Source organism: Clarias gariepinus, chromosome 28 (genome assembly GCF_024256425.1).
Source record: "Clarias gariepinus isolate MV-2021 ecotype Netherlands chromosome 28, CGAR_prim_01v2, whole genome shotgun sequence".
In the NCBI taxonomy this organism is placed as follows: domain Eukaryota; kingdom Metazoa; phylum Chordata; class Actinopteri; order Siluriformes; family Clariidae; genus Clarias; species Clarias gariepinus.
This window is the reverse complement of record NC_071127.1, coordinates 1,986,449-2,058,319: the sequence shown is the minus strand read 5'-3', so window position 1 is coordinate 2,058,319 and position 71,871 is coordinate 1,986,449. Positions and strand designations below refer to the sequence as shown.

Sequence of the window (71,871 nt, the reverse complement as noted above, 5' to 3'; positions counted from 1 at the left end):
GATTGGTTGTTAGGAATAGTGATGATCAGTGATTGGTTGTTAGGAATAGTGATGATCAGGGATTGGTTGTTGGGAATAGTGATGATCAGGGATTGGTTGTTGGGAATAGTGATGATCAGCGATTGGTTGTTAGGAATAGTGATGATCGGGGATTGGTTGTTGGGAATAGTGATGATCAGGGATTGGTTGTTAGGAATAGTGATGATCAGTGATTGGTTGTTGGGAATAGTGATGATCAGGGATTGGTTGTTGGGAATAGTGATGATCAGGGATTGGTTGTTGGGAATAGTGATGATCAGCGATTGGTTGTTGGGAATAGTGATGATCAGTGATTGGTTGTTGGGAATAGTGATGATCAGCGATTGGTTGTTGGGAATAGTGATGATCAGGGATTGGTTGTTTTTGGATAGTCATGATTAGTGATTGGTTGTTAGGAATAGTGATAAACAGTGATTGGTTGTTGGGAATAGTGATAATCACTAATTGGTTGTTGGGATAGTGATGGTCAGTGATTGGTTGTTGAGAATAGTGATGATCAGTGATTGGTTGTTAGGAATAGTGATGATCAGTGATTGGTTGTTAGGAATAGTGATGATCAGGGATTGGTTGTTGGGAATAGTGATGATCAGGGATTGGTTGTTGGGAATAGTGATGATCAGCGATTGGTTGTTAGGAATAGTGATGATCGGGGATTGGTTGTTGGGAATAGTGATGATCAGGGATTGGTTGTTAGGAATAGTGATGATCAGTGATTGGTTGTTGGGAATAGTGATGATCAGGGATTGGTTGTTGGGAATAGTGATGATCAGGGATTGGTTGTTGGGAATAGTGATGATCAGCGATTGGTTGTTGGGAATAGTGATGATCAGTGATTGGTTGTTGGGAATAGTGATGATCAGCGATTGGTTGTTGGGAATAGTGATGATCAGGGATTGGTTGTTTTTGGATAGTCATGATTAGTGATTGGTTGTTAGGAATAGTGATAAACAGTGATTGGTTGTTGGGAATAGTGATAATCACTAATTGGTTGTTGGGATAGTGATGGTCAGTGATTGGTTGTTGAGAATAGTGATGATCCGTGACTGTTTTTTGTCACACAGTTTTTGTTGCAGTCTCTCTTGAGCTAACACTTACTGCCTCATCTCTGGATGAACATCTACACAACTTTCCCTTTTTGTTCCCCCGAATTTTACTAGGACATATTAAAATGTTTTTTTTGTCCTTTAATGTAAAAGCGTATGTGGCACCAGACGTTCTCTACTCTTCAAGAGATTCATCCATCGTTTTAAAACATGAAAGGTTACTAAATGTATTAAAAAAAATCAATAAATTCTGGCAGAGTCAGAGAGTTGCACCAGTGTGTTAATCCACTTATTAAAGGAAACAAGTCCTAAAAGGTGTCGCAGTGACTCAGAGGTCAGAATTGTCACCTCACACCTCCATTCAGTTGCTATCTGTATGTGTGCTTGTGTGTGGAAGTTTGCTGTTTCTCCCATGCTCACAGTCCAAAGACTTTAGCTAATACATTAGATACATTACATAGTACAAATTACTATCACATCTATTTAACATAATAACTCTATCATGATTCATGAACAACAATTATTATTATTATTATTATTATTATTATTATTATTATCCTCGTAATTTACTGACGGTTTATTTTGTACATATGCTTAACTATTAGAGCTGAGATTTTTTTCTAATGAAAGAGTTCTCATGTCACAGGCTGGATAGGCCTTACAACACTCACACACACACACACACACACACACACACACACACACACGGCAGTATATTTTCATTGAGGGAACAGTACATAAACACACAAACATTGTGAAGGAAGTAATAACAGAATAAAAAATATAATAATAATAATAATAATAATAATAATAATAATAATTGACATGATTATGTTGATTAAAGGTTCTGAATGCCAGTTTAGATCTTTTTTTCAGTTAATTGCCCAGTCCAAGTGTAGAGGATGGATAGATGATGGATAAAAAAAACAAAAATGACAAAAAAGTGTCATAATGTTGTCAGCCTACAGTAACAGAATGATATGAATGTTTAGTAAAGGTTTGATCAGGCTGTAATGTTACACAAATAACTTTTTGCAACATTGCAGCACGTGCTGTTTTGATTTACAGCATTCATTTGGAATAATCAGTGATTGAAGGTCCTTTAGTTAGTCTTAATTCCAGAATGTTACAACCACAGATTTGGATAAATGAACTGAACTCAGATTGTTAGCTTGGAAACAGACAACACATGGGGGAACAGATATGAGATATGATGAGATATTTTTTCCAGTGACAATCTCTAAAATTCTGTTTTAATAGAAACAAAATAGAAACGTATACAGAATTAGATCTGGTAATTTAGTGGAAGTGAACCCTCTCAGTCTAGAAGAAATAGAAATTGAACAGCAGAAGGAGGAACAGTACTTGTGCAATCCTAACCACAAGATAAAAAAAACTCTGCACCTGGTATTCCAGTGTAGTTTAATGAGAATAAATAGACATGGTTTAAACATGCTCAATTAAACATTAATATGTTCAGATGCTGTGTTCATTTTGTCTTATTCCCTTCAAGAGAGAGAGAAAATATGACAAAAATGAATTATACTATACTACATCTTTAGTGTGTAACTGGAATTCTTTTCATTATTTCTTATTTTTCTATAACAGTCTGACATGGAGTGTTTTTTTGTTTTTGGTTTTCCATGGTCCCATGTTCCCTGATTCCCTAGTTAATTTTTCACACTGACCATTCACCCCCCTTTGAATCATTGACCCATTTCAAGATAAAAGTGTTTCCCAAATATTGTCCAGTTTAATTTATTCAATAACAGGCGGGTCTGAAGCCTTTCCCAGGTGACTTGGTGTGTGTTCCAGGGTACATCCTGGATGGGGTTGCCAGTGCATCTCTGGGCACACACACACACACACACTTGCACATTAATTTATACACTACAGGCTATTTGGGAATGCTTATTATTCTACTCTGCATATCTTTGGACTCTGGACTCTGGAAGGAAACGAGAGTACCAGGAGGACACCTACGGGGACACGGGGAGAGCATGCAAACTCCACACACACAGACCCGAGGTGGGACTTGAACCCAGGACCTGGAAGTGCTAACCACTAAGCCACCGTGCCGCCATACAACAAACCTAATGGGTATAATCTTGGTCCATGGTTTTGGAGGTTTCTAAAATGTTTTCTGGGGGAAAGTCTTTTTTATATAGACCATGGAAACATAGGGCACTAGAACTGGAGCATATACAGTAGGCCTCTGGGAACATAGTACCATGTCATGCTCCCTTTATGGACATATCAATCTTATAAATAAATCTATATAATTCTTAGAACTATAGAACTCCGGGAATACATTTCCTGGAAAAATTAACTGACTGCATTTTATTTCCTACTTAAATCACACTTTGAATGAATTACTTTGTATTCTAAAATCTTACAGTTACACAAAGGACTGAAGATTTTTCTAATATTTCAAAAATAACATACATGGAAGAGAAAGTAATGCTGGCCATGTGTGAAAACCACACACACACACACACACACACACACACAACTGGAAACATATAAAGGGCGAACACTATTTTGTGGCACCTGTTATGTTAAGAACAAAAAAAAAAAAATCCCCTTCCCTCACTGGCACTTTGATTCACTGCTGTGGTAAAGTGTTGGCGCTGTTTTCTCTTACCTGTTTTCGCACGCTATGGTTAATGTAAATTGGTGAAGAAGGCACGCTAAGACTTGCCAACATCCTCTCCTGAAAGACTTCAAGTACTTTTTTGATGTATGCTTAAGTTAGACAACTCAGTGTACAGTAGTGTTTTATCTTTAAAGATCATTTAAATATTTTTATATATTATTAAATTTTTTTATAATGTATAATTCAATTTAAAAGTCCAAATTGCATATTAAAAGTTGGGAAGTGTTGTGGAATAATCATTATTGAATCAATAAGATTGTAACAGGGGTTCTTAAACTCAATATTCAAAGATTTGATTTCTATTTCAGTTCAAAAGTCCAGAACGGTTGGTGATGAGCAAATGACTTTTATTAAACTTGCTCATAACTTACAAGCAACAAACACACAGAGACTACATTCAGGCCTAGTGGAAAAAAATGCAATTAGGAGCTTAAAAAAAAATCAATTCTAACTGTAAAGCAACCTACACGTGTCAGAAAGATTCAAAATACGTTTCAAGTGAGTGTAATAAGGTTATGACACTGTTTCTGCAAACTGTTGCATGTGAATCTAAACTGCTCCAATTGTTTACCTAAAAAAAAAGTTTTAGGAAAAAAAAACCTCCAAAAGAAAAATCTTTATTAACTGATTTTCATGCTGAACTAAATAAGCAAAATATTTTTATTTAATTTTAATTAATTTTATTTTAATACCTGAATAAACTGATTAAACAATCCGACCTTAAAGGACAACACAAAAATATTTTGTAATATTAAAAAGTTTAAATTACACAATGTCATATGTCAAGTCAAGTCAAGTAGACTTTTATTGTCACTTCAACCATATACAGTCAGTACACAGTGAAACAATATAACATTCCACCAGGATCAAGGCGCTACATACAACGTAAATTAACAACATTACTGAACAGAAACTTACTAGCTAACTAAGAAACCTAAACAGCTGGTTACCTGGGACAAGACAGATCGACATGACAACATAAATTAGCAAAAAAAAACTAACTAGCTAACGTAGAGACGTAATTAGCCGGCTAACTGGGACAAGACAGATTGACATTTTACGTTAAAAGAGAACTATCTATGTTTTTATACAAAAGAGACAACATAAAGTGCACGTGCAAATGTGTAAACAAGAGCGACAACATGACATTACAATACTCTGTGGTAATGAGGTGATGAGTTGAGGTAGTGGGGGGAAAAACGTTAGTAAACGTTCCAAAGATAAAAATTGTTTGTGCAAATTAGCAATTAAGGAATATTGTGCAAAAGAGCATTTACAAGAGGGTACAATAGTTTGATAGTGTTGATCAGTGTTTTTGCACGTGTGTTAATTTCTGGATGGCTTGTGGAAAAAAGCTGTTACACAGTCTGGATGTGTGTGCCTGAATGCTTTGGTACCTTTTTCCAGATGGCAGGAGGGTGAAGAGTGTATGTAATGGGTGTGTCCAATCAGTCACAATGCTGGTGGCTTTGCGGATGCATGTCTTTAATAGAGGGGAGAGAGACCCCGATGATCTTCTCAGCTGTCCACACTATCCGATGTAGGGTCCTGCGGTCCGATATGGCACAATTCCCAATGTTCCGTTAATGTTCAGTGGAGAATGGTCGCTCCGTGTCCTCCTAAAGTCAACAACCATTTCTTTTGTCTTCTTGACTTTCAGAGACAGGTTGTTCTCTTTACACCAGTTCATTAGTCTCTAAAGTTCCTGTCTGTACGCTGACTGGTCGTTCTTGCATGCAAAACTTGACTAGTCGTGTCATCAGCAAACTTGATAATGTGATTCGAACTGTATGTCACTACACAGTCATGAGTCAGCAGTGTGAACAGCAGGGGACTGAGCACACAGCCCTGAGGGGGCTAGTACTCAGTGGGGTGGTGCTGAAGGTGCAGGGAGGTCTTCACGCCCAACAGGTTTTACACCAGATGCCCTTCCTGATGTATTCAATTGATTTTATTTGATGCTGATTTTATTAAAATGTCATAAAGACTGTTCTGGCACCTAAACCCCTGACTTTCTGATCAGTAACTTGGGTATGGGCACCCTTAGGGGTTCCTTCAAAGTTTCAGATGAACGATGCTTAAGAGTTTCATATTTGTTGAGCATACAATTACTGATGGATGGATGGATGGGTGGATGAATAGATAGATAGATAGATAGATAGATAGATAGGTTTTAGATCATCATTTGCATTTCCAAGAATTTATCATATTCTATCCATATTCCATCTATTTAGATGGAGATTTGTCAAGAACTAACCTGAGGTGACCAGAAGACTTAGCTTTAGCGGTTAGCCCTTTGTAGCGTGAATGGTAAACCCAAACGCGGAAGAACACGAGTAGGCAGGATAATCACGCTCTTTAATCTAAGGACTCTCACGAATGGGGAGCAAGGGAAAGACACAATCTAACCCGCGTCCTATAAATGCACACTCAATCAGAAAGCAAGACCAATAAAGTGAGTACTCACGATTCGACGAACGATTCCGACGAGACATGGGCCAAAACTCAATGACTGAGCAAGATGCTATGGTTTGTTTACTCCTTTTATACTTCCTGGTTCGCGACCGCTTCACTTCCGGGTCCTAGTGCCGGTCGGGTTTCGAGTGTGCATGACAGTACCCCCCTGTCCAGGACCGGCTCCAGACGGTCCTGAGGTGGAGGATACCCTGTGACGGTAGTCCCGGATGAGCTCGGGGTCGAGGATGAACCGTGCTGGAACCCAAGATCGCTCCTCGGGGCCGTAGCCTTCCCAATCGACCAGGTATTGGGTGCCTCTGCCCCGAGGGCGCGAATCAAGGATTCGTCGCACGGTGTAAGCGGGACCTCCGTCAATGATGCGGGGAGGAGGAGCAGGGGGGGTGGGTGTAATCATCGGTGAAGTGGTGAAGGGTTTCAGTTGAGAAACGTGGAATACTGGGTGGATCCGGAGCGCCGCAGGCAGCTGGAGCCGGTAGGTGACAGGGTTAATTCTCAGAGTGATGCGGTATGGACCGATGAATCTGGGTGATAGCTTTCGGGATTCTGTGTGCAGATGGAGGTTCTTAGTGGACAGCCATACCTTGTCACCTACTCTGTACAACCGTCCCGGAGGGTGTCGGCGGCGATGCTGGGCGACGTAGCTGGTGTTGGTGCGTTGGATGGCGAGGTTGGCTTGGTTCCATATCCGCCGACACCTACGGACCAACTGTTGGGCCGATGGTACGTCAACCTCCGGTTCTTGGTGGTCGAACATCGGAGGTTGGAAACCATAGCATACCTCAAATGGGCTTAGGTTCGTGGCAGAGGAGACGTGGAGATTGTGCGATAGCTCTGCCCATGTGAGGTAGCGGGCCCAGGAGCGCTGGCGATCAGACACAAAACACCTCAGGTAGCGCTCCAGCTGTTGGTTGGTCCGTTCCGTCTGACCGTTAGTCTGGGGATGGTAGCCAGATGACAGACTACTGGTGGAATTGATCAGACGGCAGAAGGCCTTCCAGAACCGGGCGGTGAACTGGGGCCCTCTGTCCGAGACGATGTCTTTGGGGAACCCATGCAGGCGGACTACGTGTTCCAGTATCAGCTCGGCGGTGTCCTTAGCTGATGGGAGTCCGGAGAGGGCCACCAGGTGTACTGCCTTGGAGAACCGGTCAACTATCGTGAGGATGGTATTTTTCCCTTCGGAAACCGGCAGGCCCGTGATGAAGTCCAGGGCAATGTGTGTCCAGGGCCGTCGAGGAATGGGAAGTGGTTGCAGCTCTCCGGGTGTGGGTCGGTTTGGGTCCTTGGCCCTGGCACACACCGGGCACGCCTGAACGAACTCCTCTATGTCCTTCTTCATGGAGGGCCACCAGAACGCCCGTTTTATAAAGAGCAAGGTCCTTCGGTTCCCGGGGTGTCCGGCGACGGGCGAGGAGTGCCCCCATTGTAGGACCTCCGATCTTGAGGTTTGTGGCACGTAGAGTCGTCCAGGCGGCACACCTGCCGGTTTGGTCTCCGCAGCCTGAGCCTGGCGTACCCTCGTTTCCAAGTCCCAACGGAGGGGTGCAATTACACGTGACGGGGGTATGACAGGCACGGGGTCCGCCCGGGGGGCGTCCTCCTCTTGTTGTCGGGAAAGGGCGTCGGCCTTGGTGTTTTTGGACCCCGGGCGGTATGACAGATGGAAGTCGAATTGTTCAAAAAATAGTGCCCACCGTGCCTGCCGTAGGTTGAGTTGTTTGAGGTTTCTGATGGTGATGAGATTTTGGTGATCCGTCCAGACAATGAACGGCTCGCTGGCGCCCTGGAGCCAGTGACGCCATTCCTCCAAGGCCCACTTTATGCCCAACAGCTCGCGGTCCCCTACTCCGTATCGCTGCTGAGTGGGATTAAATTTCTTGGAGAAGAAGCCACAAGGATGTAGCTTCTGGTCTGGACCTCGCTGGGAGAGAACAGCGCCGGCGCCCACATCCGACGCGTCCACCTCCACAACGAACGGTTGGTTGGCATCTGGGTGAAGCAGAATAGGGGCGGTGGTAAAACGGTGGCAGAGTTCTTTGAATGCAGAAATGGCGGCGGGAGTGAGGTGAAAAGGATGAGGTGAGGGCCTGGTCAGACTGGTCAGTGGTGCTGCAACTGTACTGTAGCCCCGGATAAAGCGACGGTAGAAGTTCGCAAACCCGAGGAACCGTTGAAGCTGTTTGAGAGTCTTGGGTAGGGGCCAATGACGAACAGCTTCGAGTTTCTGCGGGTCCATGGCCACACCCTGGGGCGAGATAACAAAACCCAGGAACGTGGTGGAGTGCTGGTGAAAAGCACATTTTTCCAACTTGCAGTACAGTTGGCCGTCTTCCACTCATCACCCTCTCTGATGCGCACCAAGTTGTAGGCGCTCCGGAGGTCCAACTTCGTGAACACGGTGGCACCAGAGAGGGCGTCCAGGGCTGAGTTGGTAAGCGGCAATGGGTGACGGTTTTTTAATGGTGATCTTGTTTAGCCCCCGATAGTCGACGCATGGGCGAAGCTCGCCCCCTTTCTTCTTCAGGGACGGAACCTGGCTGAAGCTCTATCGCCAGGTCATAAGGGCGATGGGGTGGCAGATGGTTGGCTCTTCTCTTGCAAAAGGCTCCAGCCAGGTCACGATAGGGGGGAGGTATGGCGTTGATGTCGACGTCGGGGGCCTCGGACTCCGTGGAACACGTCCCAGCCTGAGCCCGTAGGCAAAGTTCAGTGCAGGTCGGTCCCCACTGGAGGATACGATTCTGATTCCAGGAAATGAGGGGGTCGTGCTGCAGCAGCCACGGGTAGCCGAGGATGATGGGAGGAGATGAGATGGAGGTGAGGTGAAGTTGGAGCTGTTCCTGGTGTTGATCGATTATGAAGGTGATGAGTTGGGTCTGGTGAGTGATGGGGCTGGATGAGAGGGGCCGACCGTCCACCGAAGTGATGTGAACCGGCTGGGATAACGCCTCGATCTTCATCCCCAATTCTTTGGCATAAGTTGAGTCAATGAAGTTACCAGCGGCACCGGAATCGATGAACGCAGTACTTCGAACTCGTTTGTGGCCAAATTGGAGAGTTACCTGGACCGTGAGACGTGAGATGGTGGCGTTGGTCGTGGTGGAGAGGTGGAGAGGGCCCGGTGAGTCTCTCCTCGTACTCACCGGGGCTGGGCGTTTCCCGGACGAAATGGACAGATCGCCCGGTGATGTGCCGCTGACCCACAATAGGCACATAACCCCTCTCTGTACCGTCGTTCGCGTTCCGCCACGGTCAGGGAGGCGCGTCCTAGTTGCATGGGTTCCCCGGCTCCGGTGTCAACCACGGCAGGATGTGGAGATCCGACAGATCCAGTAGTTGGAGCGGTGAGAGCAGTAGGTGGTCGTGGTGCGGTGTAGGAGAAGGTGGGTGCAGGCGGCAGGGTCCTTGGGGCTGGCTTCGGGCGAGAGAGGATGCGCTGGTCAATACGAAGGGTGAGCTGGATCATTCCCTCCAGGGTGGCAGGAAGCTCTCGCCCGGCAAGCTCGTCTTTTATGCGCGGAGCCAGTCCCTCGTAGAAAGATGTCCGGAGCGCGGCATCTCCCCAGTCAGTCTGTACAGCAAGGGTCCGGAATTCAGCTGCGTACCGGCTTACGGACAATCCTCCCTGCCGCAGATGGTAGAGCTTGGTGTCGGTCTCCACCTCGCCCGCTGGGTGTTCGAAAGTGAGTCGGAGTTGGCGGGTGAACTCATTATATGAGTGCGCGGTGTCTGTATCCGCCCGGAGAACTGCCGTGGCCCACTCAGCTGCCTGCCCGGATAGCAACGAGACCAGAAGCGCGATGCGTAGCCGATCGGTGGAGTACCTGGTGGCATTAAACTCAAACACCAGATCAAGCGCTGTTAAAAACACATTACACTTCCCGTCTGTGCCATCCCATTTATCCGGAAGTTCCAAAAATACATCGGAAGGAGGGGGGGTGGGTTGGTGCGGCGCCGCGGCCGCCGCGACGGGAGGCCCGCTAGCCGCGCGATCCACAGCCGCCCGGAGATCCGCATTCTCTTTCCGGAGCTCCGCGACCTCGCGGCGTAAGGCCGCGACGTCTTGGAGGCCCAGGCGCAGAGTAGCGATCTCCCCGGTTAGCTTGTTGATCAGCTCGGCGTGCTGATCTACCACGTCGCAGAGGCGCGCATGATCCGCTGGGTTCACCGCGGAAGGCTCAGTCATTCTGTCAAGAACTAACCTGAGGTGACCAGAAGACTTAGCTTTAGCGGTTAGCCCTTTGTAGCGTGAATGGTAAACCCAAACGCGGAAGAACACGAGTAGGCAGGATAATCACGCTCTTTAATCTAAGGACTCTCACGAATGGGGAGCAAGGGAAAGACACAATCTAACCCGCGTCCTATAAATGCACACTCAATCAGAAAGCAAGACCAATAAAGTGAGTACTCACGATTCGACGAACGATTCCGACGAGACATGGGCCAAAACTCAATGACTGAGCAAGATGCTATGGTTTGTTTACTCCTTTTATACTTCCTGGTTCACGACCGCTTCACTTCCGGGTCCTAGTGCCGGTCGGGTTTCGAGTGTGCATGACAAGATTCAATGATTGCTAGACTGGTTGTTCAATTACCAGTCACTAAATACTTGTGGAACTGACCTGGAAGTGCAATTTTGCATAATTTTCTTAACATAATACAAGTTAGGTTCAGTTCTAGTTGGACGAAGTTGTCATTATATTCTCATACCCTTCTGAAAGGTGGAATGGGTTATCTTGCCCTACGGTGTGGTGCGGTGTAGAAAAATCCCGAATAATAACTAAGGAACGTGCATGTGTATATTGCTGAAAATTGTGTATGCTTGTGTGAACTGTCAGATGATTACTCTCACGGTGACCTGTTATACAATTTTCCTAAGAAAAAAAAAGACCGCTCCCAGATGTGGGCATGCTTTGATTTTAAGAAAAATTATACAATTAAACCATCAACGAAGAAACATCTTAACTTGCACTGCTTGTTGTGCGAACTCTGTCACATGAAGTGTGTTTACAATGGGGAGTTCTAGTTGAGCTACAATGACAATGTGCTTCTGTTTTGACAGCTGTGTGGTGATTGTAATGCTAATACATTAATTATTAGATTTGAAGGGCCCTAGCTAATGTACTGTACATGTGTTTAATGTACTCCAGTAATAGTGATAGTGAATAGAAGCGGATTAGATTTCAGGAAACACAATTAGTGCAATAAGCCTTTTACTGTGTGTTAAATTGGTTATTAATCCATCATCGATTGATTTACTCAAACCCATTATCATTTATGGAACGGTTACTAACTTCCATTAATAATAGAGTTATTAGCACATAGCATTATCAGAGTTAACATCATTAATAAATTAATATTGGCATATTATTGGGGTGGGGGTGCTGCCTGACCCCAATAACCGCACATTGGCTGGTTGATTTGAATTTGAATTTGATTTGATTTGATTTGTCAAGAACATTCACTGCTGTCAGAGGGCAACAGTCTAGTTCTCCCAACAAGAAGAGCTTAATGTTTAACGAACAGCTGAGAGACTGAGGGAAGCTCGCTGCAGTGCATGTACAATGAGTAAGCACATAAAGAGATGTTTGTGCTAAGTGTCCCTGCCAGTGTTTGTAAAAGCCTGATGTTTAGCCCTTCAGATATTCCCATTCACATTACCTATTCCAATATACTTTTTTGAAATCCTAACTTGTAGCTATCATCACATAAAATCGCATGTTACACTTAAAAAAGTAAAGTAAATAGGTATCATAAACATGTTTATTTATTTAAAAAAAAAAAAAAAAAAAACCTTTAAAAGTCGGCAAAGGCTTACTGCCTTGTTTTTGTAAGGGACCACCACTAGAGGTCGCTGTTTTTGTAGTTTTTGTTTACTGACTCAGTTTCCCAGAAGGCACCTCGGTCAGGTAATGCGAGTGCACACTTGAACCGAGGTAGCCAATTAGACCATCTATAAATAGCTGTTTAGTCTGGGAAACTGGGTCGAGCATTGTTAGTCATACTACTGTCATTTGTGTGGGCATTTTGTTTGGTTTTTGTTCAGTTTATATTTTGATTTAAGTTTTGTAGAGTTGGGCTCTCATGTTGGCAATGTTTACTGTTGATGTTCTGTGTGTCTAAGTTTGTGGAGCTGTCTTGTCAAGTGTGGTGTGTATATGTCTGTAAGTATTGTTGTTTGTGTCATCCTGTTTCCTTGGGTGTTTAACTAGTTAGGTAAGTAGCTAGGTGTGTTTGGCTAGGAGCTTGGTTAGCTAAAACCCATGTTAAGCTAACTGTCATGCTTCTAGCCATAGCCCCTTTGTGTTTCTAGCCTTTTCGTGTTTTTAGTCTCCATGGTTTCTCTGTGTCTAGCCTTTGAGTGTCCCCTAGCCTAGCCTTTGAGTGTCCCCTAGCCTAGCCTTTGAGTGTCCCCTAGCCTAGCCTTTGAGTGTCCCCTAGCCTAGCCTTTGAGTGTCCCCTAGCCTAGCCTTTGAGTGTCCCCTAGCCTAGCCTTTGAGTGTCCCCTAGCCTAGCCTTTGAGTGTCCCCTAGCCTAGCCTTTGAGTGTCCCCTAGCCTAGCCTTTGAGTGTCCCGAGTCCCTAGTGTGGTTAGCCATTAGGTAAGTGTAGCTATGTGCATGTAAGGCTAAAGACATGCTTAGCTAGATGTATGTGTAGCTGACTGCCATGGTTGGCTAATAGCCATGTCTAGCTGATTGTCTTGTCTCTAGTCTCGTCTTGTCTCTAGTTGTCTCCCGTCATGTTTTGTCCCATTTCAGCTCCGTGCTTAGTTTGTAGGTCATGTGTTTCGTCGAGAAGCCTGTGCTTCGCCACAGGGCGTCTACTACGTGTCCTTAAGCCTGTGTTTCGCCACAGAGCTTGGGCTTAGTGTAACGGGTATTAGAGCCTGTATTTCGCCACAGAGCTTGGGCTTAGTGTAACAGGTATTAGAGCCTGTGTCTTGCCAGAGAGCCCATGTTTCACCCTATGTTTTTGAGTAATGTTTGTTTTTTTTGTGTCTTGATTATTTATATACTGTGGACCTTATTAAAAGACTCTTTTTGGTTACAAAACCCCTCTACGCTTATGCCTACTCTTTTCGCCCACGGCGACAACATCCGCCATTACACCCCAAATCGTGACAGTTTTATGAGTTTAAAGAATCATAAAATTGTCATACTACTGCAGTGCAGGAACTGGTCCAGGAACAGTTGAGAACCTCATTAGGAGAAGTTCATTTAGAGTCACCAGCCTCAGAAATCACCAATTAACAACCAGCACCTCAGATTAGAGCCGTTATGAAGCTTTACAGAGCAGAAGGAGCAGATATACATCTCAATATCTAACAACTGTAGTAATGATTAAAACTGATATCTATGACACAACCTGACATATCTAATAACTCAAATACAGTTATATACAATAAAACTGTATAAATGCAGTATTTTGTTGTAATTGCTTGACCAATGTTGTGCTACAGGCACGGATCCATGCCACATGAGTTTTAAGGATAACAGCAAATGTTTAAAGGGATATTTTATTAATATGAATATTATTGTTCAATGTTCCTCTCTCTGTCTCTTTATTTGGTCAGGTATATCTAGACGGCTTTAGTCATCATGGCATTAGGCGGATGTGGACAGGTCTGCAAGTGGATCGTCATCCTGTTTAACATACTCTTCACTGTAAGAACCTTGTTAATGTTCATCTTCACAGTAATAATTTTTACAGTTTTTGATCAGTGTAAAGAATCTCTCTCTCTCTCTCTCTCTCAGTTGCTGGGTATGGGTTTATTAGCAGGTGGATTGTATCTGCGCTTCAGTGCTGACATACCTGAAGACCTGAAAACCAACCATTTTCTCTTTAGTATGTTGTTTCATTCCTCTTTATTATTACAAACTACATATTCATTATTTTTATACACGATAAGTGTTTGCAAAATTAAATTAAATACACAGGTGAATATTTATAGTCAGCCATCCAATCACTTATCGCTTCATCCTTCTACTATATCCATCCATTAAAAAGTTTGGTGTTGTCCTCTCTCTCTCTCTCTATCTCTCTCTCTCTCTCTCTCTCTCTCTATCTCAGTGGTCGGACTGTGCATAGGCATTAGTGTTTTGATCCTCATTACTGCCGTGGTTGGGGATTATGGCTCCTGTAGTGAGAATAAATCTGCGCTTGGTGGAGTAAGACAAACACACACACACACACACAAAACAATGTCATCTCCTTCACTGTAACAGGAAGTAGACAATGATGAGGTTTAATCGCATGCACAAATTGTGTAGTTTCACACACGTCTGTGAAAGTGGATGTGGTTGTGTTTTTTATTTAGATACATTTTTTTTCAAGTGAGAAACCCAGAGCGAAAAAGCAAACTCACAATTGCGAACACACCCTTGAACTAAAATAAACATATATAACCTACCAGTTTATAGTTTTTATGTTAATAATGCTTTTAGACACTTTGTTAGTAATTCTTCCCTTCCCTGGAATCAGCTTCGCCCCCAAACTGAAAAGCAAAAAAAAGGTTATTGATTATTTTATAGAATGTCAGAAATAGTTCTGCAATACGCACATTATTCACCTTCCATGAGATAAACTAATTCGAAGTGATGATAGAAGAAGCTCTTTAGCTGAAATGTAAGAGGAGTGGAATGTAGTGGAGTTGGTGGATATTGAAGTCTAACATTTGATTTGCCAATTAATCCAATTAAAATTCAAACAATTTCCCGCTGAATGATTTTCAATGTTTTGGCTGAAACTGTAATAATAATAATATTAATAATGAACAGAAGTCATTGTGTCTAACGGGTTCATGCTGTGTTTTCTGCAGTACTGCTTTCTGCTGTCCTTTCTTGCTACAGCAGCGGCCATTGGAGGGGGCATGGCATTTGTTTACAACAAAGAGGTAAGCAAGGCAGGGCAAGGAAAATTCATTAGTGTAGCACATTTCATACACAATGATTATTCAGTGGGCCTTACATAAAAGAGAAGAAAATAATAGCAAAACCTTTAAAATTATTTAAAATTTGATTTTTAAAAATAAAAACAGTTAAAAATCCAAAATATAAACATAAAATAGTACAGTCAGTTCGGCGGTAGAACAGTGCTCATTCAATAAACGCACAGCTAAACAGATGAGTTTTAAGTCTAGATTTAAATGTGCACATGTTTTAGCACATCTGATCTCTTCTGGACGCTGGTTCCAACTGCGGGCAGCATAAAGGCTAAAGGCGGACTCCCCTTGTTTTGTGTGAACCCTTGGTGTTTCTAACTGACTCGATCCTAACGATCTGAGTGAAGCGGTCTGTTAGGTTTATATTCAGTGAACATATCTGTAATGTTTTTAGGTCCTAGGCCACTGAGTGATTTATAAACAAGTAAAAGTACTTTAAAATCTATCCTAAATGTTATAGGAAGCCAGTGTAAGGACCTGAGGACTGGTGTGATGTGCTCAGATTTTCTGGTTCTGGTCAGAATCCTGGCAGCAGCGTTCTGGATGAGCTGCAGCTGTCTAATGGTCTTCTTGGGAAGGCCGGTGAGGAGACCATTACAATAATCCACCCTGCTGGTGCTGTTTTAGTTCGCATCTGGGGGCTTGCAGCAAAAGAGTGGGAGAGTTTGGTCCCAGTATACACCAGTTCCTCCATTTTTTGTGAGAAGCTTAGAAGTGGAGATGGTGGAGAGAGGGATAGTGTGTCTGGTGAGATGGCCTCTGGCTCTGGTGTTTCCGGTAGCCGTAGTAAACTGTTCTGAATTCCCTGGCTGTTTTCCAGAAAGCTATCTTGGAGCTGTTGTGGTATGTCTGTCTGTGATGAGCTCTGTGGGCAGGACTGAGCTGGGATGTCCATGAGCAGTGGTTGTTTTGGCTGCGTCCTGTTATCAGTGTCCTTGTGGGATTCTTTAACCACATGATGACTCGAAAGCTGCCTGCGGTCGCTCAAACTTTGTCCAGGTGTGCATGTGCTATTCAGGTTGACAGGATTGATAATTCAATTTGCAGTCTTATGCTTCATCAGAATGTTTCGAAGTTCCCTGTCCCTTGGTTGCTTGAGGAAAGCAGCATGAAGTTGTTGTCTTGCTACTACTGTTTCTGATAGTGGAGTCCCCGATTATCAGAGTCCTGACCTTGGGTTCTCTCTGAGCTGAATGCCGCTGTCTGTTCGACTTTGAGCACCTGTTGGTAGCGGAGTTAGCTGATCCATATACAATCACATTTGGTGATTCTTCATCCACATTTATTAGTGCTTTAAATCTGTTCTCAAAATGAATAAAGGGTGGCAAAATACCAATGTTTACAAGACTTGTCATAGCCATACTGTATCTGGGGAAGACGATGCTATCGCAGCAATATGAGATATATTCCTTTTGGTCTCGCTCCCTGTTTGTACCATTGATTAATCTGTAGATTAGTTTTGGCATGTTCTTGTACACTTGGTCTAAACTGTTGAGATTTGCTAGATTCACAAGACTCACCAGCTGTGTGCTGAGGGGGTCCATGCTGACGATCTGCTGAATGTTCTGCCTGTTTTGAAAGGCCAGAAAGTAACTTTGTTTGATTAATCTGTAGATTAGTTTTGGCATGTTCTCTCTGACTAGAAAATGGTTCTGGCCTTGACTGGTGTTGGCAACTGTTTCTCTGGGGACTTGACAGTTCGATAGTTCAGGACTGGAACTTTTTACAAGTCTACCTGGGTCTTCAATAACTACCTGGACTCCATATTAACATCAATTAACATCAGCTATTATAGCTGAACTGCCTCCCACCCTACACACTGTATAAATGCAGATCATTTACTGCTTTTTGTTTCACCCAAATGAGGATGGGTTCCCTGTTGAGTCTGGTTCCTCTCAAGGTTTCTTCCTCTTACCATCTCAGGGAGTTTTTCCTTGCCACTGTCGCCCTCGGCTTGCTCACCAGGGACAAACTGACCATTTTGATTCATACAAATTCACATTTCATACAAACCTAAATAATTCTTTTGACTATGTAAAGCTGCTTTGCGGCAATGAAAATTGCTAAAAGCGCTATACAAATAAAATTGAATTGAATTGAATTGAATTTGAAGAACTGCAGTCCTTTGTAGAAGAATGTGGCAGGTCATGCAGCAAATAGATCCCACAAAAGGCATTTTCTCTCTCATTTCTGTCTTTTTATCCGATCCTAAAAAGTTTTTAATTTAATGTTTGTGTTTTGTTTGAGCACTGTGCTGATCTGCTGAAGGAAAAATCTTATAGAAATTAAAGGAAGGTGCAGATATAGAGAACAAAGCGCGGAGCAGTAAGCAGGAACGTCCAAACGGTAGCGAAGCTGGAAGAAATCTCAGAAAGAAGAAAGCATGTATCACTGTACCTGCTTAACTGCTTCTGTTTAGATGAAGTTTAAGTGCTGTTATTTTTTCTTTTTTTTTCAGTTCTCAAACCACGTTTCAGAGTTTTACGCCACTATCTACACCCAGTACCTGATTACCGGAGATGGGATCAGAGCCTTCATTCTCAAATCATTCCACAGCTCTGTATGTTTCACTCACTCACTCACTCACTCACTCACTCACTCACTCACTCACACAGAGGCAAGCATGCATACATGTAAAGGTGTGTTTAATAGCTGATAGCCTGTCTCTGTGTGTTTGTGTGTGTGTAAACAGTTTGACTGCTGTGGCCTGGGCGGAGTTGCACAGACGGTTATGGGCGTTACCAACATCTGTCCAGAGGAGTCTTCCATACTGGGAATTTCTTATTCTACCTCTAAAGTAAGCTCTAACCACTTAATTTGTCAGTTCTAGTCAGTTTTAGCTGTTTTTTTTTGACTGCATGAACAAAGCATGTGGTTTAAAATGAGTGACAGGAAGGTTAATACTGTGACTGACAGACTTCTTAATCCAACAGCAATGATTATGCCATTTAATGAAGCTAGGCTGTTGTTGAAGTTCTTCGTTTCTCAGGCACTACTTGTCGTCAGAGAGTAAATCACAACCTTTTATTGACTTGTTTGTGTGCAGAGTTGTTTGCCTCTGATTGTGGGCGGGATGAAGGCCTCTTCAGTGCTGACATTTTTCATGGTAATCACTGGTATCTTGGTGAGTAATAACTTTAACACAATTAACCAGAACTAACATTGTTTTATTTAATTAAGAAATTAAATGACAAATTAAAATGTGGTTTAGAGTTCATCCACCTGGTTTAAAGTTTGAGTTATGGTTATACTTTAGAGTCTAAAACGAAGTCAAGTTTAGGGTTTAATCAGAAGTTTATAGGCAGTGTCAAGTTTAGGGTTGGGATTATAATTAGAATATTCTCAGGGGCAAATTTAGGGATTAATCCTAATCTTATTTGGGGTTTAATCTTGTTTCTTTTTTAAGGTTTGTAAATCAGGTGGGGATGTCAATCAGAGATGTTTTTTCTGTTTTAACCAGAGTAAGTTTAGGGGTTTAGACAGCGTCTGGTTCAGGGGTTAGTCAGAGTCGGGTGTATCGCTGGGATTACAGAGTCAGACTTTATAGTCAGTTGTAATGCTTAACCAAATGAACATGTAGAGTTTAAGTGTTTAAATTAATCTGGTTTACGGGTTCAGAGTGTACACTCATGTTCTCTCTCTCTCTCTCTCTCTCTCTCTCTCTCTCTTTCTCTCCCTGTTTCTTCTCTTCTTTCTCTCTGGTTCTCTTGCTATGCATCTGCTGTCTCTCTCTGTCTCTCTCTGTTACTTTGTCGGCTGCTATCCTTCTTGCTCTTTGTCCGTCTTCCACACTACCTCCAGGTCTTCATTGTTGTGTGCGCTGGTTTTATTTACCAGCAGCTGTCTCGCCCTGCCCTTGTTTCTCCTCCATACATTCCTCTCTCCTCAACTTCTTGTTCTCCCTCCACTGTTACCATGTCCTCCGCTATCCCTCCTTACTCTTTTCCATCCCACATCACTAAGGTTGAACAAGTCTGATCTAATATAAAGCAGAATGTACAGTCATTTCCCTTTATTTCCCGTCATGTACCTGTCCTTTTCCGACTAAAACAGGTTACAAGGTGATTAGTGAAGTTCTCTTTTCCTTCTTTTAGGTCATAGAGCTCTATTTGAAACTTTGATCTTTTTGGTTCTCTTCTCTGGATTTTTACCTCTCTCCCTCTCTCCCTCCCCCCCCCCCTCTCTCTCTCTCTCTCCATCCCTCTGCTAGTTCCTGGTGTTGGTCTGCAGTGTCATGCTGTGTTACAGCATAAAGAACAGTGTGCACTATTCACCACCTCTCTACTACTGACCCACAAAAGCTCAACGATGCAGCAGACCAGCTTTGTGATACTTCCATTCTCTCACTCCTTTCTTTCCTTTTACATCAATTACTTCTTATTTTTCTTCTTCTCTAACACATCTACTCTGGTACCTGTAGTCCATGCACTCAGCTTTTTCCCCACCTCTACCAACCTAATTTGTTCAGCACAGTCATCTTAGATCCTTCTGTTGTCCACAGAAAATCCTTCTCTCATCTCCCCAATAATCATCTCCCAGCTTATCCTGGCTCCAAACCAAACTTTTACTTCTGTCTCTTCTTGACCTTCTCCTGGCCTTCTCTTCTTATTTCCCTCCCGTGCCTTTCTTCATGTCCTCTCTTACCTTTTGCTCCTTTTGTCCTCTCTATTCATTTATTTACCTAGAGGATTTTTTTTTTACTCAAGTCGAAGAGATGTCATGCAGAGATGTGCCACTGAGGAGGAAATTATAATTTTTTTTTCAATTAAAGCACCTTTCTTCAGAGGACCATGCAAAACTTCCACTCAAAGCCAAGATGTGCCATGCATTCCTATTATTTTGTCTTCACAAATATCCAAATTTTTTAGAGAAATATTCATTCCGACACACACACACACACACACACACACTGTAAACCCTAATGCTCAAAGTAATTAAACATATTGAGTACTGTTAACTTAAATAATTACAATTAGTTCAAATTAATAGACCTTTATGAGTATTTAGAACTTTTTGGTATTTATGAGTTTGTAGAAATGACACTTTTCAAGTTAGCTAAAAAAAAATTATTTTATGTGTCTTTTAAGTACTTAAGTAACAGTAACTGTCACCTTAAAGTTCCACCAACATAAAATCTTTCAGACTAGCGATTTTGTGTCTGACGTCATCAGGGCAATGCGGCACTGGTGGCTCAATGGTAGGTGTTTCAACTGGGTTCGATTCCCAACAACTGGATGAAGTGCCTGTCCCAAGACCAGATAAAATGGAAGGGTTACGTCAGGAAGGGCATCTGGTGTAAAACCTGTGCCAAGCTTGTGTGCGGGACGGATTGTCTGCTGTAGCGACCCATTCCCAGGAGCAGCCGAAAGACCAACAATTTATTTGATTTGCAACAACAACAAAAAAAAAATGAGTACAACAAACTCAAAAACTCATAGTTCCATTTACTTAAAACTGTAAACATCATTACTTAAAAAAATTTATGTAACTGATTACCTCAAATTTTTTGAGTTTTGCCAACTTATTCGGGTTTACAGTGCACACACACACACACACACACACACACCTTTTCCAAATCATTTCCATGTTGTCATTTTTCATTGCTTTTTTTATATTGCACTTACAGGAATGCTATAATCTATACACTGTAGTTTAGCATGTATAACATTGTTAGTGTGTGGAATAGAGTATATGTGTTACATTTTTCATGTTATAAAAAGGGAAATGTAAGTGATTTTCCTAAATCAATAAACTTTGGTGTGAACATTTCACTAGTCGCTTGTGCGTCTTATGTTTATAAATAGCATGATTTATGAACTGGTTCACTTTGTTGAGAAAACCAACAAAAAGATAAGCATTCAAATAAAAACATTGGAATAAGTCCATAAATAAGTCTATAAATTCACTGAGGCAAAGACGGATGCTCCTAAGAGCTGGAGTGTGAGAAAGCAAGCAGAACATCAGACATATATGTACAGAAGGAACAATGACATCACTGTGTAGAGCAATGAGACAAAAAAACAAAATATATTTACATAAGCAAAGCAATAAAGCTGTGATAATCTGGAGGTTCAGCATGGGTTACTTTGCACACTTGTAAGGCAGTGGTTCAGACTTAGGGCTACTGATTAAAAGGTTGTGAGTTTAAATCCTAGAGCCACTGTTGGGATTTGGCTTAACGTTTGGAGTTTGGGGATTAGGATTAGAGCTTTAGCATTTTTGGTTAAATATTTTTAAAGTTAAATTTTTAATTTAAAGTTTAGGTTTTAGAGTTTGTGTAAAACTACTTTTTTACTATAGACAATATAACCCAAGGATTTAAAGATAAAGAATCATCATCACCAGCAGAGGCGGGCAAAGTCTGTGGCTTGTGACTGTGAGCAGGCTGTTGCCATCTGCAACTGTCTCGACCTTTGATTTCAAACACCTACCTAATTAGAAAATCCAAATCATACAATTATGCATAATAACCAGCATGGGGTGATATTACTGCTTCAAACACTATGTACCCACTGTAGTTATGTAACACAACACTATGGAGAAAGTACAAACAATTGCCTTAAAACCTAGGAGATAAAAAAATGTTTTATCTAACTAAAGTAAAGTACAGATACACTAAGTCTATTTTTAGGTACAATAACGGATGACGTGTACTTGGTGACCTTTCACCTCTGGTAATCAGGTAAGATTAAATACATGAGTGAATATCCTTTCATTTATTTATTGGTCTTTACTTTTTTCTTTTTGTTTAATTTCCTTTCTAAATATTTACTTTTCTCATTAACTCGTTCTTTGATTCAATCAATCAATCAATCAATCAATCAATAAATGTCTTCTTTGTCTTTCGGCTGTTCCCTTTTAGGGGTCACCACAATGAATCATCTGCCTCCATCTAACCCTATCCTCTGCATCCTCTTCTCTCACACCAACTAACTTCATGTCCTCTCTCACTGCATCCATAAATCTCCTCTTTGGTCTTCCTCTAGACCTCCTGCCTGGCAGTTCCAACCTCAGCATCCTTCTACCGATATATTCACAATCTCTCCTCTGAACATGCCCAAACCACCTCAATCTGGCCTCTCTGACTTTATCTCCAAAACATCAAACATGGGTCGTTCCTCTGATAAACTCATCCTTAAACTCATATCTATCCTTGTCACTCCCAAAGAGAACCTCAACATCTTCAGCTCTGCTACCTCTAGCTCTGCCTCCTGTCTTTTCTTCAGCGCCACTGTCTCTAAGCCGTAGAGCATTGCTGGTTTCACCTGACACTTTTCTCCACCCATTCCAACCTGCCAACCCGCCTCTTCACCTCCTTTCCACACTCTCCATTGCTCTGGACCGTTGACCCTAAGTACTTAAAATCCTGCACCTTCTTTACCTCTGCTCCCTGTAGCCTCACCGATCCTCTTAGGTTCCTCCCATTCACACACATGTATTCCGTCTTGCTGCGGCTAACCTTCATTCCTCTGCTTTCCAGAGCTTACCTCCACCTTTCCAAATTTTCCTCGACCTGTTCCCTGCTCTCGCCACAAAGCACAATGTCATCTGCAAACATCATAGTCCATGGAGACTCCTGTCTAACCTCATCTGTCATCCTGTCCATCACCAGAGCAAACAAAAAGGGGCTTAGAGCCGATCCTTGATGCAGACTCACCTCCACCTTGAACTCTTCTGTCACACCTACAGCACATCTCACCACTGTCTTACAGCTCTCATACATGTCCTGCACCACTCTAACATACTTCTCTGCCACTCCAGACTTCCTCATACAATACCACAGCTCCTCTCTTGGCACTCTGTCATACGCTTTCTCTAAATCTAAAAAGACACAATGCAACTCCCTGTTACCTTCTCTGTACTTCTCCGCCAGCATCCTTAAAGCAAATACTGCATCTGATGTACTCTTTCTAGGCATAAAACCATATTGCTGCTCACAAATGCTCACCTCTGCCCTTAACCTAGCTCCCACTACTCTTTCCCACAGCTTTATTGTCTGGCTCATTAGCTTTATACCTCTATAATTGCCACAGTGGGTCAACTGCATTCCTATTTATTATTGTTATTAAATGTATGAATTATTCTTACTGTCATTCTTATATAGCATTGCTAATAATGATTATACAGTATAAAACAATTATTTCACTTCATTTATTTCACTCTAAACTACACTCGGCTTTTAGTTAGCTATAAATGTGCATTACATCTGAGATAATTTTTCACCTTAAGGTGCAATATTTGTAAATAATATTAAATAATATTAAAAATTTAAAATGTCACCATGTGGATTTGATATATATCATATATGAAGTACATATTTAAGAGCTCTCCACTGGATAATTACTGAAGTAATTAATATTTATTTTAAACTGCAACAAGCTATTTACCCATAACTGAACCCCCAAAAAATGTTTAAATTTGCTGGGGAATATAAAGAATGGATTCTTGAGTATTCTAGAGTAATGGACCAGAGTAAAAACCATTCAAGACAGGCACCGTTCTTTTTATTTACCACAAGGTCAGTGCAATGCTTAGAAAAATACAACAACCCAAGAGTTACATCTCAGACCCTACAGGTCTCACCGAGCATGTTAAATGTTAAAGTTCATGAGAGCACAATTAGAAGAAGACTGATACGGCTTGTTTGGAAGCGTTGCAGTAGAAAGCCTCTTCTGTCTAAAAATCACGATTGAGGCTTTGCAAAACCGCATCTGAGCAAAGCGCAAGGCTTCTGGAACAATGTCCTATGGACAAATGGGACCAAAGTTGAGTTTTTGCTCTTAATGCCCATTGCCACATTTGGCGAAAACCAAACAGCATTTCAGCAGAAACACATCATGCCTATTGCCAAGCACAGTGGTGAAGGGTGATGATGATTTGGGCTTGTAGAGGCAAATTTGTAGCTTTATCAGCAATGTAGTTTATTGGAAATTTAAATATTAGAGATCATTATACAGCAATATTAATTTTTTCTTCTTTAATTTTATTTTAAAGAAGTAGAGATACAAGGGACGTCCGGTAGACTTTGATAACATTAACCAGCAAAGTGTGTTAATTTATTTAAATCTAAACATTAATTAGTTTTATCTATAATCAGTGTTTATTTACTTGGATGATGAGTATTTCTTTAGTATTAAGTCTATCCTGTCTCTCCTGATTCATTCCTAAAGAAACAGAGGCATTTCCCACATGTGTGCCATGTTTGTTTTGTAACTCTACATGATGCTATTGTAACAACAACCTGTGTCCACTAGAGGGGACTGATCCTTTCTACTCAAACGTCCATGTTAAAGCACGTGGGCAGCTAGAAGAAGACGCCGCCCCCCCCCACACACACACACACACACACACACTTTGGGCAGGATAGAGGGAAGGAACAAGGGTGCGGTGGTTGATGATTCATATCCATCTAAGTTGCCAAGTGACAGGAGGAGTTGTTTTCAAACTTCAGGGCAATAATGAGAGCCTGGTGTTCTCTCTCTCTCTCTCTCTCCCTCTCTCTCTCTCTCTCTCTCTCTCCTTACACTGTGTGCGTGTGTGTGTGTGTGTGTGTGTGTGGAAAACATTTCATTAAAAAAGGCCCAGAGGAGGAGAAAAAAGTGAGGTTTGCTGTAACCGAACGAGTACAGAGATGTTACCATGGGGACGCCTGGAATGTAAACAGCACATGATGTCACTTCCTATTCTTTTTCATGTCGTCACTTTATACAAATTAATTAATTTAAATAACAGAAATTGCTGTCAAATTGCAGTACTGACTGTAACTGTTTTGGTTCTGTAACTTATTACCATTGATTATAACCAGCCATGATCTCTCTCTCTCTCTCTCTCACACACACACACACACACACACACACACACACACACACACACACACACGTCAAGTTCCTACATAGTATAGAATATTGATATATATATATATTAACGCTATTATAACACATTTTGTCACTGTTTGTTAAACAATAGTTTATACACTAAAATAAGTCTATGTATTCTATACTTTAGGTTGTGCGTTTGTGATAATTATTTCTGTAGTTTATTTAGTAATGTGTGCCCGTGGGGGGGTTGGGGGGGGGGGGTATGATGGGTGTGGGCTGGGAGTCGCTGATGAAGAGTTTTGTGAAATCTTGTCTGACAAGATTCTAAATTCCTATCCTCCATCATCATCAGGGTGTGTGCTGCTGCAGGAAAGTGTGTGTGTGTGTGTGTGTGTGTGTGTGTGTGTGTGTGTGTGTAATAATCCTGTTAATGAACAATACCCAGACACACAGCATGTTGCTCTGATATTAACACCATGTTGTATTACCTGACGATTGGTGTGTCTGAGCGTTAAGACACATAGAGCGGCATTGTGGGTAATTGCGGCCTGCAGGAGATTACATAGAAGTGGACGTGCACATGCTCAACCCCACCTCTGACCTTGTGTGACACCTGAGCAGGAAAGTATTTGGGGGTTGGTGGGTGATGTGTGTGTGTGTGTGTGTGTGTGTGTGTGTGTGTGTGTGTGTGTGTGTGTGTGTGTGTGGGTTTACATTGGAGACGTGACTCAAACCGGATTAGGTTCAGAATGAGTTACTACAAGAGGTGTGGTTTATCAACACACCTACGGTCTGTGATGACACAAATTCCATAGAAATAATACTAAATAAATACTACATCACTGCTTATTAATATGGTATGCAATAATGTCGAAAGAAGTTACAAGTACAGTACACGAAAAGGAATATTGTATAAAAGCTTAAAATGCTATAAGATATAAAAATAAAAATATAAAGGAAAAACTATGCAGATGAATAAAATAAATAATAATAAAAAAATAAAAAAACCCACAAAATTTAGCAAAAGTTATTTTTCCGAAGGTACAACACGAATACTACAACTATATTACTGAAACAGTAAAAGGGTCATTCTGCAGAAAAGCTGGAATTAAGTTCTTCTTTCACACCTGCAATAACTTACTTTTAAACTTCCACAAAAGAGTACAGCTTAATGCATTTTTTTCTACATTCAATAACTGGTGTTACTACTCTTCCTGGTAACACTAATGATGGTAACGCCAAAGAAAAAAATAACTCTTTACAAAATGGCTTGCAAGTGTAAGACGACATGCTTTTCACGTGTGTCAAAATCAATTAATTTAATTAGAATTAATTATTGTTTTATGATTTTACAATATTAATGTTATCGTGAATCAGATTTATTTCATTAAAAAACAACAATTGGATGAAAAGTGAAATGTACATGGTGTCACTTCCATGGATGACTATAGTGACAAGACATTTCCTTGAACTTGGGCTTAAAAAAAAAGCTACAAATAAAATATTAATATTAAATATTGAATATTAACGAAAGCTAATGTATTTAATATTTAAAAGTATGTACTATATTTTCTGAACATGTACAAGTATATATGTATAAGTAGATGCCTGTTATGGATTTTAGGATCAGTGAAGCACTTTCCACCATTTATGTAAAATGAAAAACAAACATCTTTAAAAAGCACTTTAAGAAAGTGCTACAAAAACTACATTAATACTACAGTACCGCTATGAAAATATGACATTTCATAAAAACTACATAGTAACTACGAGAAGTATTACATAAATGCTGAAACACTGAAACACTACTCAATAACTGTTTTATTGAAACAGTAAAAAAGCTATGTGCTATAAACACTGCAAAATACCACCTAAATACCCCCGCCATACCTGCTTTGTTACACGTTTTCCTGCGCTGCACACCAACAGTGTAATTTGTTACCTGGCTCACGAGTACATATATTTAAATAATCTGGGCCAATCAATCTTGATGAATCTATTTTTGTATTGAACGAGGCTTGTAGAATTTGACCCTTGTTACTTAAATTGTACTTAATGTAATTAAGGTTGTACTTAATATAAATAATGAAATTAATCAGCCATGGCCAACTTTCTAAAGAAGAAAATCCTTGGGAAAAGAAAAAGATTACTTAAAATTTACAAATAAATGGTGGCAACAACACAAGGTCAAGATTTCACACTGGCTTGCTCAGTCTCCAGACTTAAACCCTACAGAACATTTTTGGTTTTCAGTTGAAAAAATCAGTTTTCAAGAGAATCTCAACGGGGTGGAAATGTTCTGCATGGACGAGGGTTCTGAGATCCCTCCACAAATGTTCTCCTAACATGTTAAACACTCCATAAAAAGGCTGCGATCTTCCTTTCATTGCCAGGGGAGAAGGGGGTCACGGTGGTAGTGGTAATAGTGGTTAGCCCTGTCGTCCTGCTCCTCCAGGGTCCAGGCTCGATTCCCGTCTCTCTGTGTGTGTGTGGAGTTTGCTTGTTCCCCCTTGTGCTTGATGGGTTTCCTCCGGGTACTCCGGTTTCCTCCCACGGTCCAATGACATGTACTAGATAAGGTTAATTGGTGTTCCCAAATTACCCATAGTGTGTGAATGAAGGTGTGTGTGTGTGTGTGTGTGTGTGTGTGTGTGTGTGTGCTCTGCGATGGATCGGCCCGTCTGTCCAGGGTGTACACACATCCCTGAATACAGGATAAATAGTATAGATGATGAGTGAGCGAGTGAGTGTCAGGGGAGACATTTCGAGCTCTGATTTTTCTTCTGCGTTATGATATAAATGTGTGTTACTGTAGAATCACTTTAACGTTTGTTCCAAAGATACATTTAACAATAGGACCGTAAGGCTTACGCTAAAGACTGGTTCATCATTCAGTTCTTCTCCTGTGATGAGCAAGGGATTATCTCTATTTCACAAACTAAACCTACAACAGTAGTACAGTGACAACACCAAGCCACAGTTACCATGACAACACACCAGCGACAATATTCGGGATCTCCCTAAACAAGAGGTGTTGGGGGGGGGGGGGGGGGGGGGGGCGTCATGAATCACTACAGAGTAGAGGTTCCTTACGAGTTTTAGCAAGTAGGATAGACACACACACACACACACACACATGCACACACACACTAACAGAGAGGGAAGTAATGATGGAAAGGGAGGAGACTAAATGGGTTTGGTCTCTTTTTTTTTCATACACTCACATGAGCATTCTGAACTTGGAAAGTTAAGTGTGTAACGGGTGAAGAGCACAGAGGGAGAAGAAACAAACACAGAGACATACGCATTCAGGAACTCAACTACAAACAGGTAGGAAAACACACACAGAGACACAACATATTTATTGACTCGGCATGTGTAAATCAACAGTGAATATTTTAGTATATATATATTTGTGTGTGTGTGTGTGCGTGTGTGTGTGTGTGTGTGTGAGTGTGTGAGTAGTCATGTGGGTGTGTGCTTACTAGCTTCTGGGCAGGAAACTGAAAGAATTTGTGATTTTCCACAAACGTTTTTACTTTTTCTTTACTGCACTTGTGGGAACCTGAAATTCTCATAAAGTCCTAAGATTTACTCCCACACACACACACACACACACACACACACAGACATTTTCTCACGCCTGTACAGTATGTAAAGCTAGGTGTGTCTCCGTAATGAAGCGTTCTGGTTCGGCGAGATCCGATCCTGTCAGTTACGGTTTAGAGTTTCTCCGCATGCTATTGGCTCATGACATCAACCATAAGAATGTGACTAATGCAGAACATGGTGATGGGCTTGGATTTATCTCCTTGTGTGAAACAGTTCAGCATATGGACATTATACGTGTGTGTGTGTGTGTGTGTGTCTGTGTGTGTGTGTTTGTAGGGAACAAACATCCCAATTTCTCTGTGAACATGTGACCATTTTCGTCTAGCTGGGACCTTTTAAAAAGGTTCACTTTCTCTCATACACTGATGGGATTTGAACTCACGACTTTATGGTCACTAACTTGGAACCCTGATTACTAAGTGTCCCAAAAACGTAGCCTTTTGATTGAAAATCTACACTTGTAAGTACACTTTGTACTTTGCATAAATGCGTTACCATGGAGACCTGCATGATAATTTTTAAACACTATTAGATATAAACCTGACCCTCTCTGGTGGAGCTACGAGTGGAGCTCTGAAATCTGATTGGTCTAGAGCTAGGTTGGTTAAAAATGTATGTTGTGGTTTAGGGGTTGTGCCTCGGCAGAGCATTATTAGACTAATTACCAGACACATTTTCACTTTAATGTATTTGTATAACGCTATAAACAATGGTAATTGTCGCAAAGGAGACAACCACATCAATTGCCGTTCCCCGAACAACTGAAGTAAGGTGTGTCTGTTTCATTTTTCTAACATCACTATGCTCATAGGGGTGTGCGGTCCTCACTGGTACATTCATACAAGAATGTGTGTGTGTGAGTTGGGGGAGGGCATACAGTATGTGTGTGTGTGTGTGTGTGTGTGTGTGTGTGAGATCCTTTTCGACTCAACATGCTCGAACACCTTCAGGTGTGTTAAGGTCTTTCAGGTGATACAGCTGAATTTTTTAAAAATCAGATGATGGGTAGAACAAACCGCTCTGTGTGTGTGTGTGTGTGTGTGTGTGTGTGTGTCTTCAAAACTCCACTTTGTCTTTGGTGCTCAACACTAGAGAGCGTGAGAGAGAGAGAGAGAAAGAGAGAGATGGTGAAAGAGTGCTGTGTTTGTGGATGAGTTGTAACATGTCAGAAGCTTTGCACCAAAGTGCCACTCCCTAAAAATAACTGCACGAAATACCCCCGCACACACCAACACACAACTGCTTTTTGTGCTAATAGTGTTATTAACCTGTCTCTCAGGCACCATGCTGATCCTACTTGCTGGTATTTTCCTCCTTCACATTGCTACAGTCGTCCTCCTGCTCGCTGCCACCATCGAGAATGTGAGTTGCATTAAACATTACGTGTGTGTAACGTAATCTCTTGTGTCAGCAAAAAATGACAGAAATGGCAGAAATGTCTCTGTCTCTCCTGCATTTGTACACCTCACCTCATTGTTAACAAAGGCTAAAGGAGTAGGGTCTGTACAGCAGATAAAAAAAAACACATTCCTGCATTTATATTGTTTTGTTAAATTGAACCAAACAAAAAAAAAAAGATAAATAGTGATACATTTTATGAAACTCGTTAGGGCATTTAGTTTGTAGCATTAGTGATGGATTCCAATTAACACTGATGTCTATACATAACACACTTGGCAACTTATCCAGTGTGTTTAAATATTTGTTAACTGACAGAGTGTGTGGAAGTTTACAGCTCTGTGAATTTTATTACATTATTAAAAGAGTTTGTTGAATTCACATGATCAATGAAATCTTTACACCATGAAAACATCTCTTTGAGTAAAGGGGATTTATGATTGTGACCAGGATGGGTCCTAAAACAGAACCTTGAGGAACACCATACTGAAAAGCTCCTCTTATAGAGCACAGCACACAGCAAAGTTTTGTCAGTTTGTTGGTATTATAGTTGTTTTAATACTGTAATAACAATTATAAAGGCTATAAACAATACTTATTCCATAGTTGTTCTTACTTACTTGAGTCCTCCTGATGTTGTATTTGTTACTTTAATACGAAATCAAATAAATACTGTTTTCAAACTCAGATTATACATTTTCCTAAACAGTTACCAGGATAAACAGTGCTGCAGTAAACAGGGCTGCAAATTTCACACATTTGTCAAATTCAAATTAAATTCAAATTCAAAACAGCTGTACTGTACAGGACAAAATATACAATATAAGAAAAATATATGAAAAATATTGAAAAATAAGAAACAAAGATCATTGTACATCTTTACAAATTAGTAATTAATCATAACACACATTCTCAGTTTTTGTTTATGTTTCATTTAATCAGTTCTAGCAGGACAATCCTGTATAGTTAATAGAAAATAAAGCTGTCAAAAATATATGGATATTTATGGATATTTCACTGGATATTTTTATTTATAATAATTCCTAACAATGATTCTGAACAAATTATTTTTATTAGCTTTTTTTTATTAGATTAGAATTATTTTTAATGGCTTTTGGAGTTGTTGTTTTATTCCTTATACCTCTTGACAGCCGGTGGACTGTTGCTCCTTCATGTGAATCAGTCCACTTACGCATTGCTAATTATTTTAGTTATTAATGCATTATTTTAGTTCAATTAGCAGCTGTACAAACTCGCACAGTAGCTAATGCTATTGGTTTAGTAAAATCTAATGGCTCTATTCTGGCTGTAAAGAAAACTGAGTGTGCAAATAATCTGATCAGCTCAGCAACATTGTTTCACTCTTTTAATTTATACTGCTTATACTAATTATAATGAATTCTCCCCCTTCCCCCCCCCCCTCCCTCCCCCCCTCTCTAGGCCTGGTGGACTACTGGCTTGATGTCCACTGATATTTGGGCTCGCTGGCTTTGGAACAATTCTCAATGGAATTCTTTGGAACTTCCAAGCCACTATCCGCAAAGTATATACACACGCACACACACACCCACACATACACACACTTACAAACACAGACACAGAAAGAAAGAAAGAAAGAAAGAAAGAAAGAAAGAAAGAAAGAAAGAAAGAAAGAAAGAAAAAGAGACTGATGTGTTTAACTCTGGATTATTGTTTTGCTAGAATAGATACACTCTCATTATTGGTATTTTTCTCATGGTTTTGCTGTGACTTAACATACAGTATGTCTTCTTGTTTGTGTGTGTGTGTGTTTGTGTGTACAGGTTACCTCCAGGCAGTGCAGGCATCCTCTGTATTAGCGTGTGTGTTCTCAGGCATTGGTTTGTTCGTGTTCCTCGCTCAGCTCTTCACACTGCCCAAAGGAAAACGATTCATCTTGTCTGGAGCGTTCCAGCTGCTGGCCTGTATGGACATGAACACACACACACCTACACACACCTACACACACACACACACACACACACACACACACACACACACACACACACACATAACTGCAGTTGTTCTCATTACTTACCTGACTGATCTCAAGCCACGCCCACACAGTTGGTAAATGTTTAAAGTGGCACCGAAGACCCGGAAAGCTTCACTGTTTATTTTAATTAGGCCCCGCCCCTCCGTCAGGAGCTTCAAATTAGGGGGTTTGAACAGGACACGAGAGACGGCAATGATCCACATCACTAGAATTTCCGGTGGATCAAGTTCTATAACCTACAGCTCCCTCTAGTGGAAACAAGTTTATTTAATTCAAAATTAATCCAAAGCAAAATTACAAACAGGCGCTCGAGAGGGGAAACCAAAGGTTCTAATTTCCATTTTGCACAGTAGGAATTCTCTTTATCCTAAATTTCATATTTTCAGTGGATAGGTACAACTTTAGTTTTTTTTTATTAAATATGGAAAAGGAGTTTAAAAAGTTCTAGAACCTTTTCCGATGTAAGTTCTCTCAGAAAGACATCCAATGGACGCTTAGGAGTCCCACAGCTGAAAAAAACATGTCCCAGAGGAGATGGAGAGGGTCATTGAAGAGTTCTAGCTTTGTGATTCATTTTTAAGAGATCTTTTAAACTATAACACAGATTTGGTGTGTTGAATATTTACCAAATGCTTAAGGTTAGCAATTTCTCGTTTTTATGTAGAAGACAACCATGAAAACAAACAACAATAACACCATAACACCAATAATAATAATAATAATAATAATAATAATATATTGTTTTCTTTTCTCTATCCATTTCTCTTTTTATCTCTCTATCTCTCAGGTCTGTGTATTATGATCGCTGCCTCTATCTACACTAATATTTTCCACCAGAACGAGACTGGATGGCACGGGCCGAGTTTCATCATCGCCTGGCTCGCCTTTGCTCTCACCTTCATCTCCTGCATCATCTACTTTGTCCTGCGCAAGAAAACAACCTGAGGAGCACACACACACACACACACACACACACACACACACACACACACACACACACACACACACACACACATCTAAACACCCCTACACACCCCAACATACTCCTGTACACTACTAACACCCACACACCATCACCCCCCCTACACACACACACACACACCCTGATCAGGTACTCATAACTCTATTGTGGAAGATAAGAAATTATTTTACATTTAAAAATCACTCGCATGCATTAATTACAGATAGAATTAATCCATAAGCCAGAAAGCGGTGGAAGGAAAAAAGAAAATCAGACAAGAGGAAGTGTGTGTTGTATATGTGTGTGTGTGTGTTGTATATGTGTGTGTGTGTGTGTGTGTGTGTGTGTGTGTGTGTATATGAGAGAGACAAAATATCTGAATAACAAATGGATTAGTTCTTTAAAATAAATTTATAATAAGCTGTTACACTTGTGGGGGAAACTGTTTAGATTCTATATTATTATGGACCACTTTTATAATGTTAAAATACTTTTTTAATTTTAATTTTATCTGGGTGAATATGTATATGTCCTAATGAATTACAGATAACTGGAAATGTATTGTGTACTCGTTGTTTTAATATGAATCATCCAGTTTGCATAATGTTTATTTGCTAAAGAACTGACTTGTGTAAATATGGTGTCATTTAGTTTTCAGTTCTTGTGCACTTCCATTTTGTTTACACACACACACACACACACACACACACACACACACACACACACACACTATGCAACTTATTAAATAATGAATGGTCCATTCTTATTGGTCAAGTTGAAGTTAAGAGGAAAATCTCATTCATTGTTCTAATCATCACACACACACACACACACACACATGTCTATACTAAAACCTGTTTACGTTTCTACACACTTATGTTACTTACGTTTTATCAGGCAAATTCATATTAAACTAATAAAATATTTTGTTAGTTTCTGAGGATCTAAATGTCACCAGATCAAACAGTGTGTGTAAATGATTGTGAAAAAAGTACACGAAGAATGATTAGCCTTTAGTTAGATTTGTTTTTATTTTTGTTACGTTGTTGTTTTTATGCAGTGTGTATTAAAGTTTGATTCCAAAGTAGTGTCTATGTGTGTGTGTTGGGGTCCTACTATTGTGTGCTTCTCCTTAGTGATCCTCCCTGTTTGGATCCACCTCCTCATGAACTGTGGAGCTGATCTGATAATAATCTGGCCATAACTTTGACCCGGCAGAGTTCACACAGATGGTGTCCTTCATCAGGAGACATTAACAAGAGCTCCTCATGAACAAGCAGACACTCACCAATGTCACCAATTATCTGGAGAAACAACAGGATCCCTGTCCTCAGGCACCAGACACTCAATGGGGGCAGTTTCTCAGTGCCTACCCGCACAACCCCCTTATGGAGGGGAGCCAGACACATGCGGATCGTTCCTCTCTCAGTGCTCTCTAAGTTTTAAGCTATAGGCCTTTACTTTCTCCCTGGGACAATCCAAGGTGGCCTATGTGATAACTTCCCTCACAGGGAGACCTCGGAAACTGCTTCTTGTGATGCTCAAATGAGCTTCATGTAGAAACATAATTATTAGGAGATAATTTATTGGATCGGCACAATTTCCTGATAAATGTTCCTGCAGGTCCGTCCAATGAGTTCATCCAATTAACTCTTAAGGGTACTAAAAGTAACTTTTTATTCAGTTTTTTAAGAGTAAGATGGTTCAGGGAAGAAAAAAAAACATTCAGGAGTTTTGTAATTAGATAAAAGAGTTCTGCTGGGAACAGATAAATGTTTCCCCAGAGAAGAGCTTAGCATTGTTGAAGAGTTCTAGCCTTGTTATTTATTTTCCAAGAGTATATTAACTTATATACTGTATTACTTTTCTACAGTTTCTTCCGGGGGAAAAAAAAAGAAAACAAACAAACAAACAAACACTTGAGTCGTACTTTGACTAGGCTAGATGTTATAGTTTTGTAAACTGAATATTCATTTTAAACAAGGTTTCTAATGTTAAACATTTTACCAAACACTGGAGCACACAGCACCCCCTGGTGGTGAGTCTGGTCATTTCCTCCTCATGCTGATTAGGCTGGTGTTCCCAAATTGCCCGTAGTGTGTATGAGTGTTTGTGCCCCCTCCATGGTGTGTACCCCCCTCATGCCCCGAGTCCCCAGTGAATGCATTTGACTATATTTAAAGATTTTATTTGTCACAATGTATGTCTGAAGTACACATTTCATATGTCACATTTCTGTGATAATTCCATGTAATTAGAGGGAAAGTAGAATAAAAACAATCATTCTGTGAACTCCATCTATAAATGCATTGCAAGTTAGCTATATTTCATTGTGTCATGTTTGCTCCTGTTTTCACATTTACACTTTATTTTGTCTTTTTGTGTCCTTCTTAGCTAGTTTTGTTAATTTATGTTGTATGTAGCACCTCGGTCCTGGAGGAACATTTCACTGTGTACTGAACTGTATATGTTTGAAATGACAATAACTGCTTACTTGACTTGAATGTTTTAAATAACACATGCATATGAAGTTGTGATTTATCAGATAGCCTAAAAAATGTTTTTTTGTTCAAGGTAATAAAATAATGTGTAAATGGCCAGTAAAAATGAACACTAACATACATTTATGCACAAACATTTCTCATGATTTATAATTAAAGCCTGTAAAAAAATTTAAATCAGGAAACACTGCTGTACAGGATAAGCGCTAGAGAATGAGTTGGAGTGAGTGAGAGATACGTTATTAAGATTCACTTAGTCCAAAATGCAGCCGCCAGGGTTCTCACCAGATCCAGAAAATATGATCATATAACACCTATATTATCATCCCTGCACTGGCTACCTGTTCAGTTTAGAATTAATTACAAAATAGTATTACTTACATACAAGGCTTTAAATGGTTTAGCTCCCACATACCTAACCAGTCTTCTGATACGCTATAATCCACCACGCTCCTTAAGATCACAAAACTCCGGACTTCTGGTAGTTCCCAGAATTTCAAAATCTACAAAAGGGGGCGGGGCTTTTTCATATTTACCTCCAAAACTTTGGAATAGCCTTCCAGACAGTGTTCGGGGCTCAGACACAGTTTCCCAGTTTACAAGTAGACTCAAGACGCATCTCTTTAAGTCTCTGGCATACGCGTAACTCATCCCATAACTTCATACTTCAGTACATCTATCCTGAATGGCAACTACGCAAATTCTCTCCATCTGTTCTGTACTTTTCTACCCATCCCGAGGCATCTGGAGATTGTACCAGCTTCAGTAGATAAAGGCCAACCCTGTGAGGATCCTGAGGCATCCAGAGAAGGACCAGCTCCAGCTGAATTCTGCTTTATGATGGTTGGAGCTACACATCCTGCTCCTGTGCTCCCAGTGATCCAGACCCCGTCTGCCCTCTGCACCTACTGACCCCCTGTTCTGAACTGGACTTCATGTTAATTTAAAGAATTTCTGTTATATTGTACTTTCAGCTGCATAACACACATGATGTTATATCATCTCTATCTGTTATCACCCAGATGAGGATGGGTTCCCTGTTGAGTCTGGTTCCTCTCAAGGTTTCTTCCTATTACCATCTCAGGGAGTTTTTCCTTGCCACTGTCGCCGTCACCCTTGGCTTGCTCATCAGAGACATTTCATTCATTCATCTCATTATTATCTAGACACATTTTTCTCACACATACACAATTTATTATTATTATTATTATTATTATTATTATTATTATATATATATATATATATATATATATATATATATATTTTTTTTTTTTTTATTATTTTTTTTTTTTATTAATTTCTTTCATCTTTGTGAAGCTGCTTTGAGACAATGACCATTGTTAAAAGCGCTTTATAAATAAAATTGAATTGAATTGAATTGAATTAATTTCTTTTTACTTGAGGAACTCCATCCCTAGGGGTTTGGCTAAAGTGTCTTAAGGTAATGGCTTTATCCATACATCAAAACCAGGTTTTACACATCTTATGTTTAAAATCACGTATCTTATGTTTTTTTTTTTTTAAATAGATAAAAACAAATAAGTTTGAGCCTGAATTATAGTTACCCCTAGCGTTAGCTAATGACGAGCTGCAATGTCTGAGCTGCATGTAAGATTTGTCACATACCACAAAAGTTTTACTCTTTTATTATACAATCTAAAAAACGCTGGGTTGTTTTTTCTACCCAAGCGCTGGGTTGCCTCTGTTGGTTCATTTTTATGGGTTATTTACAGGGAGTTGGGTAGTTTTTGTGTAACCCAGCTGCTGGGTTGAAGTTTGATTGGCTCCTCCCCCAAAGTTCACCGGTGGATTCAGCGGCTGTCAGTCAGAGCTTCGTGTCTCTCTTGAGCTCCCACACCGCTGATGACGGTTCATTTAAGGGAAAATGACGTTAAATACAAGGTCTGTATACACATGTTCACTCACCTAAGTCACATATGACTGAAAAATTATTACTATATGTGAGATTTATTACTGTTACCGTGTTAAGGTTACACTTAAACTTTCAGGCTGGTCTGAGGTAAGATAATTTAGCTGACAATAGCTGCTATAGTTAGCCAAAGAACCCCACCTGTGTGTGAAAGAAACGGATAAGATGTCTGAGCTTTTTATCTTTCTCTGTAGAATGTTTGCAGGGTGACGAAACTGTAACTGTAGTATTAGCATGAAGCTAGCATTTAGTTAACATTAGAACTTTATTAATCTCACTGTTTGAGACAATAAAATGCTGGGGTGTTACAAAACACTTATATATATATATATATATATATATATATATATATATATATATATATATATATATATATGAGCTTTATCCCAAAAGTCATGCTTATTTTGCTTATTTTATTTTTAGTAGTAGCTGTCTCCATGTTTTTGTTTCATGTTACCTATACCCTATCTTTGTCATTTTTTTATTTAGTATAAATCCTATTACACATTAAATTGATAGTCTTATTCAGTTTAATCTTTGTCATTCAACAAATTTTTTAACTTTCTTTCATTTTTTTCTAAGGTTGGCACCAACATGGTGGAATACCTCCAGCAGGCTGAAGTGTCAAGGCCGTACCCCTACTGTACATCCTGACGTTGGGAGATGATGACCAGCGCTGCTCTCAGGCATTCGTCATTCTGGTGGGACAGGCTCTGGAGCAATGCACACTACTTAGGGGGGTTGGTGTGTGCTTCAAGGCATTTTATATTTTTGACATTAACTATCCAAAGCAGTGTGCTCCTGTATAGGACTTTTTGTAATGTTGCTATGAAATAGCGAGGCCTACTTGAAAAGTCATAGACAGTGTTTGTATGTTAAAACGGAACCAGGGCTGGATAGTTTTGTTGTGCAGAAAAGATATCTAATGTCACAGAGAGATCCTGCTCTGTAGAAGCTGCCTCAGCCTATTTGTGTTATTACTCTATTCTGCCCTTATGAGTAATAGTATAGTAATGATGTCGCTGTTGATTATCTGTTCTTGTGCTTTTGAAAAATTAAAGTTTTTTCTATGAACATTTAATAGGATGTTGTTTATTGCATATATGTCTGGTTTGCAAAACTTTTAAGTTTTTTTTTTGTAATAAACCAGTATATCAAAGTAATTTAACTGTTTAATAGTTGTGGGTAATTTTTTTTTTTTTTACAGATTCACTGTAAACTATGAAAATAATAATAACCTATTTGTGAGGTAGAATTAACTCAACATTCCAGTTAAAATGAACCAACATCTGGGTAGAACATTTAACAAATTTATGTGGTAGAATTAACCCAGCATTATAGTTAAATATGACCCAGCATTTGGGTTGAATATTTAACCCATTTTGCTGGGTTAAAAAAATAACCCATTTTGCTGGGTTAAATTAACCCAGCATGTAGTTAGTCCAATAGTTACTCAGCAGCTGGGTTAAAAACAACCCAGATTGGGTTGTTTTTAACCCAGCATTTTTTAGGGTGTATATATATATATTTTTTCTGCTCTCTGTGGGAAAAGACACTTAATGATTGTTTGTAATAATTACATTTCGGCAGGAATATTTAGTTGGGTGTTTTGCCATCAATTAATTATAACCTCTCCCAAAGCATAGCAGTGCATAAGTCTATCTATAAGCTGTATTTTAAAACAAAATAAAAAATGCCTTTGTTTGAGGCGGCATGAGATTTACACACATGCACACACTCAAACGCCTATTCACCCACTATGGGCAATTTAAAAACGTCATTTAGTCTAATCTGCACGTCCTTGGACTGTGGGAGGAGACCGAAGTACCCAGGGAGGAACCCACCAAGTATGGGGAAAACAGGCAAACTCCATGCACACAGAGATGCTTTCTATGTAAGTTTTTTTTATTATTTTTTTTAAATGTTTCATATTAAGCATACAGTGATAAATGTTGTAGCATTGTTTTTTAGCTGGACATATAAATTGCAATCATGTTTTTTGCTGACAATGACACACTACTATATAATATATTGTTATATATGTTTTATTTTTTTTACTGAATATAATTATAGAAAAGTAGGATTTTTCTTTGTTTATGTACTCATGCATAAGCTGCTTCCTCTTCCTCTGTAAATCCTCTTATAACAGCCTCTTGAATGCTCTTTTTCTCTTCTGGAGCAGCAGCAGGGAGTATAGCAAGCAGCTCTTTATCAATCTTCTCCAGTCTTGCAGCACTCTTCCTTTCAAACTCCTCTTTGTTCTTAAGAACAAGACGTAAGATGGCTTTTTGCGCTTCGTCACAGAAGTTCTCTAACTTCTGACGCTCAGAAAGAAACTCAGGCTTGTTTTTGTCCATGGCCATCAGTTTTCCCAGAGAGCTGACACGATCCATGATGTGCTTGGCAGAAATCTCAGTGTAAGTTGCTGAGATCATGTGGACTAGGCTGGATATGTTAGTTGCCTGAAAGGCTTGTTTGTAGAGAAGATCTTTGGAGAAGAGCTTTGCATTGTAAGAAAGTGAACGTGTTTTCTCAGATGTGGAGACAAAATCTTTAAGGGTTCTGGTCAGGCTGGTTTTCACGATGTTGGACACCATCTGAAAAAAGTGTACCATCTTCTCCCACTGCTCTTTCACTCTCCCCATGGCATCCATACCTTTCACCAGCATTTGTATAGTTGTGTTAAAGTCTATCTCTTTGATCTCACAGTTTCTCATGGTGATCAGAATTTCAGTCAGCTCCTTTTGGTTCTTCTCCATGTTCTCTACACTCTTCTCATAGCATTCTCTGGTCTTGTCCAGTTGAACATGGCTCTGTTCGATGCGGAACCTGGCATTGTCTGATGCTCTTTGTGAAGTGCTCGCTTTCTGAGATTTATTTTCCTCTTTGGACATCATTGGTGGTTTGGGACTCAGGGCAGGAGACTTTGTGATGTCTTTACTTTTGGTGTCAAAAACACGAGCAGATTCAGTAAGTTTTTTTATCCTTTCAATCAGCTCCTTTCTTTTGGCATCTTCACATTTTCCATCTGGTGCATACTTTGCTAGTTCTGCACATATTTTAATACCTTCATCACAAAGGTTCAGAACATCATCTTTTGTTTTGCAATTTGGGACTCCTTTTAAATTCTCCTTGATTCTGGTGAACTGTTTTACCTGAAAATCTGTCACTGCAGCTTTATTCTTTTGATCATACAAGTCTTTCCAGTTGATTGTGTCCTCTTTCACAAACATCTGAATGTTCTCTGTGCACTTTAGAATTTCTGCAGACTTGCTGTAAATATTGATTTCATCAATATTATCAGCAGCAGATTTTGGCCCTTGACCTGCCATATCAGAAATCTTTTTTGAAACATTACAGATTTGGGTCGCTGGTTGAGATACCATGGATGTTAGTCCATTAACAAGAGTTGTGAAGCTCTCAGACAAACCTTCAGCAAGATCCATACCAATCATTTCCCATCCACTGGGTAGTGAATCTAGTGCTTTCTTGTAACTTTCATGTGCTTCCTTCAGTTCCTGTTCCATGGCTTTCACTGCCTTCTGTGAGTATTTCATGGCTTCTTCTGATGACTGTTTCCTCATCTTGGCCTCCTCCAGTTTCTTCTTGATGGCATCCAGCTCCTCTCCATAAAAGTATTGAGCATTTACACAAGCTTCAAGCAGTTCTTGGATAATATTAATGACATCGGTGAAACGCTTTTCTGTTGAATCTGCCAGCTGAAGACAGTCATCTGCAATGACACGGATGTTCTCCAGCTGGTCAGGGAGGTGAGCTTGAACAACCTCATCATTGTCTTGGAATAAGATCTTTACAGCTGTCTTCATATAATCTGGAACTACCATAGTATGGAGTCTAATCTGATCCATGTTCTTATGGGCCTCGTTAAAAGCCACCCAGCCAGAGTTACACACCTGCATGAGGCAGGCACGAAATGAATCTGGGTATCTGATGTAGTTGTAGCCACCTTTAGGTGGGTTTTTGTTGATGGAAAAATCTGCACTAGAGGAGATGAAGACCAGCTCTCCCAGGATGGCTATGGAGAGTGGAGCAGGAGTCAGATACTGCTCCCAATTGGCATACGGCTGCATTACAAGCTGGATTTGGTTTCTCATCTCCTCACTTGTGGTGAGGCTTTGATTTTTCTTTGCAATTTGGAAATCCATGGAGTCCTTGTTCCTGCTAATACAAAGTAGGATTATTATAAATGCAAAAAATAATAATAAACTGTTTTCTTCTCATTTAATTTCATGCAAACACCTTAAAAATTCCTTACAATTTATTTTAACACTTGAGTCCCTGCCATCTTCAACCCTGTATTCATGAATGACTCTACTATAGTAGACTAATTAATAGAGTATGTTTATTCCTATTATTCCTAGCATATTCCTATTATATGGATATTACATGCATATATCTGGAGCTTAGTTTAAGTTGCCAGTAGGAACTTTCATTGCCAAGGTGCCTTTAACTTGATTTCTGAGTTTGGCCAGGTGGGTCCACCCATTTTCCATTTCAAACTGATGGAGCTTAATATGCTCCTTAGTTTGCCTTAATATGCAACCTGCTCACAGGTCCACTATAGTCAATGTCCTCAAGTTTCTAATGTTATTTTATATAATAATAATAATTCTGCCTCCTGTGCTTAGCATCCGCATACAGTGAAGAAACTCAGATCAAAGTTTTCATGAAGACTAGTGGTGTTTCTTCTGAACCACTCACTCATTATCTACATCACTTTATCCTGTATTCAGGGGACCTAGAGCCTCTCAGGAGACTTAGGTAATGAGGTAGAGTACACCCTGGATTGGATAGGATGCCAATCCATTGCAGAGCACACACTCACTCACTATGGGCAATTTGGGAACGCCAATTGCCCTAATCTGCTGGTCTTTGGACTGTGGGAGGAAACTGTTCTGGTCAAGAACAGGGAGAACATGCAAACTTCATGCACACAGAGACGGAAATCGAGCCTGGCCGGGAATCGAACCCAGACCCTGGAGGTGCAAGGTGACGGTGCTAACGACTACACCACTGTGCCGCCTTTCTTGGTGAAATAGTCAGGGATCAATATATATGGACCAGTGATTGATATATATATATATATATATATATATATATACACATCACTCACAATAAGTTAGGGATATTGTTATTTACATGAGTGCTCTGAATTTGAATAAAATAAGTAAAAGTTCCCTTTGATATTACTAATAATGTATGAGAAGAAACACCGTTTTCATAAGTTTAATATTTATTACCACAAAAATGTAGACGATAACAGGGATAGCCCCAAAGACAAAAATTGACAATGTCAGTGGCGGGTGTTTCCACCATTTGCCGCAATGACAGCTTGACAGCGACGTCTCATGCTCTTCACTAGCCTCGTGATGTTGTTCTAAGGCAATGCGTTCCACTCTTCCACAAGTGCTACACTGTACGATCATCCAGTCTCTGCTTCAACTGGTCCCAGACGTGTTCTATGGGGTTCTGGTCAGGGGACATTGATGGCCATAACATATGAGGCACTCCAACTTTCTGAAGTCGAGCTGTGACAATTCTGCCACGATGTGGTGAAGCATCATCATCCATGAACAGAAAGTTGGGGGATGATGATGGGTTCTATGATGTGTCTGAGGTAGGAACGTGCAGTGACTGAGCCATGTACAATAACCAAATTGTTGTACAATAACTGTTGCACCTCCTCAGCGTATCGCTCACCTCGCCGACAATCATTTCTGTGCAAGGTGAACCGACACTCATCAGTGAACAGGACGGTAGACCACTGCTGCATTGTCCAGGTCAACATGGTCCCCAGGGTTTGCTTTGGTGGAGAAGCTGCAACAGTCTGGACAGGCAGCACCAGTCAGCACAAAACAGGTTTGGTTATTGTGCATGGCTCAGTCACTGCACATTTTTACCTCAGAGACATCCTGTTCACTGATGAGTGTTGGTTCACCTTGCACAGATATAATTGTCTATAAAAATATAGAGCTGTTTACAGTTTACAACAGAAGACATGATTTTGTTACAAAGCTTCAAGTTTGGAGCTTCATATGAGAGAGATGAGAGAACACCATTACTAAAATATAGAGCTGGAAGCTTGGTTTAGTATAACATAGAAATGGATCTACTGCACACAGCCACTAGAGGGCCTCAGAGATATACTTTGTCTTTTATTTTTGGAATCCTTGTTACAATATTCTCTCATATATACTGTCATTGGAACTGACTACAAATGTAAGAAAGCTGTTTAAGCACTTCTGCAACATTGTAGGTGTGGCCCTTGTATAACTGAGCACCAGGTACGGGATGAGAAAATTACAGCCTTCCTCCCTGAGGCACACAGATTACTCAACACTCCTGCATTCCAGCACTCACCATCATACTGCACACTTACTCATAAGCCAGGTGTTATGTACTTGTTATTAAATCTTTTTTTACTGACAGAGTATATTTGAATTGCATAATCACAAATTAACATTTGTGCAAGTGTGTGAACAGATCAAAGCAAATGTGTTCAAACTTGTCATGTTTTCTAACCCACTCCCTCTTAACCACAATGCAAATAAGAAAACAATGATTTTAGAAATAGGAGAATGTTGGCATTATAAAGTGCTGTATGCTGTGATGAAGCAGAGTAATTTTAAATTATAACACAACAGTGATATAATCTATATGAGGCTACTGTATGAATGTACAGTATGTATGTTATTTATAGGCCATTCCATGCTTTGAGGCATCCCAAACTTGACACATATGTCAGGCCCTTCCCCAAATTATTATTATTATTTTTAATATAGTAAACGTATAAAAAATATAATATTTTAAAATAAAAATAGAAAAAAAATATTAAGAAATATAAAATGAATACAATGTTTTCTTTATCTTTCCACCATAAGGGTTTAACTTTTAAAAGCTCAGGCTACGGACACTCTGGATAGTATATATTACTGTATAAAAAATAAGTGAAGTGCTTTATTTTTCTTGCTGAACAAATTTAGCAGAAATTACTATAGTTTATTAATGATTAAAGAAGAATATATGGTACAATTATAATTGTCTTTAATGTGGAGCCTTAGTGAAACATTTCCTGTTATTTATTAGATCATAGCAGATGTAAATTTGTTTTGAAGAAAAAGACTCTATTTTGGAGAAGTTAAATATACTTTTTTATACTTTGTTAAATTTACTTTGAAATTTCTTGTGAATGAAGGTGATAACTGATTGACATTTACAAAAGTCAAATCTTTCATTTGTCAATTATACATTACTGCAGAGTGAAATAATTTCCACATAACCCAGTTTAGGAAATCTGGCATCCCAGTGCAAATTCAGCCCGGAGCAGCACCCCTGGAGCAGACAGTTTAAGGCTTTTGCTCAAGTGCTAAACATTTTGAACCATCAACATTCTTTTCAGTGACTCGGAGCCTTAAACCTCTGAGCTACAGTACCACTGCCCCAGAAGACTCCATCAAGCATCCATTAATGTTGATCGTGGCTGAGATGGTTCGGAGCCCACTGCACTCATTTGCGTGAGGATTTAGCTAAAGACCAATCTCAGAAAGAAAAAAAAAGCACCTTTCTACTTTTAAAGTAAAAAAAATATATAATGTTTTAAAATAAATAGTTGTACTGATTGTATTTTTTTGTAACAAGCACTGCAATAGTCTAAGAAAGATCTTTCTTTTATTTAATTATTTTCCCATTTAATAAATGAGGACACTTTTTTGGAGTATATAATTTATGGCATTTCCTTTAATGACTTGGTTGGCTTTTCTTGACCCTGTTTTGAACTTGCAATCATTCCACTCATGGGTGCACTGGTACATCACATGCCTCAGAAAACATAGAACCTTGATTCAGGTTGCCACACCCTTTGGTTAATCATATTATGGTCATCTATACCCTGCTTGCCCATTCACTCATTATCAGGTGCTTTTCTAAATAGAAGTTTTATATAATTCGCTAATTTAACATGTGGTCAATGATTTCTTTTTGCTTTTATTTCAAAAACTTTTAATGGATTTGGGACCAGTTCCTCCCCTTACATCAAATTTACATTGAACAGGTCTATCACTGAAGCTTCAATAAAGTTAATAAAATGTGCAAAGAAAACACTCCCTCAATAAATAAATTAGGCGTATATCAAATCTGTACCTTGATATTCAGGTGGTTTCAGTAAAGATGTGAAAGTGGTCCTCTGTCAGCTCTCTCAACACAACTGGAGCACAGGTAAGGACACCCAGAAATCACAGTGAAATTTATAGTCTGTGGAATCTCCTCCCCTTTTGAGCTTCAGACCCCAAACAGCAGGGTGGGGAGTTGTTTAAAAGCAGTTATCTTTAAAAACAATCTTCACTGAGCTGTAGGAGAACAGACAGCATACAACAGGTGAGATTTTATTCTTGTTCTTAACCGTTATGACATTGTGTTTTTTCAGTGACTGGATGATGTTACAGTCTTAAGTTTTTGCAAAAAAGTTTATACAGCATTAATAAAAAAGCTTGTCAAACAATACTAAGAACATGACTCAATTTATATGTTTTCACGTTTTGTCAAAAGGTCTGGACCCTTAGGTGTTAATGTCTTTATAACATGTTAATGTGTCTGACTTTGCAGCACTTGTGTATGCACTAAATACAAAATCATCAAACATGCAATAATGTATGAGAACTGATTAAAGCAGATTCTGAGCAGATTTCCTCCTTCAGTGCAGCTATTGCTCTCGGCAGATTGTCATAGACTAATGATAAAAGGAAAAAGACAAAATGATGGTGTAGTAGTTATGGTTCTACTCAAACTTTGAAATTAAAGTTTCAAAGAGGCTGGTTCTATATGTGGCCTTATTATATGGGGGCAGTGGTAACTTAGAGGGTTAAGACACTATGTTACTGAGTTACTGATTGGAAGATCAACGTATCAATCCCCAGATCCACCAGGTTGCCACTGTTGAGAAAGGCCCTTAACCCTATCTGCTCAAGGGGCACTATATCAGGGCTGACCCTGCACTCTGACCCCAGTTACCCTGGGATATACAAAGAAAGAATTGTACTGTGCTGTAATGTATGTAATAGTATGTATTTTATATATCTACACTGCTCAGTCAAACATGGTAGTACATACAGGCTGACCCTTTAAAATATCTGAACATCCTGTAGTACTCTAATACTGAGCATTTTAATGCTGAACTCAGATGTAGATGTGTTAGACATAATTGACATGAACTGACAAACTAATGAATCATCATCTTTTGCTGTTTTTGACAAAACATTTTTTTTCTTTTTCAGATGAACATGGCTCATAACTTTACAACTGAGTAAGTTGAAAACCAGCATTGTTGTAACAAGTAAAACATTAATTCATCAATAAAACATTAATAAAATCAGTTCAAGTAGCAATTCAAAATAAAATAATTGTTTTGAAAAGAAAAAGTCATATACGTTTTCAAGCATGTTTTATTTTAGTTTTTATTATTATTATTATTATTATTATTATTGTTGTTGTTATTATTAATAATATCAACAACAACAACAATAATAATAAAAAAAATAAATAAAAAAAACCTAAATTAATTATTTAATTTATTTTGTTTTTATTTTTGGTTTGTGTTTGTCTCTGCAGTTCTGTGGTGAAGAACACAGCTGAGGCTGTTATTGTTCCACTGAAAGATGGTGTTTCCTCCCTGAACAGAGTCTATGAGGCTCTCATTAAAGCAGATGTAGATCCTGTTACTGGTAAATGTTCTAACTATAACTACATCAGAGAGCAGATAGTGCAGGCTCATCAGCACCTGGAGCAGTCAGAACAGATGGCCAGTTCAGGGTTAAAGAGTCTGGATGAAAACTTAGCGAGACTTATACAGGACGAGGGGAAACTGGAACAAGAGATGAATGCTACAAAACAAACCTTAGACAACTTGAGAACTGTGCAGGGATCTAATGAACAATTACTCCGACAATCTCAAGGAGCTTTGGAGCAGGCCAGGAGAAACCTAAACTCAACAAAACGCACACTTCAGGATCAGGAAGACAGGAAGAAAAAAGCTAAAATCGTCACTGGGGTTGGGGCGGGACTGTTTGCTATACCAGTCATTGGATGGATTGCAGGTGAACATTACAACATGAATTTAAAACAATATTGAAATCAGAGCTGGTATATGCATATTTATTTATTTATGTTCATATGTAAGTATTACATCAGTTTTTTTATGTATTTCTTACTCTGTACAGGTTCTGGTATGTTGATTGGTGGTGCAGTTGAACTGCAACAAGCAGAACATGCTGTCAGGGTAGCTGAAGATGAGGTGAGAAAGTCTGATAATGAAGTGAGAAAATATGAACATAAAGTATCTGACTATGAGTCTAAGATCTTCCAGACCAGATGTGATATCAACCAAAAAGATGAAAAGCTGAAGCAGACACGTGAAGGCATCCAGAAGTTCAAGAAGCAGATTGAGGTTATCGCTGAATTCCAGAAGAAAGCAAGAAATGCTGTTCAGCTCCTGGGTGTGCTGAGAGGGAGAGCCAGTGTGGCTGAACATCAGACTCGTAGATTCATCCTTCAGGAGCCTGTGATGAAGGTGATGGAGGATGTGATGAAGGCAACAAATGATATCACAGGCAATGATCTTCTGTACAACAAAGGCATGTTGCAACTCATTGAGCAGATGAAGGAGAACAACCGACACCTGGCAGCCATCTGTGCTGCAGAAAACAACCCTCACAACTACTAGTGATGGGCATTTATTGTCAATTACACATTTTAGGAAGATAAGATAAGATAAGATAAGATAAGATAAGATAAAAGAGAAAAATTAGACTTTAAATGTATGTGTGTTAGTGTGCTCAACCCATATGTTCTTTACCCCTTACCAAAATCCCAAATCATTTTTTTTTAGCAATTATAATCATTAACAATACAGATTTTAAATAGAGACACAGAATCTATTCTTAGGGTTTTTCTTTTTTTATGTTTTAAATGTGTTGGTGTTCTCTTGATCCTAAAAGTGATTCTTTCTCAGTTTGTAATCACCCACTGAAAAATACTCTGCTGTATTATCTCTTTAAACAATTAAAATCACCTGATTGGAATTCCAAGTTGCCAGATTTTTGTTGAGTTCACATTCTAAGCAAATACTTTGCTATTAAACCTTAAATGCAATTAAGTCAATCATTGCTGCAAAATGAAATTTAATTTAAGAGAAAGTAAAAGTGAAAAATAAAAAAAGGAATGCAATGATTTGTAAATAAGAAGATGGTGAGAATTTAAATATATTGACCAGTAGGATGTTAATTCATCTACTGTAGTATATCACTAATATATATAGCTGCATAAACAGCCCTAGTAGTAAATATCAATATTTTTCACAGCAAATTTAGTTTACTTTAACAAAGTTACTTACAAAATCATTATGTGGCATTAGAGAAAATAGTCCTGAATCCAGCATCATTCTTTAACAGGCACTCATGTGCGCAGTTTAATTGATTCATCAGATACTAATTTAAGGATTTGAGGTCATGATATCACAGATCACATTTTTATTTTGTTATTTTCAGTTGCCAGTCTAGTTATCTAATGCCAGTCAGTGGCACATTTAAATGGGGTAACATGGAAAGGGGGGGGGGGATATTTTTCAAGTTCAAGTAGGCTTTATTGTCATTACAACCATATACAGTTAGTACACAGTGAAACGAAACAACGTTCCTCCAGGACCAAGGTGCTACATGCAACATAAACTTACAACATAAATTAACAGAGACACTAAACTAGCTAACCAAGAGGCCTAGTTAACTGGCTAGCAGAGACAGGACAGAGAGACCTAACATAACTAGCTAAGTATAACTACAGGTTTTACAGACAACATAAAGTGCACGTGCAAATGTGCAAACAACAGCAACAACAAAGTGACAGTGCGCAACCACGACATAACAGAACATAAAATATGGTGTTGAGGTAGTGGGTAAACATAAACATTCTTTAAAAACAGCAGCAAGAATTGAGGAATTAGTGCAAAAAGTAGTCCAGTAATGATCATTGTGCAAAAGATAAACAGTGAAGCATTTACAGGTTGGTGTGTACGATAATTTGGTGGTGTAGGTCAGTGTGTCTGCACTTGTGTTGATTAGTCAGTCCAGTCCCAATATTCTGAGGTAGTTAAGCTGTGTGCTAATGTTTGTGTTTTTGTGTGTGTGTGTTTGTGTTTATCAGTCCAGTCCCTTTTGTGCATATGTGTGACTAAGTACTGTAAGTACTTGCCAGGATTGGGTTATATTTCTGAGAGATTGGTTTGTTGTTGTTGGTCTTTCGTCAAGGGGTCGCCACAGCGCAATACCCAGTCCGCATTACAACTTGGCACAGGTTTTACGCCGGATGCCTTTTCAGACGCAACCCTCCCATTTTTTGCGGGCTTGGGACCGGCACTGCGTCCCGTGGCTGGGGTTTGGGCACTGGCTGGGAATCGAACCCGGGCCCTCCGCATGGCAGGCAAAACACCTACCACTGAGCCACCAGCACCCTAACACCAGTTGTTGTGGGTTGATAATGTTGTAGATCTGGGTGGATTTGGTTGTAGTCGTTAGCAGTTGATGTGATAACTGTCATCCAGAATATTTAGGAGTCTTCTTTAGGAAGATTTAGAAGGAAAAAGTGTGTCTGAATGAATACATTTCTCCCTTTGTCAGAGCTAGTGTCCTGCTCATCTGTCATACTGTAAGACACAGTTTAGTTCACATAGCATTGTCCACAAGACAACATAATATGTCAGTCTTCATGTTTCATGTAATTTGTTGATATTGAGGATATACTAAAATTGAAAACATTATAAGAAAGGATTCTAAAAAAAAGTGGACTAATGCTGTTTCCACAGGTCAAGTTAGTGAATCCTGTCAAAACCTGTCGATGTACAGCTGCATTCCAATGTGTTCTAGCTTCACATGTGTATCATTTTCTTTACATGTTGAAACATATAGAATATTTCATGGAACAGTTGGGTACCAGATTACAGTAAGTATCTTTTTATTTAACATCCAACCGTTTGGTTGATAAAGTATACAGTAAAATGAAACAATGTTGCCCCAGGATCAAGGTGGGACACTTTCTCAAACTCCTCCTGGATGGTTAGTCCAACCAAAGTCAAAATTCTAAACCAAGTCAAAATTTTAAAATCTTCAGATCCTTGTATAGCTTCCATATATAATGTTAAGGTAAATTATTTGATATGTTCAGTTTACTGTTGCCAGTTGATTCTCACTGCTTTCCACAGACTCATTCATTTTTATCTGTAGTATACAAGTTAAATCAGGATTGTTATAAATCTGGCTGTTGAGTACTTTGTTGAAAACGTATTAAATAATCAATACATGAAAACACGTGCAGAAATTCAGCATTAAAACAGGGGATTCAACAAAAAAAGTTATTTCCCTCGGGCAATTCATAATCATTGGTATGCTGTATTTGTTGTAACATGTACAGTATTTAGGGAAAGAACTATAAGGCAGGTTTTGGATTTCTTACAATATACAGTACAGAAGCAACTTCAGTTACCTTGTATATAAACTTAAATAATACATTTAACTGCTTATGGAATGCATACACAATTCATTTATTAAGATTAGCAATTTTCCTTCTCTGCCATTGCAATAACAATTTCTCTGCCACTGACCTAAATGCATAAAAATAAACAAATAAATAACATTATATGCATGTATTTATTATTGACTTATATTGGAGTGCATAGTAACAACCGAAATCTAAATGCCTATGGTGTCCTGTTATATTGCACTGAAGTCTAAACGTTACAATTGCCTGTTGCACAAATTCGTTAGTTTTACTATAAATCATTTTGACAGGCACATTAAATATGTTATTCAAGATGCTTTATCATTAAAACAAAGACACTAATAAATCCATTCATTCGTGCCAAATCTTCCTGTTTTCTGTGGCCTTCTGGCAATTTCACATTGCTTTAACAGAACACAGCCTAATGTTACATGTTAAAGCACATCAAAAATGTATGAGAAGAACAACAAAGTGAATCATTGTTTTTCCTTTTACATAAACATCTAAAGTTGAATTTCTTTCTTTTGTTTTGCGTTAAATGTATGTTGAGCATTTCGTACATCCTAAGTAGCATATTATTTTGAGCTTCATATGACTCTCTTCAAGTCATTCCATAGTACCTCTTGTTGAGGGTTGAGGTCTGGGCTCAGACTTGGCCACGCCAAGAGGCAGATTTTGTTTGTCTGAAGCCATTCTGTTGTGGACTTGCTCCATTTTTTCGGGTCATATTCCTGTTGCATCACCTAACATCAACAGAGTTTTAGTTGACATACAGACATTCTCACATTATCCTGAATAATTTTTTAGACACTTGGGAATTGATCTTCCCCTCTATGACTGCAAGCCTGCCATGCCCTGGTGCAGCAAAGCAGACCCAAATCATGATGTTTCCTCCACCATACTTTACAGTTTTCATGATGATCTGCAAGGGTCTTTTTACACCAGATGTAGTGCTGCTTGTTCTTTCCAAATAGTTCAATCTTAGATTCATCAGTGCACAAAACATTTTGCCAATAACGCTGTGGAGTGCCAATGTGCTCATTCACAAAATTCAGGCATCCAGCAATGTTTTTTTTTTTTTTTTTAAGTTAGCAGTGACTTTACTTTGTGGTGCCCTGCCAAGGACACCCTAATTCTTTAACCAATGTTAGCTAGTTCCAATGATGCCTTCAAATCTTTGTCTGTTACTCAGGGTTGTTTCTTTACCTCATTAATGAGTCTTCATTGTTATCTTCTGGTCATTTTGACTGGGTGCCCAGTTTTTGTATATAGTCACAGTTCCAAACTGTAGACTGGTGACTTTCCAAAGTCTTTGACATCACTTTATAATCTCTCTTTAGCCTGGCATATGCATAATTCATAAGATAACCATACTACTGTACATTTAAATGCACACTCTTATCTAGTGCTGCTAATATAATGAACAGCAGCATGCTAATTCTTTTCCACCAGTTCTTTATTTTTCTACTCATCCCGAGGCATTTGGAAATTGTACCAGCTACAGTAGACTGAGGCCAACCCTGCTAGGATCCAGTCATCCAGAAAAGAACCACCACCAGCTGGATTCTGCTTCATAATGGTTTGGCACTACACATGCTGCTCCCGAGCTCCCAGTGATCCAGACACCCTCTGCACCTATCTGACTCATTCTGGTGCCATCCTGATGCCGAACTGAACTGGACTCCATGTTAACTTAGACATCTTCTGTTATATTGAACTTCCAGCTGCCTAACACAGCATTACAGCATACATTTTCTGCTATCTGTTAAAACCCAAATCAGAATATGTTCCCTGTTGAGTCTGGTTCCTCTCAAGGTTTCTTCCTATTGCTATTTTAGGGATTTTTTTCTTACCATTGTTGCTGGCACTCTTATCTTGATCATAAGGGACAATCTGATCATTATGATCTGTACACATATTTACTTGCTCATACACATTTCCATAAATATTCTTTAAAATTTCTAAAATTATTAATTTTGTGAAGCTGCTTTGAGACAATGAGCATTGTTAAAAGCACTATGTAAATAAAACTGAATTAATTTAAATTTGTAGGCCTTTGCAGCTTTATGTAAATCATCAATTCTTGACCATAGATCATTGGTCTTTTTTGGTAAGGCATGGGTCACATTAGTGAATTCACGTTGTGTAAAGCAAACTCAAAAAGTTTTTTATTGGTTAGCTAAGACAAAGTAGCTCTAGTCCTTAGAGCGTATGGTGTTTCCTGGGATGCTAAATTAGAAAACCATCCCCTGCTTCAACATCTACAGAAATCTCCAACTCAGGGTTTGGTCTCTTATTTGTATAATTTGTTCAGTACTCGTAAAGATCATGTCATAGGTTCTCTTTTAGTCTGGTCCAAAAAGCTTAGAGTTTTTGGTGTTGACCTTGATTGGGAGACTATTTGAAATAATATTTCTACTTGATCTAAATGTCTGGCCCATCAGTTGATACACTTTAAGTTCATTCATAGAGTATATTTAACACCACAAGCTTATGGGCTAAAATTGTCTAATGATAAAAGCTTGACAATGACAAGCTTTATAGGGGATCACAAACACATGTTTTGGGAATGCCCATTCATCTTGAGTTTTTGGCACCATGTGATAAATTTTCTTTCCATACTTTTTAATGTGAATTTTCCTTTATGCCCAGGTTTACTTTTATCTTCTTCTTTGTCTTTCGGCTGTTCCCTTTCAGGTGTCGCCACAGCGAATCATCTGCCTCCATCTAACCCTATCCTCTGCATCCTCTTCTCTCACACCAACTAACTTCATGTCCTCTCTCACTGCATCCATAAATCTCCTCTTTGGTCTTCCTCTAGACCTCCTGCCTGGCAGTTCCAACCTCAGCATCCTTCTCAACCTCAGCATCCTTCCGATGGTGATATATTCACCATCTCTCCTCTGAACATGTCCAAACCACCTCAATCTGGTCTCTCTGACTTTATCTACAAAACATCTAACATGGGTTGTCCCTCTGATGAACTCATTCTTGATTCTATCCATCCTTGTCGCTCCTAAAGAGAATTATATTTGTGATTCGCATCATTGATTTGGCAAATGTTTTACATCAGATGCCCTTCCTGACACAACCCTCTGCATTTATCCAGACTTGGGCCTGGCACAAGAAGACACTGGATTGCGCCATATTATATATATATATATATATATATATATATATATATATATATATATATATATATATATATAATTTTTTCCCCCAACTCTTGAAGTGTTGCAATTGTTCATTTTCATAATTGAATTGCCAATAAAACGTTATTGAAACAAACAAAAAAAAACAACAACAACAAAGGAGCTCTAGTCCACAGCTTAACTCAAGGATTCACATACTTTTTTCACTAGCACTATGGGGTTTCGTGGTTTTTCTCAATAAAGACATGAACGATCAGATTTTTTTTGGGTGTTATTAATTTAGGCAGATTGTATTTGTCAATATTTGCCTTAGATAAAGATCACATTTTATGACAAATAAAAGCAAAAAAGCAAAAATCCTCTGCACACTGGCTATAGAATTTATTTCAATTAATTTGTAAGACAAATTCATTATTTTTTTTACATAATCTTCTAGCTTTATAATACACTGGTATCCTCCCATTGCCAAAAACATGTAAACCATGTTAAATGGTGTTCCCAAAATTGCCTTTGTGTGTATGTGTGTGTGCCCTGTGATTGATTGGGTTAAGGCATTTGACTACTTATCAGAAGATCCAAACCCCAGCACGACCAAGTTGCCACTGTTTGGGCCCCCACCCCTCAACTGCTCTGATGTATAATGGGATAATAATGTAAGTCACTCTGGATGAGAGTGTCTGCCAAATACCACCCTTTGCCCAATGTCCCTTGGGTACCCCACCTTCTGCCTGTAACAGGTAAAAAGATTAATGAATGAATATTTCTTGCATAAATGAGGGGCAGTATATTCTGAGGCAAAAAATCCCTTTCAAATAATGCTCCCAGTGCATAAAAAAAATAAAAATAAAAAACTGATAGGACTGGCAGAACACTGGCACTCACAAACACTGGAATACAATAATGAAGTATAGTAAACAGTGTTTTGTACTATGAAATAAAAAGTAAAAGAGAGAGAGAGAGAGAGAGAGAGAGAGAGATTAACTGTAACTGTTTCTCTGTTGTCATAGCAACATTGATAGTCATCAAGCCTGTTTACCAACAAAGATTGCAATCTTTCACAACGAGTGAAAGATTGCAGGGGTCAGCTAACATGAACCAATTGAGAATTAGCAAGCTAATTAAAGTCTTACGGGGGTTCATGTTCTGTCCTACAGGCAGAGAAAAATCAAGAGTTCTGCGTCTCCTGTCTGTGCAGGCGAAGAAATGGTCAGTGTGTCTGTGTTAGGACAGAGCACACCTTTATTGTACCAAGGTAAATTAAAGACGTATTTGATATGTTCAGTTGACTGTTGCCAGTTGATTCTCACTGTTTTCCACAGACTCATTCATCTTTATCTGTAGTTATACAACAATTTATGATGTGTTATTATTGGTTCATATTGCCCTTTTAGCACACTTAATAGAGATTAATGCATTAGGAATTAAAATTCAATTATAATAAATATCTTACATAGCATTATATAGAGTTTTTGTCGGGCATTATCCCAAAAGCCCTCTTAAAAAAAAATAGTCTTAATTAGAAATTAGAAAAAACATTTACAGCATGTGAAGACAACCAAACCACAAGGAAATATCTGCCAGTAGGCATTATGTACAGCCTATGTACTAGCATTTTGGGCTAAATTTAGTTTACATTTTTAAATGTTTAGGTGTCCTGCATAGTTACAGTAGAATGATTTGAATGATTGTTACACTATTTAAATCAGGATTGTTATAAATCTGGCTGTTAAGTACTTTATTGAAAACATGTATTAAAAAATTCATACATGAAAACACGTACAGAAATTCATCATTAAAACAGGGGATTCAACAAAAAAAGTCATTTCCCTCGGGCAATTCATAATCATTGGTATGCTGTATTTGTTGTAACATGTACAGTATTTAGGGAAAGAACTATAAGGCAGGTTTTGGATTTCTTACACACTAAAAAATGTTTTCTACTCAAAGTAGCTGTCTCCATGTTTTTGTTTCAGGTTACCTATATCATATCCTAATGGACAGCTTTGTCATTTTTTTGTCATATCAATTCTATTACACACAAAATTGATAGTCTTATTCAGTTTAATCTTTGCTATTTAACAAAATGTTTACTTTCTTTAATTTTTTTCTTTCTAAGGTTGGCACCAACATGGTGGAATACCTCCAGCAGGCTGAAGGGTCAAGGCCGTACCCCTACTGTACATCCTGACGTTGGGAGATGATGATCAGCGCTGCTCTCAGGCATTCTTCATTCTGGTGGGACAGGCTCTGGAGCAATGCACACTACTTAGGGCGGTTGATGTGTGCTTCAAGGCATTTTATATTTTTGACATTAACTATTTAAAGTAGTGTGCTCCTGTATAGGACTTTTTGTAATGTTGCTATGATATAGCGAGGCCTCCTTTCCTTAAAAGTCATAAACAGTGTTTGTATGTTAAAACGGGACCAGTGCTGGATAGTTTTGTTCTGCAGAAAAGATATCTAATGTCACAGAGAGATCCTGCTCTGTAGAATCTGCCTCAGCCTATTTGTGTTATTACTCCATTCTGCCCTTGTAAGTAATAGTATAGTAATGATGTCACTGTTGCCATCACACCTGCACATGACGTCACGTCACACACTCCAGCAAGGAGGTTTGAATAAATTAGCATTTTCGGTTGATAAGGTTGTGATAAGTAGATGAAGATGTCCGTGATAGAGACTCAAGATTCGAGCGAAATGGCACAACCAAGCACCAGGAAAGTAACAGGAATGATATATATATCACTTGTATTAATCCTTCATTCTGACAGCACTAATGTTTATTGTAGACAACCACACAAGGGTAATTGTTACTAAGCCTGCCCTGGGTACAATAATATTCTTGTATGTTGCCCTCACAGATTCCTGCAGCTAAGCTTGGATGTACATTTACATTCCAATAAAGGTTAACGATGACACGCCTCTGACGTTTGACTTTTTGCACCATTAAAATACTTATAGGCAACTAGTTATCATATCTTCTCCTCCATGAAACATGTTAATGCTCAGTACATTTAGGCATTTAGCAGACACTCTTATCCAGAGCGACTTACATTTTTATCTCATTACACATCTAAGCAGTTGAGGGTTAAGGGCCGCGCTCAAGGGCCCAACAGTGGCAACTTGGTGGTTGTGGGGTTTGAACCTGGGATCTTCCGAACCGTAGTCCAATGCCTTAACCACTGAGCTACCCCTGGCCCCTAGTACACATATATGGTTCTTTAATGTATTTGCATTGTACTAAAATGCATTCTTTTTCAATTGCCGTATACAGAATCCCAAATCACTATGGCCGTTAAAAAATACAACAAAAAAACAACACATTTTTCTTTTTTTTTTTAATGAGGTGTTAGTGCAGTATATAGGCCCGTGGCACAGCCTAAGCTTTTATCCTTAATGCTTTTCCCCCTCACATTACATTTACTTTTATACTTTAAGTAGTTTTGAAACCCTAGTATCTATACTTCTACTCAAGTAATGAATGTGAATAAGTAATAACCAAAATCTAAATGCCTGTGTGTGTGTGTGTGTGTGTGTGTGTGTGTGTGTGTGTGAGAGAGAGAGAGAGAGAGAGAGAGAGAGAGATTTTGAATCCTCACCACACAAACTTAAGTCAATTATGCCTATGGTGTCCTGTTATATTGCATTGAATTCTAAGCGTTACAATTGTTTCACAAATTCGTCAGTTTTACCGTAAATCATTTTGACAGGCACACTGAATATGTTATTCAAGAAATTATTAAATCCATTTATTCGTGCCAAATCTTCCTGTTTTCTGAGGCCTTCTGGCAATTTCACATTGCTTTACCAGAACACAGCCTAATGTTACATATATTTTAGGGGCAGTATATTCTGAGGCAAAAATCCCTATTAAATAATGCTCCCAGTGCATAATTAACAAAATATGAATGATAGCAAAATAACAAAAACTGATAGGATTGGCAGAACACTGGCGCCCACAAACACTGGAATACAATAATGAAGTATAGTAAACAGTGTTTTGTACTATGAAATAAAAAGTAAAAAAAAAAGAGAAAGAGAGATTAACTGTAACCGTTTCTCTGTTGTCATAGCAACATTGATAGTCATCAAGCCTGTTTAACATCAACGAGTGACAGATTGCAGGGGTCAGCTAACATGAACCAATTGACAATTAGCAAGCTAATTAAAGTCTTACGGGGGTAATGTTCTGTCCTGCAGGCAGAGAAAATCAAGATTTCTGCGTCTCCTGTCTGTGCAGGAGATGTCTGCTAAAGTGTGTATCATCTGGTAAACATCGCGTTTGTTTTTTTATAGTTGTATTTTAATCATCTGTAGATCGCCTGTTTGAGCTGTTACATGATACATCGTCTTTACATCTATACGACGTCTATACGACGTATCTTTATCATCCGAAATTTCCTGGTATATGGACGGGAAATATATATATAAATAATCTGGAAATAGAGTGGAGAAACACCAAAGGAGAATCAACCAGAAGGTGGCGGTAGTGCAACACTTACGGATGCAAGCCGCCGTTAAACTCCAAAGAAAAAGAAGAACAGTTTGTTGAGAAGACAAACGTTTGGCGGGCGTGTGGAAAGGTAAGCAGGAATTAATTCCCTTCTTTCTAAATAGAAACGAAATACTGAACATAAATGTCACCTTCTGTTTAGCGATGTTTAGTCACGTTATTTTGGTTTAAGCTATTTCTTGTATTTTTAATCACACTTAAAATACCGACGGTTATATTTATATGACAGTTATTACATATATGAATTGCAGTCATTGTAATTTTCCAGTCATCAACTATTAGAGTACAATTGAAAGGTTTTTGAACAAACTGCCCAGTGATAACAGTATATATAAAAAAATAAAACACTCAAAATGCACTCAAATGCATGTTCCAAATTATTATGCACAGCAGAGTTTCCAAACTTTTCATTTTTATAAAGAACAAAAAATGGTCATTTGTAAAATTATAAGCATTAGCAGGTTATTACAAACTGAAAGGTAACTGAAATCAAACAGTATTCAAGTCAAAACTTTATCATAGGTGATGTTACATTTGCCCATACGACCCCTTGTTCGAAAGGAGCTTCTGAACTCTCCCATCCACTGGATTTGTCAGGGTTTGGATGGTATCTGCTTCAATTGTTTTGCCTGAGGACAGAACAGCCTCCCAGAGCTGTTGCTTAGATGTGAACTGACTCCCACCATCATAGACACTCCTTTTGATGATGATTCAGAGGTTCTCAGTAGGGTTGAGGTCAGGGGAGGATGGGGGACATGCCATAAGTTTGTCCCCTTTTATGGCCATAGCAGCCAGAGATGCAGATGTGTCCTTTGCAGCATGAGACGGTGCATTATCATGCATGAAAATGATCTTGCTGCGGAATGCACGGTTCTTCTTTTTGAACCATGGCAGGTAGTGCGCTTTGAGAAACTCCACATATTTTAATGATGTCATTTTTACTCCGTCAGGGATCCTAAAGGGGCCGACAACTTCTCTCCCCATGATTCCAGCCCAAAACATTACTCCACCTCCTCCTTGTTGGCGCCGTAGCCTTGTTTGCATGGGGTGGCCATCAACCAGCCATTCACCACTCCATCCATCTGGACCATCGAGGGTTGCACGGCACTCATAGGTGAACAAAACAGTTTTGAAGTCAGTCTTTATGTATTGTTTGGCCCACTGGAGCCGTTTCTGCTTGTGTGCAGTGGATAGGGAATGTCGAAAGGATGGCTTATGCACAGCTCCAAACCTGGAGGACCCTGCATCTTGTTGTTCGGGGCACGTTGGAGGCACCAGCAGTTTCAAAAACTTGTCTGCTGCTACGACAAGGCATTTTTGCAGCTGCTCTTTTAACCCGATGTAATTGCCTTTTGGAAAGAGTCCTCAATCTTCCCTTATCAGCAACACACATGTGTGTGCTCTGAATCAGCTACATGCTTCTTGATTGAGCGATGATCGCGATGAATCATCTTGGCATGATCTTGGCAATGTTGATTGTTCTTATGCATTGACCTAAACACTCAACAATTTGATGCTTCTCAGCAGCCGACAGGTCCTTTTTCTTTCCCATGTTGGTTGAAAATGTAGGCTGCTTAATAATGTGGGACAGCCTTCTTAAGTAGTGTTGCCTTTAATTGGACACACCTGCCAAAATAATTAGCACAGGTGTCTGCAATTGCTTTCAGTGATATAAAGAGCCCCGACACACATCACCATCCATGAGTTCAACTGACAAACAAAAAAAATCTTACCTTATCACGCCTAAACACTTTTTGCATAATAATTTGGAACGCAGTGTAATCTGCGGTTCGGTTCTGGTTTTGGTCTGTTCTCATGAGTTGTGAAGTTGTGATTATTTAATTCAAATAATGGGAGGGGGGTGTTTTAATAAAACGACGTCTATCCAACATGAATCAGACCTTTGGTAGATGTATAAACATCTGATTAACATCGTCTAAAGAGCGGATCAGGGACATTTTAATTCATATATGTCTTAAATACAGAGGTTAAACGTCGTTCTATCATCGGGCACAGACGTCTCGGCGACATCTGCCAGATGAGAAAACGACCTCTGCCAGACATAAAAAAAAAAACAACGTTGCATAGACGCCTCCTTGACGTGTGTGTGCTATCTGGGTAGTATATCAAATTACATGAACTAAACAAAAACTTGTTGCAATAATTTACTTTTTTTTTGCACTGCAATTTTTTGTGGCTGTATATCTCAAATGAAAATAAAATTCAAGGGGATAAAATATGCAGTATCTGTTCATGCTCGACCTCCTGCTGGTGCCAGTGAAACAGATAAACTCCTTTTATCAGTTATTATATGGAGGCAATGTCACTAAAAAAGAGGAAAATCATGATGAAATGTTAGTGTTTGTGCTCTGATGTATAATGAGATAATTGTCACTGGGCGGAGCGGAACGAGGTGAATCCAGATGCAGATGAGTGACAGCAACTTTAAACAGGAGCGCAGTCAGAATGCGTCTAAACCAAATCGCAAAACGAGAGCTGTAGTCAAAAAGAGGAAAGGTTAAATCGGTAACCAGGAAGTCAAGCAGCAAAGCGACAGTTCAAATAAAAGTAAAACGAAAACCGTGGTCAAAAACAAGGGAGCGCGAGATCAGAAGCTGGGAAATCAAGCAGCAAAGCCACAGTCCGAATCAAGAGACGTGAAAACAAAGAAACAAACGAACTTGGCAAAGTGAAAGCACAGAAATAAAACGCGAGAGAATCTGTGCTGGAGTGTGGGCCAGAAATATAAGAATCTTATCCCGATAGAAATCATCCCAAAAAAAACAACTTTACTTTACCTTCTTTTTACCTTTATAATAACTTCCCCATATTAAACCAGTTTATTTCAAAAAGTTAAACAAAGCTCCCATTATCTGCTCTCCAATTTTACAGAGATTTTTAAGGTTCAACATGTTTTCCCCAAACTTCTTTAATTCCTCTCATAATTTTATCTTATGATAAGCATATTTGACACATTCACTAATCACATGTTCAGCTGATTCCTTTCCACTTCCACAATCACACATACAGTACCTGAAGGGTGCTTTTTTGATAAATACCTAGTTTTATTTATTCTCGTATGTCCCAATCCCAACCTTGAGATAATACTACTTTCTCCAGTACATCGACCATATAGATTTCATTTTCCCTACTTCTTGTATAATATTGTATAAGTGTCACCCTTTCTTCTCTTCATCCCGTTGTCTCTGCCATGTCTTCATAATATTATTCTTTATTTTTGCTTTAACTTCAGCTTTACTTACTGCCACTTCCATAATTCTGTCGAGTTTCAAAGCTAGCTTAGCCAACATATCTGCTGTTTCATTTCCCTCGATCCCCCTATTTTCCTTATCATTCTTCACACATTTCCTACTGGAGTCGTTTTACCTATTTTATTGCAATATTCTCTCCAACTGTCTCTTTTTGCCTTTTTTACTACTTTCCTAACTTGAGCTTGGGCCTTTTTGTACTTTATTAATCTTTGGAAGTTAAGATTATTCTTCAGCATTTTAAATGCCTTATTTCTTACCTTAATGCTTTTCCCATACTCTTCCGTCCACCATGGAACAGGTTTCCTATTATTTTTACTTTTGCTTTTTGGTAGACATAAGTCAGCCTCTCTAAGCACTACTTCTTTAAATTTTTCATTAATTTCATCAATATCCTGACTTTGATCAATTTCACTACTCGCCACCTCACATAAGTATTAACATTTTTCCCACACAGCCTTATTAAATATCCATTTATTCTCTCTTCCCTCTTCCCTCTCATCCTTCCTCACATATAACTTACATAAAACAGGAAAATGATCACTACCCATAGTAGAGTCTTCCACTCACGAATACCTGCCACCTCTTCTGACACCAGTGTTAAATCAAGTGCTGAGCTTTTAACTGTGTGAACATCTATTCTTGTGCTTCTCCTATCATTAATGCATACCAGATCAAACTCATCCAACAACTGCTCAATTATTAGACCATCTGTTTTTCCCCACCCCATTCTTAAAGCTGATCAATCTTCGGGCATTTTTCACTTTGCTTCCTTTTAAGTTTGCTTTTATTTGATCCACATTAACATCAACAGGAATCCCCCAAATCACCCCCCTATTCCACATGTTTCTCTTCTCCACGCGACTAACACTACTTACTTTATGCCATCCTATCTCTTAAATTCTACAGGCCCATTCTCTTTGATCTTCATTTTTGCATATTAAAGGTATATAAAGGTTTCCGTCCCGCAAAACTTTAGCCATTTTGACATCACCCACTTGGTTTTTTTAATCGTAATCAACTTCACTCGACTCACTGAATATCAAGCACTCCATTTCCTTTACCAAATTGAAGTATTACTTTAAACCATTTCTTTAATTTAATTCACATCTTTTAATTTTATTTTAAAACAAAAATGGTTGGGGTGGGGGTGGAGATGTGGGTTGCATTGTAAACAATGGACCGTAGAAATCTAAGCTATGTTTAAGAGTGAAAGTAAGAGCATTTCCATATACACACAATGTGATGAGAACTCAGAGATTTAACAGCTGTGTGTACATAAGAAATACACCTTTTATTGAGAAAAAAGCTTGAGAACATAACAATTAGACTTCAGAGAAATGGAATAGGTCACGTGGTCTGATTAATTCAGATTGAACCTATTCTAGAGTAGGGCCAGGGGTAGCTCAGTGGTTAAGGCATTGGACTACGGTTCGAAAGATCCCAGGTTCAAACCCCACAACCACCAAGTTGCCACTGAGCAAGGCCCTTAACCCTCAACTGCTCAGATGTGTAATGAGATAAAAATGCTCGCTCTGGATAAGAGCGTCTGCCAAATGCCTAAATGTAGAGTGATGAGTGTAGCCAGGTAAGAAGGGAAGTGCATGAAGTGATGCATCTACCATGCATAATAAAACTTTATTATATAACAAAAGAAACAGCTCTGACAGCAGAAGCGCTTGCAAACCAAGTACTTTATTTAATATTTTAGAGCTTTATTTAATAGAACAAACTAGATTATCTGCCATCAACTCCTATATTTAGCACCATGACCATGGAAACAGAGGCCAATGAGACTTATAATTATTGCTGTGTGTGTGGAGACCTTAGTTTTTCTTTTCTTATTTTATTACTCACCACGTAGCTTCTACCAATTTTAGCTGCCTCCAGGATCGGAGACGTTTCAGCAAAATAATGAGACAAATAGGCTTATCCTGGTTGTTGTAAAACAACCAGGCTTTGGAGAGGCTTAGAATGTGTCACAATAATGAGGTTGTTCAAGCTTACCTCCCTGAGCAGCTGGAGAACAGTCTTGAGCTGGCAATGCAACAGAAAAAAAATTATTTACTGATGTTATCAATATTATCCAAGAACTGCTGGAAGCTTGTATAAATGCTGCGCACTTTAATGGAGAGAAACTATGTTGATGATAATAAGAAGAAACTGGATAATTACAAGATGCGAAAATATCATCAGAAAAAGCCATGAAATGCCCAGCTTTTCTGAGAGTTTTACAACTCTTATTAATGGACTAACATCCATGATATCTCAACCACTGACTCAATTCTCTAGTGCTTCAAAACAAAATTCATATTCAGCAGGTCAGTTTTAAGGGCCAAAATCTGCAGCTGCTCGTATTGAGGAAATCCATATTTACAGCAAGCCTGCAGAAATTCTTAAGTGCACAGAGAACATTCAGATGTTTGTGAAGGAGAAGACAATCAACTGGAAAGTCTACTGCCCTGACACCCAAACCCAAAATTATGCACAAAGAAGAATGTAAATAATTCTTTAACAGAACCACACTCGATTAGGTAAATGCTAAAAAGAAAACATGTGTGTAGAAAACATAAAGAAGAACCTGTAAGATCTAAGAGATTGATAAGATTTTATCAACACATCTGAGAAGACAAAATCGTTTTCTTACAAGTCTTGTCTACATAATTTCAGCAATTTACACCGAGGTGTCGACCAAGTACATCATGGATCATTTCAGCTCTCTGGAAAATTGATGATCATGGACAAACACAAGCCATCAGCAGTTACAAAACTCCAGTGATAAAGCTCAGAATGGCATCTATGGCTTACACATTGTCCTCAATAATGAGGAGGAGTTTAAGATGAAATGTATTGAATAAGTGGAGAAGATTGATAAAAAACTGCTTGCCATTAATCCTGCTGCTGCTCAAGAAGAGGAAAAAAGCATTCAAGCAGCAGTTAAAAAGAGATTCACAAAGGAAGATAATAAAAAAGGTATATTACACAATAAAAAAAGGTATATTATATTTTGCAGATTTAAGTTTATTTCATTTATGTATTTATTTTAACGCATGGGCTCGTTCTACAAATTAATGGAGATCTGTCCTTTCGTAGATCGCTGTGAGCATTATTACAATAAACTGTAATATTTTTAATATTGTTAACCTGCTGGGTTTAATGTTGTGGTGAACAGAGGTCAGTATGGACACTGACTGCTCTCAGGTGGTGTTTGTTGCGGCTCATCACTGTATGCTGTTAATTGAGGATTTTATATATGTTTGGAATAAAACTCTAATATTTCTCATTTGTGTTTCATACATCTCATTTATATCTGGCCTTAATCTCATTATGGTCTTATAGCATATTGCATAATCATATTGTAAAAAATAAATAAATAATAAAAAAAATATAGATAGATAGATATTTAATTAAATTCAATATATAATGAAGTATATTGTTAAACATAAAATTACATTTATTAAGATATATATTTAAATATATTTCTCAATATACCGTATAAAAAGCAGCAATTCCTTATGTATTTTTCAATACTATTGTAATACAATGGGGAAAAACGCATTTAGTCAGCCACCAATTGTGCAAGTTCTCCCACGTAACATGATGAGAGAGGCCCGAAATTTTTATAGGCCTGTAATGATCATAGGTATACCTCAACTATGAGAGACAAAATAAGAAAATAATTCAGAAAATCACATTTTAGGATTTTTTAAAGAATAATATTTTGCTTCAAATTTCTTGACATATAGTGCCATGTTTTGTGCACTGTATAATTAGGATTCTGAATTTTGTCATTTGTCCACATACTTTAATAGAACTATAAAGTAAAACAAAAAACAAAAAAACAAGTAATTTATTTGTAGTTTCAAATCCAACTTTAATTAGAACATTGGGAATCTCGTTTGAAACTGTTCATTTCTTCATATGTTTCATGTCATATTTCACAGCAATGTTTAATTTTGTGAGAGAGAGAATGTTCCACGGGTTCCATGTGTGCAAGTCCGAGGTGTGCGTGAGTTCGTTTATTTATTTAATTAATCATTTGTAATATGGATCCTTTAGAGGAACTGCAAACTGTTAATCAATAAAGTTACATTTAGTAACAGTTACAACAGAATCTTCATCTATTCACTTGCTGATATCATTAATGCATATCACATGAAGTAACTTGGTATATAGTGTACAAGCTGTCTTAGAACCCCCACCACTCTGATTTACAAAATCTAAAACACCACAATAAACATAGTGTGTGATTAATCTAGCAGGTGTTCATACACATGAATGACTACAATAAAGGTCAAAATTAAACTAATAAAACATTAGAGGAAGCTGTATTCTTCATCAAATGGCAGGGAAGGAGAGCAAGCGAGCGTATGGATGGAGGGAGCGATAGATAAAGTGATGGAAGGAGCAGGTGAAAGAGGAGGAGAAGGACAGTGAGGTGAATGAAGGACAGAGACAGAAGGTGAGGAAGAGAGACAGGGAGCAGAGTTGGTTGGAGACGGAGGGGCATGAGGGACCATGGGAGAGGGAGATGGAGGGCATAAGTGTGGTGAGAGTGGAGGAGGTGGAGGAGGGCAAGAAGGAGGAGGTGGAACAGGGGGGTAGTACAATGACATAGAGGTGTGGAAGTCAGGCTTTGGCTTTGTCCCAATCATCAGCACTTTCTTGGTGTAATTATTCAGAGTGGAAACTCCGGCGATCATACAGCAGGTGAAGGCTACCCAGGCCATGCTGGCACAGAGAGAGAGAGAGAGAGAGAGAGAGAGAGGGAGAGAGGTGTACCTGTGTAAGATTGAGCAGCGATGTATCAACATGTAGATTTGGAGTGATAAGGGTTTAGTGAAGATGATTCAAAACAGAACAGAAAAAACAGAAGGAATGTAAATGTGAAGGCTGTAGTGTGAAACTCACTAAAAAGCCCAGGAGTATCCGTAACGGTGTGGTTTAAAATCCTCTGGGCCGCTGGACGCTGTCACCTGGAACACCTGCATGAACATTATGTGACCTACCATTCCTACTAGACCTGACAGCACACACACACACACACACACACACACACACACACACACACACATTATTAATTAGTTAGGGCTTGTGTGTGTGTGTGTGTGTGTGTGTGTGTGTGTGTGTGTGTGTGTGTGTGTGTGTATGTACCTCCCAGTACGGTGAAGACAGCAGCATAAGCATTGAGTAACTCCCCCCATTGATGAAGCGAGGGCTTCCACTCAGAAAATGCCAACTGAACCATCAGCAGCACACAACTGATACACAACAAACTGATGTACATCAACTCCAGCAGCACACACAGCCAGAAAATCCCTGCAGAGAGAGAGAGAGGCTTAAAACTTTAAACCTTTGTGTGTGTGTGTGTGTGTGTGTGTGTGTGTGTGCGCATGTAATCACCTTTCTCTGATGGAGGTGTCAGAGCAATGAAATTGCGACAATTTTCTTCTGCAACAAAAATAAGCAGATCACAGTGAGGAAAACACACACACACACACACACACACACACACACACACACAGGTTGGAAATTTTAAGCCTCTACCTTAAACAAAGTTTTATATTTTCCAGGAAAATATCTCACCAGCTGTTGCAAATTATAATCCTCTTTACACACACACACACACACACACACACACACACACACACACACACACAAATCCACAAGTTCACAAATCAGAGCATGAGGCTAAATTCTCTGTACAGCACTGTCACCCCCGATACCTGTTCCAACCCCCGTGTAACCCCTGACCCCTTGCTCTTTGCCCCATGCCCTCTCACCCCACTCATCCTTATGTATGTTCTCTTCACAGCAGCTCCAGATCCCAGCGTGGAAACTAGGGAAGATGAAGCGGTCATCCCCGGTTTCCCAGGTGAACTGGGCAGAGCCGTTGGTGAACAGGTCAGACGGTGTGCAGGTGCGCCGTCGCAGAAGAGAACACAGCGGCTTCGGGACCTTCTCGACCCCCGAGCACCAGTTAGACGCAAACAGAGAGATGAAGGACAGGAAGAGAGAGAACAACGTCTGCAGGAATGACAGTCGTGGAGATTGCAGACTGGAACAGGACATCATCTAGCAAAACACACACACACACACACACACACACACACACACACACACACACACACACACACACAGCCTACTGTATGTGCTATGTGATAAACACTGTGCAATGCTGTTATTGATAAACGAGGGTATTTGGTATGATGAGGGTATTTAAGGTTTTGATTCATTAAAGAATATGTCACATTTTTATGGAGCCATGTTAGATAAACAAGCAAACAAATAATCAATTATCTCGTTTGCAGCAAACACTTTATTGTACTAACTAGTTAATTAATAAAACCCCTCCGTACCGATGATGCGGGAAAATTTCATGTTGAGCTTTACCGCTGACTTTACACATCGCTGTAGGAGTCAGCGGTAAAGTGGAGACTCCTTCTCAAGTGTTACTAATTTTCCCTTTTACAGCCGTGTACGCTGTATATGTCACTGTTCATAAGCTGTTACTATCAGCTGCAACTTTGATCATTTCTTATGGTAAAGGAGATAAAATAAATAAATAAATCCTTTACTGGAAGGTGGTAGCAGGAACTCTCCATCATCACACCAATCTGTTACTTAGCAATTTACTGTAACAGCAGCACAAATGGGTTATTATTTAACAAACACTTTAAAAGGTAGAATCAAACAGAGATGCCAAAATCCAACAGCACCCAAAAGACAAATTAATTCTGCAGCATAATGGAACAGAAATCAAAGAAAATGAATAAAAGAAGGAAAAACAGATTGCAAACAAAAAGTCATCACTATGTACAAAATCGCAAAAACCATTAAGTTATATTACATATTTTCTTAGTATTGTATAATTCACTTACCTTCTCTGTATCATAAACAGGATAATCTCTGAACCTGCGTCATCTGGAAAATACACACACACGCAAGCATGCAATATCCACATATATTCATCAAAACGGATTAAGACACTGTACTGAAATCTCTCTCTCTCTCTCGCTCATCCTGAACCTATTGTTATTCTGATGTCATTAGAAAAGTCTGATGGCAATCAGTGACGATGCCTTAGAAATTGTTAAAATCTGATGTAGGCTTTGCATGAAAATAGAAAAGATCAAATGTGACAAAAATACCAGACAACATCTCCATCATTCTCAGTAAAACCCAACAGCTGTTTTACTCACAGTACTCTCCAAACATCTCCAAACATCTCCAAACATCTCCAAACATCTTGGGAACTTGGGAAACATCTGACATAAACAAAAATGCAAATGCAGTCAGTATGGTGAAAATTCTTTGCTTGAAAATAATCAGCTGTTAGGTTGTACTGAGAAAGCTGAAGAATACTTGTGGAAACTTTGTCACATTTGCTTATGACTAAATCAGCCCTCTATGGCATACATTTTTATTTTAGAAGGAAAAATATTATTTCACAATAGTTTTTGGAAGCTCTGGGCTCCCTCATAATATATCAATCATAAAATGATATACTTCCCTTGTAAGTATATTATTTTTCCCTTGTGAATGTATCATTTTCCCCTTGTTGTCTATGATTTTTTTTTCTTTCTATGTGTATGATGTTTCTTCAGTTAAAGTGTTTTTTCCCCATAATTAAAAAAATTTAGCACTTTTGCATGATATTTTAATTTTTTTAAATAAACTGTATTTCAAATGCTGTGAGAATAGTCAAAATTCTAGTACTGACACTTCATTGACAAATAATAAAATAGAAGCAAACCTTGATACCTGAATAGTTATCAGCAAAGATGTGGACAGTCTTCTTTCAGCTCTGTCAGCATAAATGGAGAATATGTAAAGTGATATGTAAACTCACAGTGAGATTTATAGACAGTTAAATCTCCAACCCCTCTTAACACTCCTGCCCCCACACACTTATGCTGCAGATTAAAAGGAATTTTTCAAAAACACTCTTCACTAAGCTGAAAGAGGTGAAGCTCAGAGACTCCTTTCTCCTTCACTACATCAGATAGCAGATAGTTCATGCTTATCAGCACCTGCAGAGCTCAGAACAGATGGCCAGCTCAGGGTTAAAAGGGTCTGGATGGGAATTTAGAGAGACATACACAAGATGAGGAAAACTACTGTAGAACAGGAGATGAATGATACAAATCAAACTTTAGATATTTGAATTGAAATTTGCATTGACTAATCATAACCTTTCCTTAGCTAGTATTACTTCTGGATTTTTAATGTGTTCTTTTCCTGCACAGGATCTGCAATGTTGGTTGGTGGTGCAGTTGAACTGGATTAAGCAGTGCATGCTGGCAGTCTGGCTGAAGATGAGGTGAGAAATTCCAATAAATACAAACACAAAGTTTTTCACTATGAGTCCAAGATCTCCCACTCAAAAACTATATCAGTCAGAAAGATAAGAAGCTGAAGCAGACACGTGAAGGTATCCAGAAAATAGGAAAGCAGATCGAGGCTGTTGGTGAATTCCAGAAGAAAATCAGAAATGCTGTTCAGATGCTGAATGCTCCTGGGTGTTTAGAGTGAGAGAGCCAGCGTGGCTCAGCATCAGACTCACAGATTCATCCTTCAGGAGTCTGTCCTGAAGGTGATGAAAGATGTGATGAAATCAACACAACATATAACTGGAAATTAGGTCCTGTACAATGAAGACATTTCAACTATTAATGATAAAACGAAGGAAAACAGTTGTCGCCTTGAAGCCATCTGTGCATCAGAGAACAACCATAGAACTAAATATCAAAGCTATAAAGCTATAAAGCTTTTAATGTACTAGATTCTCAACCTTCATGTTAGGTTCCTTACTCTGACCCTTTGCACCCACACTGTAGTTATAACATTACTTTGGCAAACTATTTTATCTTCATTAAAGTGAAAATAAATGAATACTTTTTTTTATTAAACTTGCTTTAGTTTTTATGCTTAAAGGTAACGAGCATATTTATCTGTCATAATTAAATTATTCTTTTAATGTTTACCAACTTCATATCCCCCCCGAAGATTCTTCATATAACTGTTTTTGAGCAAGAAAAAGACAGATTCAGTGCCTTGCAAAAATATTCATACCCCTTGAACTTTTCCACATTTTGTCACAGACCAACACAAAGTGGCACATATGAAAAGTTATGACTAATGACTAAAAGAATTAGTCACCTAATTAGTCCTGCTGTATTTATATTCTTGGTATAAATACAGATGTTCTGTGAAGCCCTCAGAGGTTTGTTAGAGGAGATTAGTAATCAAACAGTTTCATGAAGCCCAAGGAACACACCAGACAGGCCAGCGCTAAAGTTGTGAAGAAGTTAGGAATTAGGGTTAGGTTATAAAACACTATTCCAAGCTTTAAACATCTCATGGAGCGCTGTTCAATCCATCATACAAAAATGAAAAGAGTACCTAACAAGGCATAGCCATCCAACAGGCTGGACAAGGAGAGCATTAATCAGAGAAGCAGCCAAGAGGCCCATCGTAAATCTGGAGGAAAGTTATAAGTGAAAAAAAAAAAAAAAACATAAGTAGTCTACGTGCCTGGTTGCAAACAGCAAATTTGACCTCTTATATCTTTTTTCAACAATGGCTTTCATCTTGCCACTCTTTTACTGTATAAAGGCCAGGGCCTGGTTTCCCGATAACGCATACTTTTAGCGCGCTAAGAACACTCTTAAGATATATCTAATGTAAAGTCATTACTTTTCTAAGTGTGTGACTCCATAAAAGTCTTCTTAAGTCGCTGCCTCTTACGTCCGACGTTACAAGGCGCTGTCTACAGTGAAGGTCCTGAATTAGCTGACATCGGTTGCTCAGGAATCGATTTTTGACTCCTTTTGCATGACAGCGTTGAGAAAGACGGCACTTTCTATGCAAATTAAACATTGCACTAAAGTCTTCCAATAACCTTTATTTCGACATGGGTTAACTTATCAACAGGATGCGATAATAGACAAATATTTAAATGAAATCACCAAACTGTCGCTA

General features: G+C 39.1%; 5 protein-coding genes across 9 annotated transcripts in view; 3 read left to right on the top strand and 2 right to left on the bottom strand.

Annotated features, from left to right (window-relative positions):
• Positions 1-19,772, top strand: part of zgc:65811 (uncharacterized protein LOC393524 homolog) — a 58,920-nt gene extending 39,148 nt beyond the window's left edge. For 3 of the 4 annotated variants that reach the window (XM_053490293.1, XM_053490292.1, XM_053490294.1), the window contains 8 exons: positions 13,792-13,882; positions 13,973-14,063; positions 14,289-14,386; positions 15,037-15,111; positions 17,618-17,719; positions 17,852-17,956; positions 18,206-18,283; positions 18,961-19,772. In XM_053490293.1, the coding sequence (XP_053346268.1) occupies positions 13,817-13,882; positions 13,973-14,063; positions 14,289-14,386; positions 15,037-15,111; positions 17,618-17,719; positions 17,852-17,956; positions 18,206-18,283; positions 18,961-19,137 (792 nt within the window). In that variant the 5' untranslated portion in view covers positions 13,792-13,816 and the 3' untranslated portion in view covers positions 19,138-19,772. The remainder of the gene's footprint in view (positions 1-13,791; positions 13,883-13,972; positions 14,064-14,288; positions 14,387-15,036; positions 15,112-17,617; positions 17,720-17,851; positions 17,957-18,205; positions 18,284-18,960) is intronic. The other variant, XM_053490295.1, reaches the window with a different exon arrangement.
• An 8,354-nt stretch (positions 19,773-28,126) lies between these two features.
• Positions 28,127-33,214, top strand: LOC128516008 (epithelial membrane protein 2-like). Its single transcript, XM_053490310.1, has 5 exons — positions 28,127-28,307; positions 29,869-29,951; positions 31,428-31,530; positions 31,790-31,930; positions 32,789-33,214. Exons 2-5 carry the CDS (start codon positions 29,874-29,876, stop codon positions 32,944-32,946), a joined length of 480 nt encoding a protein of 159 aa, XP_053346285.1. The 5' UTR covers positions 28,127-28,307; positions 29,869-29,873; the 3' UTR covers positions 32,947-33,214.
• A 6,121-nt stretch (positions 33,215-39,335) lies between these two features.
• LOC128515959 (uncharacterized) lies at positions 39,336-45,623 on the bottom strand. 2 transcript variants are annotated; one of them, XM_053490251.1, is made up of 2 exons: positions 45,554-45,623; positions 39,336-41,572 (listed from the first exon to the last, which is right to left on the bottom strand). In XM_053490251.1, exon 2 carries the CDS (start codon positions 41,557-41,559, stop codon positions 39,496-39,498), a length of 2,064 nt encoding a protein of 687 aa, XP_053346226.1. In that variant the 5' UTR covers positions 41,560-41,572; positions 45,554-45,623; the 3' UTR covers positions 39,336-39,495. The 2 variants fall into 2 exon arrangements, with proteins under 2 accessions (XP_053346226.1, XP_053346225.1); XM_053490250.1 differs by having other exon boundaries at positions 39,336-41,575; positions 45,554-45,621.
• A 142-nt stretch (positions 45,624-45,765) lies between these two features.
• On the top strand, positions 45,766-48,471 carry LOC128515983 (uncharacterized). Its single transcript, XM_053490280.1, has 4 exons — positions 45,766-45,787; positions 46,684-46,712; positions 47,018-47,502; positions 47,626-48,471. Exons 2-4 carry the CDS (start codon positions 46,684-46,686, stop codon positions 48,126-48,128), a joined length of 1,017 nt encoding a protein of 338 aa, XP_053346255.1. The 5' UTR covers positions 45,766-45,787; the 3' UTR covers positions 48,129-48,471.
• Positions 48,472-66,203: 17,732 nt separating this feature from the next.
• Positions 66,204-67,959, bottom strand: LOC128515583 (germ cell-specific gene 1-like protein). Its single transcript, XM_053489671.1, has 5 exons — positions 67,671-67,959; positions 67,291-67,338; positions 67,042-67,206; positions 66,799-66,910; positions 66,204-66,618 (listed from the first exon to the last, which is right to left on the bottom strand). The coding sequence occupies exons 1-5, from the start codon at positions 67,957-67,959 to the stop codon at positions 66,204-66,206; spliced, it is 1,029 nt and encodes a 342-aa protein (XP_053345646.1).
• Between the last annotated feature and the right edge of the window lie 3,912 nt (positions 67,960-71,871).

Excerpts from the sequence above, each read along its gene's own strand:
- LOC128516008 (XM_053490310.1), top strand. The coding sequence starts at position 29,874 with ATGCTGATCCTACTTGCTGGTATTTTCCTCCTTCACATTGCTACAGTC. Across the intron at positions 29,952-31,427 it reads TCGCTGCCACCATCGAGAAT|GCCTGGTGGACTACTGGCTT; the intron begins GTGAGTTGCATT and ends CCCCCTCTCTAG. Across the intron at positions 31,931-32,788 it reads AGCGTTCCAGCTGCTGGCCT|GTCTGTGTATTATGATCGCT; the intron begins GTATGGACATGA and ends TCTATCTCTCAG.
- LOC128515959 (XM_053490251.1), bottom strand. The coding sequence starts at position 41,559 with ATGGATTTCCAAATTGCAAAGAAAAATCAAAGCCTCACCACAAGTGAG.
- LOC128515983 (XM_053490280.1), top strand. The coding sequence starts at position 46,684 with ATGAACATGGCTCATAACTTTACAACTGA. Across the intron at positions 46,713-47,017 it reads GCTCATAACTTTACAACTGA|TTCTGTGGTGAAGAACACAG; the intron begins GTAAGTTGAAAA and ends TTGTCTCTGCAG. Across the intron at positions 47,503-47,625 it reads AGTCATTGGATGGATTGCAG|GTTCTGGTATGTTGATTGGT; the intron begins GTGAACATTACA and ends TACTCTGTACAG.
- LOC128515583 (XM_053489671.1), bottom strand. The coding sequence starts at position 67,959 with ATGTCCTGTTCCAGTCTGCAATCTCCACGACTGTCATTCCTGCAGACG. Across the intron at positions 67,207-67,290 it reads GACACCTCCATCAGAGAAAG|GGATTTTCTGGCTGTGTGTG; the intron begins GTGATTACATGC and ends CTCTCTCTGCAG. Across the intron at positions 66,619-66,798 it reads GGATACTCCTGGGCTTTTTA|CATGGCCTGGGTAGCCTTCA; the intron begins GTGAGTTTCACA and ends TCTCTGTGCCAG.